The 71,590-nt window shown below is 47.8% G+C and overlaps 1 protein-coding gene across 1 annotated transcript; it reads left to right on the top strand.

Annotated features, from left to right (window-relative positions):
* The first annotated feature begins 290 nt into the window (after positions 1-290).
* LGI2 (leucine rich repeat LGI family member 2) lies at positions 291-31,504 on the top strand. The gene is made up of 8 exons (XM_040625360.1): positions 291-487; positions 2,377-2,448; positions 4,226-4,297; positions 6,307-6,378; positions 11,734-11,805; positions 12,530-12,699; positions 18,844-19,008; positions 26,099-31,504. Exons 1-8 carry the CDS (start codon positions 291-293, stop codon positions 26,914-26,916), a joined length of 1,638 nt encoding a protein of 545 aa, XP_040481294.1. The 3' UTR covers positions 26,917-31,504.
* Positions 31,505-71,590: the final 40,086 nt, after the last annotated feature.

Here is a 71,590-nt window from a genome sequence, read left to right on the forward strand (position 1 = left end):
GTGCTGATGTCAGGCGGGCGCGAGTGCGGCGGGCGCAGCGGCGGCGGCCGCCCAGCAGCCCCGGGCTCGGGTGGGGGGGCGCGAGTGGGGGTGGCGGCCAGCATGCTACTCGGCTGCGGCTCGGCCTCCCACACCCGCGGCGCCCTCGTCCTCGCCAGCAGCGGCGGCGGCGGCGGAGCAGCGAGCGGCGCTCGGGTCTGCAGCGGCGCCGGGTCCGAGCGCGCGGCGCGGCGGCGGCGACGGCGGCGGCGGTGGGCGCCCGGGCGGGGAGAGGGCGGCGGGGACCCGGCATGGCGCTGCGGCGGGGCGGCGGCGGGGCGCTGGGGCGGCTGCTGCTGCTGCTCGGCGCCGCGTGCCTGATCCCGCCGGGCGCGCAGGTGAGGCGGCATGCGCGCTGCCCCGCCACTTGCAGCTGCACCAAGGAGTCCATCATCTGCGTGGGCTCCTCCTGGGTGCCCAGGATCGTGCCGGGCGACATCAGCTCCCTGTGAGTGAGTGGGACCCCTCCAGTCCCCGCCCCACCCTGCGCCCGCCGCTGCCGGGGAGTTGCCTCTGGCGCTGGGACCGCGCGACCCTGACCCCACTTCCCAGCCTCTTTTTGGCGTTTGGGTGGGGGCGCGCTAGGGGACGTAGGTGGAGTCTCGGGCCCTGGGGAGGGTGGAGGGAACCCGAGCCCCAGAGCCTGGGAAGCCAGACAAATCCCCGTGGCAGTGTTTCTTAAAGTGTGGCCCGCGGGCCACCTGCACCAGACTCACCTGGAGGAGCTTGTGCCAATGCAGATTCCCGGGCCCGCGCTGAATGAAGCGGGGTCTCAGGAGTGGAGCCTTGAAGTCTGCATTTGGCGTCCCAGGTGATTCTGGGGGCGCATTAAAGTTTGAGAGGGGTGTGTGGGGAGGGGTGGTTGGGTAGGGGCATGAATGTGCAGCCCAGCGTGACTGGAGTGAGAGTAAACAGGGGAGGGATGAGGCCTCACCGTCCCATCTCCTGTCTGGGGCGGTGGTTTACACCGTGGCCTTCTCCCGACCCGTCCACACTGCAGGTTGGGAAGAACCCGAGCGAAGGCATGCAGCCTCTGGAAGTGGGGGGCCAGCTCCTGAGGCCTGGAAGAGGGGAGCACAGGGCTTGGCAGAGCTTTGGGACATGTGGGGCACCCAGGCCAGTGGCCAAGAGCTGGAAGGCCGCCTGCCTTCTCGCCCGGAGCTCACAAGCTTCTTGCCCCTCTCCCCAGCACACGTTATGCTAGCTGCTTTTTCAGCGCTGGAGGAATTGACAGGAAGGGTTCCCCCTTATTTCTTCACCTGCTAAGAGATGCTTTCAACCTGGCCTCACACAGCCACTCTCCCCCACAACCGTGTCTCCTAATGGCGGTGGAAGGGGCTACAGGGCCGTATCTTTGCTGGGCAATGTTTCCCACTGAAAAAACTTCCTCCTTCCAGGCCAGGGTGCTGGGGTGATGCCCACTCAGTCACAGAGGCAGGGAATCCCAGGGGCGGAAGTTGCTCAGGTCCCTGGTACTACACTCCCCTGCTTCCCACCCGAGGCAAGGTCCAGGGCTGAAGGGGTTCCCATTTGCATTATAGAAACTCAGGATGACCTGGCTGGCAGCAACAGAGGGACTTTTTGATTCCTAATGTTGCTAAGTCGTGTGACATGGAGGATTCCAGAAATTGGAATTCCCCTTGTTAAATCCTTTAGAACAGCAGCTGCTTAATTGATCTGCATGTTAACTGAAATAATTTTGAACTAAAGTGTGGAGGTCCTGCTGTGGCCAGAAAGGATAGGGGACCTGGTCGCAGAAATAGACAAGCTGCTTGCCCCGGCATTGACCATTATATCTGGCAGATGGCATTGCCTCCCACCGCACATTCAAGTTCAGGTGTCTCTTGAGTTTTTCCCCAAGGCTTTCACAGTGCATTTAATCAGAAACGCTCCGAGTGTCTTTCAGAGATGCGCTCCCAAGGGGAATGCTTAATCCTACCCCAGAGTTTCCCCTGCCGACATTAATGCTGTGTCTACACAAACAGAACCATGGGCAAAGGTGAAGCAATTATCCATTTTCAGCCAGGGCCTCCTGTAGTTAAGAAAAGGAAGTGAGGAGATTGATTTAAACTTGCTGAGATAATGTCTGTGGAAGGAGCTAGACTGATGGTAAAGGTTTCTATTATTCAGACTAGTTTTCATATTGATCCAGTTCATTGGCAAATGGCTTAACTCCTCTTGTTTCTACCCCCGAGAAGCCTCTGGTTGACGATTTTAAGCCTCACTCCTGAGTGGAGGAGTTTGAAATACAGATGGAAGATAAGACTGGTTGCCCAGCCTGCAATCACTTCTAAAAAAAAAACCCTGGGCCTTGTTTTGCTTCCCTTTTGCCTATAGGAGCCTGGTAAATGGAACGTTTTCGGAAATCAAGGACCGAATGTTTTCCCATCTGCCTTCCCTGCAGCTGCTGTGAGTATGGGAAGTTCTCTCTGAAAATGGGGGTCCCAAAGGTGCAGTCCTAGGAGGGGCCGTCTCTACCTTTTAGGAGCCAGTCCTTCCTTAAATACCCCAATAAACTCTTGGTGTTAACTTGCCCTGTGGTGTCCCCACCCAGCTGAGTCTCAGGCTCTTTGCTCAGTGTCGCCTCCTTCTTCTGACACATGTTTTCTTCAAGGACTTTATCATAGATCCCAACACCTGTATTTGGCAACTGGGGGGCATGATTATACTGAATCATGACCTGAATTTCACCTAAATGAAGTGTTTCCCAGACGCCTCACTTTGAAAGAAAACCTACATTTTAAACTTTTTATGTGTCTCTGGAAATAGAAGCATTTTTTAGCTGACCGAGTATGTAAACGATTGGGCAGCATACTGTATGTTTATATGGAAAATTTTATTTAATCATCCCTACAAGGAGAGTTTATTTCCCCCTTTGACAGATAAGAAAATTAAGGCTCAGAGGAGTTAAGGAACTTGTCCAAACTCCCAGGCAGGATTCTTTCTTTCTTTATTTTTTTTAAGATGTATTTATCTTTTTGAGAGAGAGAGAGTGCCCACACATGAGTTGGGGGAGGGGTAGAGGGAGAGGGAAAGAGAATCTCAAGAAGACTCCCCACTTGGCGCGGAGCCCCTCCCAGGGCTCCATGTCAGGACCCTGAGATCATGACCTGAGCCAAACATCAAGGAAATCAAGAGTCAGACGCTCAACCGCTCAACCAGCTGAGCCACCCAGCACCCCTCCCCCCCAGCCAGAATTCTAACCCACACTCATAACTGCTCTGCGTGCAGCCACTCTTGGCGAGTACTCCTGTCATGCCCCGTATCCCAGTTCAGTTATTGTTTGCTGATGAAAAGAAATGTCCAAAAAGCAGTTTTCAAAAGCAAGTCAGTGAGAGGCAAAGTCATGAGTACATAAGTCATTCTGTTTGTTCTGTTTCTTAAATCTGAGATGACATTGAAAATAAGCGTGTAGTACGGAAAACTAGGAGGAAATAGCCTTTAGGAGGTCACGTCTCATCCTAAATCAACTTAATGTTGGTATTTTTTGTTCTTGAAATGTTACGGACCTACTTACGACATTGTACTTGACGTTTTAAAATCTGTGATTTCTTGGAAATTGTAGTTCTATTAAAATATGCTTTCCATAGGCTAGAAATACAATTTTAGGTATTTCACCAAATAGACTGAAGTGGTGACTAACAGAAACCTATGTGCTGATAAAGTGGCTTCTGAAGATTTCTAGAACTCTTTTATTATTTCTCATGGGAATGTATAATATGGAAGAAAGGATTTTTTTATTTTTATTTTTTTCGGTCACTGCTGTGTGACTTTGGTCAAGTCACTTAACTTCTCTGGACACAAATTTCCCCCCAAATAGACTCAGATTAGGTCCTTTTAGATTTCTGATTCCATGACTGCTTGTGCATGAGAAAGCATTCACTGGCTGTTTAGTTGTGCTGAGTGGTAGAATGTTTTGAGATAACAGCTATCAGGTCTTATTTCCAGAGACCCACAGGGGAGAAAGGGTGGAGCCGTGAGGATGACCAGTAAATCCAGCCAAAAGGAATCCACTTGCCACTGTCCATCAGCATCGTGAGTCAGGTTGTGCACCTAACGTGCCAGTCTTAGGCTGAGAAGAGCCCATGTTTGCCATGGATCAGAACTTAGCGAAAGAAACAAAGAGGGTTTTGCTGTGTTACTGAAGGTGCCCACCTCTGCCCTGAAATCTGTCCTCTACTTTCAGATTGCTGAATTCTAACTCATTTACCGTCATCCGGGATGATGCTTTTGCTGGACTTTTCCATCTTGAATACCTGTAAGTTCTGAGCTTGGTCTCTGCTGAGCATTTGGTATGTCTGTAGAATCGCTGTATTGCTTTCCAAGCAGAACAGCATCTCTCCGAGAGCTTAGGGGTGGAGAAAATGGAGAAAACCCCATTCTCTTTTCAGCGCTGACCTTTTATAGTGTACTTGTGTATAAACATGCTGGGACAGGAGGAGGTTGGAGACAAAGCGGGTGAAAGCAAACAAAGAAGGAAAGATACTCATTCATTCTCTGCTGACATTTAATTTGGCATGTAGTAAGCACAATTGGAAATTGCACTGGATATTTTTACCTCTCATAGCTAGGCATGGATTTGCTGATCAGCCAGAAATAAAGCTGAAGGGTTCTGAGAATTCCTTATTTTGACGTAAAGTCTCCCCGTATGGGGTTACACTTTCATGTTTTTAATTTGGCCCTCCTATATCCTGTTTGCAGTATCTCCTGTGAGCTGCTTCTGAGAGTCTAATTTGATTTTTTCTTTTTTAAAACAAGAGGGTTTTTTTTTTTTTTCCTTTTCAGGTGTGCAGTTTTCTTCCCCTAAATGAGCTCTGCCCGTGTTCTGATTTCATTTCCTGATTTCTTTTCTGATTTGCTCCTCCCCACCCCCTTCATGTCCGTTTCCCCCTTAAATGCTTTCATCCTTGTCTTTTGTAACTTTGTAATAATATTAATCTCGCTATCAGATGGGATTTCCTTACTTAGCATTCAGAGGGATTTTTAAAGCCTCATCTCTGCTTTCTTATCTGAGGTTAACAGGTAGATATTTGAATTCTAAACACATCCTGGGTCTGAGAAAGCTCTGCTGATTTTATGTCCTTAGGAAAGAGGTCTCTGAAGGAATTCTTCCCCCAGAGTACGCATAATATGTGTATTTTCATAACAGCCCGATAGTATATGTAATATGGAAAGCGGGGTATGACCGAAGTTCTAAGCCTCACCAGGTTCTCCCAAAGCACACAAACAGCTCATGGCCGTAGCAAATGTAAAGCTATCCGTTTCCTTCCGTGAGCAGTTCATCTTACTGCCAAGGTTATTGAGGGGAAGTTCACTTATCATTCTCTACTGAATTCTATTACCGAATAGACCCCTGATTAAAAAAAGAAACCCACGGACACCAAAAAGATGTCAGTACAAGAATCAAGAACTATTTCACTAACAAAAGGCGTTGTGTTGCAAAGCCTCTCCCTTGGACTATCTCATCAAAGACCCTCTTACATTGGATGTCATGGGATGCCGTAAACGAAAATTTACTTCCCTGCAGTCCTGGGGAGTAGTTGGCGTGCATTCTCTTTGTGTCTTTCCCATAAAGACTTTAAAGCATGGTCCGAGTTATTACTGCAAGGTCCTGTGTGCAAGCCCTAAGCCATTTTAGCACAGAGCGAGAAGTTTGGCCCATGCTCAACTTCATTATATTTCCTATTTTCTAGTGGCTTAGAGATCTTGAGAGAATCCCTGCCTTTTTACCCATTTGTTCAGAGATTAGACTGCGTAGGACACGCTGAAGTCAAGTTTGCCAGAAGCTGAGCTTAATGGAATTCTCCCTCTGCAAAAACTTGAAGACAGAGATGTAAAACAATGGGCTCCCCTCAAGAGACAATGATATTAATGAAAGTATTAATAGCCAGGCACCGTGAAATGTAAGAAGGTTGGAGTGGGGAAGATGTCTGGAAGCATTCCAGTCTTGCAGGGATTTAAGAATTTCTTACCTTTGTATAGGGCTTTCTTTTTTTTCCCTTTTCCCCCAAGATGTTTTTACCCATGTTGCCAGGTCTGAATGTGAAGCCTTCCGTGCTGCTTCTGAAAGGAGCGCAGAACGTACGCTTGCGTGCACGCGTGCTTGCACACTAACCCACCTCTCACTTGGCAGCCGGGGCAGCTGACCTAACCCTCAGAGACGAATGTTTTAAATTCATGCATGCTTTTCGATTTTGTTTTGAATATCATTTTTTAGAGATACTAAGTCGAGAAACTTCAGTTGAACGCTACTGCTCTTCTCTTTAGGTTCATTGAAGGGAACAAAATAGACACCATTTCAAGAAATGCCTTTCGTGGCCTCCGTGACCTGACTCACCTGTAAGTCCTGTGAAAACTGTTGTGGGGGCTTTAATGGGTGGAATAAGATCCACTTTCTGGTGCCTTGTGCTCTCTTGACTCCACCGTCCATAGTGTTGACATGCTGTCAAGGAAACGAATTTCCTGGTTGTCCCAAAGTTTTCTGTGCTGTTGATCGGACAGCAGCCCAGTGTCTTTACTCATGCACTTGGCTTTATGATCTTTTCCATCATCCTGATTGGCTATTGTGGACCATGTGACTTCATGTGACCTACAGAGCCCTCTGAACCGTGAGGGGCCTGCGGCCAGTTATGGAGGAGGGGGGGAGGAAACCGCACACTTAGACCTGCTGTGTGCGGGGCACATGCTTGCATGCTTCGGGAGACTTCTTTTCTTTATCTTTCATGATACTCAGTGACTCTCCATTTTACAGATTTGGGAACTGAGGCTTCCATGACTCATTGAAGAATGTTGAATGTGGGATCAAAATTAGGATGAAGTAGAATAGAGACGTTTTTGTGGTTGCTGTAATTTGAATGCAAATAGCTTTTTCTTTTATGTTGGATTAATCCGCAGCTTAAGCTAAGCTCTCTGGCTTCTTTAATAGCTTTCTGGAGGAAAAAAAAATTAAACAAATTGATTTGAATTGGCATATCGGAATGAAGCAAGTACACACACTTGGCAAACTTAGGAAACCAGAAAAAATTGTGGTTGTGTTTATGAAAATGTAAAAATAGTCATTGGCTTGGTAGGAGCAATTTATTACTGGGAGCCAGGGCCCATGTGCATGATAGATATTTTGTGATCGAGTAAGGTATCATGTCTCATCTTGGTGATAAAAAGAAAATTGGGAGAATAGGGGGTTGCTGAGTGGGGGGTTTGGGCAGGGGTGGACCTTCAGCGGGTGCAGCCTTGACTGATACACATCTAAAGAGATAATCGTTCACATCAAGTCCCGATACAGGCAAAGGTGTCTGTCAACAGGCTCAGGGAGCACTTGACTCTGGAATCCTACCAAGCAGAAGCCCTGTCTGAGTTAAATAAAGCTCATAGAGTAAGGAGATGAGGGAGGAGCGTGGGAGGTCCAACCATTGATGCCGGAGAGTGTCGGCCTCTTATCGTCATTATTGCTCCAGGTTTTCTTTCTTCTGTAGAAAAGTCTTGTTTTGTTGTTGTTGCTTTGTTTTGTTTTGTTTCAGACTGAACCCAGATACCAAATCCCCATATTCCTGTAAAGGTTAAGATAATGGATTTGGAGTCATGTAGACTGAGGTTCAAATCTCAAGGCTGTCATTTATTAACATTGCTTAGCTTTTCTGAGCCCGTTTCCTTATCCTGAAGATGGGGGTGAATATAGCGACCCCACAGGATTGTTGCACGGGGTGGGTTAATGCTTGCTTGCAAAGCATCCAGCCCATTACCCTTGGTAAACGCTCAAGGGCTCCAGGTATGGTTGGCGTTGTTACCACCATCATCAACAGAACATCGTGGCCTCCCCCACTTGTTGAGAAGTCTCCGTTTTCTCCAAGGACTGCTGAGGACCCCTGGCAGTGTGAGCGGCCAGACAGGGTCTGCTAAGAAGACAGCTGTGGGTGTCTGGAGAGGAACAGCTGTGGCCAGAGAGATCTGGTTCCCAGAAGTCAGGAATGAGGGGCTTTGTTTTTGAGCAAAAGCTCTGGCAGATCATGAACCCCAGCAAAGCCCACGTGACTGGCTGAGTTAGCCCAGATATCAGTTTTCATTTAACCAATTGGCTGTGGGTCCTTGGTCTAAACACAGGTGTGACCACGCAGGTGTTGTGCATGCACAGCTGCAGATCCTCGCACGTGTTTGCTCAGGGATGCATGGGCTGGTATACATGGGTAGATACGTGTATATACTGGGTGTGCGCACAACTGCGCGCATGTGTGTTATTTGTGCACACAACCATGTGTGTATATAATGCGTGCATATGTGTTAAGAGGCACCTCCTATTCTGAGTGACATGTAGAAAGCAAGAGTCCTTTGGGTACTTTTTTTTTTTTTTTTTAGTAAGAGAGAGCAATAGAGAACGTGTGGTGGGGGGAGGGGTGGAATGGGGGAGAGGTAGAGAGGAGTCAAGCAGGCTCCATGCCCAGCGCAGAGCTCGACACTGGGCTCGATCTCACGACCCTGAGATCATGACCTGAGCTGAAATCAAGAGTCAGAGGCTTAACCGACTGAGCCACCCAGGCGCCCCAGGTCCAGAGTACTCCCAATGCAATGCTACACCCGTCCCAGTGTGCATTGCCATCCTACAGTCAAGCCTACGGAACCCGCCTCTCCCCACCTCTCCAGCCGCATTTCCTGAGATGTCTGCAGAACACTGATCTCTCAGTGGACCCCTGTGCACACCCAAATCATCCTGTTACTGGGCTTTTCCTCACATCCTTCCTTTGCCCTGGATGTTGTTTCTTCTACCTTCCATCTACTGTAACCTGCTTTTCCTTTGAAATCCAGATTAAGGGGCGCCTGGGTGGCTCAGTCGTTAAGGGTCTGCCTTCGGCTCAGGGCATGATCCTGGCGTTCTGGGATTGAGCCCCGCATCAGGCTCCTCCTCTGGGAGGCTGCTTCTTCCTCTCCCACTCCCCCTGCCTGTGTTCCTCTCTCACTGGCTGTCTCTCTCTCTGTCAAATAAATAAATAAAATCTTAAAAAAAAAAAAAAAAAAGAAATCCAGATTAAGTTCTGTCTCCCTCCTGGAGCCATTCTTGATCTCCTCTCTGCCCTTCCCATAGTCCTTGCTCTGACTCAGCACCCGCAACACTTGACCGTGGCATACTGGATGGTACTGTTTCATGATGTCAGTTTTATCTCCCCTCCCCCACCCTGCATTGAAGGCTCCCTGAGGGCAGGACCCAGGCGGATGGTTCATTAGCTCTGCCCCCCCACCTCCCACCCCAGCGTCTAGCTCAGGGCTGAAAGCCAGCGCTGCACTCTACTTCTAGGCAAGTCAAGTGACTTTTAAAATTGACTCCTTAGGTTGGAGATGCAGGTGGTAATGAAAGCTTTTAATACATTGTTTAAAGAAAGAACCAGTCTTCCCCACTTCGTCCCAGTTTTTGTAAACTCCTAAGCAAAGAGAGCAAGGATTTGCTTGTTTAAGTCTCTGGTTTTTATCTTTTATGACTTTTTCCAACACCTACAGGCTCACATTCTTGTTCTCAAGAAATATAGATCAGGTTTCAAAGCATTGAAGAAGCAGTCCCGATCGGTAACTAAAATCTAGGACATTTGTTTTCCAGCAGGTCCTATAAAGCCCAAGGGACAGGTTGCCGTTAGGTAGTTTTAGAAATAAGTAAGTGCCATAAATGTGTAGACAAAATGAAGTGGAAAGTGCAATGTTATGCACTTAGCGTGAGTGGGTGGAAGTCCATTGAAACAATTTGGCTTTCTGAAATCTAAATTGAACACTTGGAAAGGTTGCTAAACATACTGCTTCTTTTGGCTTTGACCATTCCATCTCTTCTTGTCACTTCAGTACAGTACGTTTCAATTAACTAAAAATGTTTAGCTAAATAATTAACCTTTAATTAGCTACAAAAAAGTTGTTTGGACTTTCCAGAAACGGTGACCACCAACCACTAAAAAAGTAAAACAAACATTTTTTTTTTTTAAGTTCAGAAAGCTTCCTCTAAGGCATGTTCAGTCTGATTCCATATTCAGCCTATTTTCCAACATCTTTAAAAACAAGTAATAAATCATTTAGGAAAAAAAGGTGAAATAATAGATGAAATTGCATTTTAAGCCATTTGTGGTTACCTAGGCAGGAAGGCACATAATTCTGGAATGATTAGGTCTCCGCATAGTCTCTTGGTATCTTGCAGAAGCATGTTTGGGTTAAAATGGGCTCAAAGCTTTCTCTGCGAGCTGATGCTAAGGAGGGAGGAATGCCCATTTCTTTAATTCCTTTCTGCAGTGGATCCCAATGAGGCTAAGAAAGGCTAATTTCATACATATATTTTAAAGAGGTTGGTGCTGACTTGCCTGCGTGTTTATGATTTATGTGTCTTGCTGTTTGTACTCACCCGTATAAAAGAAAACAAGAGTAGGCATCAGTTTCCTGGCTGACTCCCGTTAGAGCATGAGGCCCAGGGGGGAAGCACAGACCTGATGGGCCTCTTTCAACACCCAGCATCTTTCTACGTCAAGAGCCCAGCACCGCGGACATTCATCTTCGGCAGGATGATGACAGGGCACTGCGTGATCCTGAATCATCAGAAAAAGGGTTGAGGATATTCGTTCTTCCTGGAGAGGGAGAGCAGACTAGGACGTGTTGGAAAGCTCTGCAACACTAAGAGCAAAAAAGGCAAAATGGTTTCTGGTCAACCTTCGTTCGTGAGAAGATGAAATGGATCATAATCCGTTGTTCTCTAAACATAGTCGTTCATTGCGATTTTATATTATCGTGGGGTCAGAGCTGAGCATCTTAATGTGAAAGAGTATTTACTGAATCCTTTCTTTGAGTCCCAAGTCAGAGACCTCACTTAGATGGACCGCTGAGGGAACTTCTTGGACAAGACTGTACACCTTCTCTCTTATCTTCCTCACTTAAGTGCTTCCTTCATTCACTCAGCAAAGACCTAATGAGCTCCTGCCGTGTGCCAGGCACTGTGCGGATGCTGGGGATACAGATGCGGACAAACCCCCAAATCTCTGTCCCCGTGTTGCTTATGTATAGGGAGAGTACCCAGCCAATAAACGAATAGGTAATTAAAATGGGTAGTATGCCAAGGGACAGTCGTGCAGTGAAGATCAACAGAACAGGGAAGGGAGACGGTAGAGGTCAGGGAAGAGGTGATCGTTGAAGAGAGACCTAAAGGAGAGTGAGCTGTGTGTTGGAGTGAGCTGTGTGGGTAGCTGGAGGAAGAACATTCAGGCAGATGAATCAGAAGTTCGGGGGCCTTGGGGTGGGAGCGTGCCTTGCCCGTTTGAGCAGTAGCAAGGGGGCCAGTGTGGGCGTTCTGAGTAGACAGAGATCCAGTCCATCGGTAAGTGGGGATGGGGGTAACTTGACAACAGAGATTTTGTACGCCATCAAAGGGATTTGACTTTTATTCTGAGAGACGTAAGACGCCATCCAAAGTTTAAGAAATGTGTATAAATAAAGAGCTTAATAAATGCTTCTTTAAAACACAAAGCAAAAAACTTACATTGTCCTCCCACATCTATAACGCTGTCTTTGTACAACAAAACTCATTTCTTTATCTCAGTATCGATGCGCAAAGCCAGAAATTGAACCACGTTGTACTGAAGAGGGTTAGAACTCTGTTTTAAATCATTAGCTTTGTTTCAGGGACTTTGGAGTGACAGGGCCTGAGGATAAAAACCACATTAAAATATGACTTTCTTGTTCTAGTTCTTTGGCCAATAACCACATAAAAGCCCTCCCAAGGGACGTCTTCAGTGATTTAGACTCTCTGATTGAACTGTAAGTAAGGAAAATTAAGTTTATGTGTGCTTGTCATTGTGCCCCAGTTAATCATGTCTTTAAGCCCCCCTCTCCCCATTACTGCATTTCTTTTATGCTGTAGTTAGAAATCGGTGGCAAAGAGTGCATGGTGGGAAAGAGCATACAGTTTATATAGTGTTAGTTAGGTCTTGCCATGTTGGAATACACTTAGTAGCGTTAGGCCAATGGTAAGGTAGGCTTGCTGGTGTGAGGGTTCCTTTCTCAAGATAGTGGGTTCCTCTGATTTATCTTCTAGCATTTGTCGCTTCTCACTGGACAGTGTGTAATAAGATCTTAAAGTTTCGGTCGTGTCCGTGAAGGCTATATCCCCAGAATGTCCTGATTTTGTTTGTGAGGACCTGCATCTTGAGGGGTGGTGTTCTTCTGTCAACCCTGTCCCCCTCCACCATCTCCAGTATGGCGTGGTGACAGTTTCAGGACAGTTTGGAGACATGGTGGTAGGTTAGCTCTAAGAGCTCTCTGCAGGCTCTGGTTAAAATCATGAGCACCAAAGACCATTAAATCAAGTCAGATAAGTACAAGAAATAGGATGCATTAAATACACATTTTTTTAAGTTTCATTTTTGGGGGGTATTCAGTATATGAGGATGTTAAATCATGCCGGAGTTTCATACGACTGCTGAAACATTTCAGGCCCATCCGTTTCTCCGTCTATGTGTTTGTGTTTCGTTTTGTTTTTTAGCGATTTAAGGGGCAATAAATTTGAATGTGACTGCAAAGCCAAGTGGTTGTATCTGTGGTTGAAGATGACCAATTCCACGGTCTCCGACGTCCTCTGCATCGGTCCACCGGAGTATCAGGAGAAGAAGCTAAATGACGTGCCCAGCTTTGACTACGAATGTACCACTACAGGTATTCGGAACCACTAGCACTGAAGGCTGTTACGGAGGATAACCCCTTTGTTCTTCTTGTAGGTCATCCACAGGGAATGGAGAAAAGTGGGTGTAAAGGTGTTCTGTCCAAATTATTTTCGGTGACGTTTAAGCATTCTAAAAGAAATGAATTGATCGGTCAGAAAAATATCTCAGCAGTTTGGAAGGATTTCTGTTAACTGCCCTTTGCCTTAATTTTGATACTTTACAAAATTCTAATTTCTCTGAAGGGTTTTTTTGTGTTTTTTTTTAAGGGCCAAAGTATAAGCTGGGGAGTTGGGTATTTACAAGTCAGCTTTCGTGGAAAGTCAGTGCAGAGAGGCCCGCCTTCCGGCCCTCTGGATCCACTGTGCTCACTCCTCTCCTGATTGAATAATATGAAGTTTACTGAACATTCAGCTAATAAATAGCAGCCTTTAACATCCATAAATTGCTTTTGTAGTTCTGCGTACAAAGAGGTAACTTGACGAATTATAACCAATGGCAAAATAGAAATATGAGGAAACAACTAGCTCTCTAAGGAGAGAAAACTCCCATTGAGGAAAAATGTAAAGACACTTTGATTTTGCCTTTTTCCACGGCCTGCCTCAAGGTTTCCATTTATACATTTTACAGGTTATAAGACAACATTAAAATACTAACTGCCTCCCCTCTCGCCTCTCATGGAGAGCAGGGGAGTGTCTCCGTCTGAAAGGCCTAGGCGAAGTTTCTCCAGCTTCGAAAGCCAGCTTTTAAAGGAAAGCAGATCAATCCCCAGTATGAAACCTGCTTACCAAACTTATAAAAATAAACATTTCAGTTGAGAGCTGATACCTACAAAGCCTCAAGGCATGTCAGTGGGAACAGCAGGCATGAGAACTCAGAAACAGTGACAGAAACTCAAAAGAAAAAAAAAAAAACCCTCCAAGAACAAACTGTGACATTTAGGCCAGTCCTACTGCCACCCTCCAAACAAATAAATAAGCAAGAACTCACAAAGTAAAAACTGTTTCTAGGTATCTTCGTAAATAAGGGAGTTGATGAGTTCTCTCTTTGCTGGGAGAAAGCCTGCAGACTCGTGGGCTGCCCTTGTCTTCTAGCATCGAAAAGGGCCTTATTCACCTGTGTAATTGGCAGGTACCCTTTGGCCAGTGGAGGCCACAGGCAGGTTATTTATTGTATTGCAGAGCAGTGCAATAAATCGGAGGTCGTAGTCAATGACATTTGCACCAAAAGGTGGCATTCAAGGCCGTTTGGTGTGAAATGCCAAACCACAGCTCACTGGGGCTCCTTTCTGTCTCTGCTCTGGTTTTTCTGGAGAAGTTCTCTAAATATCCAGGTGAAGTGAGCTGCTTTTTCATTGTTCTCTTCACGCCTGGCCAGAGTGGCTGAAAACTTTGCCAGTCTCTGGGAGACATGACATGGGCTATCCAGGGCCTGGGAACAGGGAATAATTTATACGAGAAAACATGATTTCTGACCTCTGCACTCTGGGGACGGTTATGAAAATGATCTGGACTGTCAGAATTGTCCCAGGAGTCAAAGGGGGCTTGGAACCAAGGTAGCCAGCTCTGGAAACCTGTCCTAAGCCCAGAACCCATGGGGCAGCATGAGTCCCCTAACATTTTTAGGTCATCTTCCCTCTGTTATATATATTTGTCCTTGCTAGAAACATTCCTACTAAAATTTAGACAGTCAGCACTACTCCCTGGTAACAGGCAGGTGATGATTTTATCTTTGCTACTGCTTTCTCCCTTTAAGACTCATGGTTACCTCCATCAGGAATAAATAGTGTGCCCAAACCGTGCCCACCCCTAGACATAGTCCCTGCCTTGTAAGAACGAAGTCAATAAATTCTGAGGGTTTTTTTTTTTTGGTTCCTGTCTTCTGCTCATATCAAGCCTCATTCTTTGGTGCTTTATTAAAGGCTAGGAGGGAAACGCATCGGGATGGATGGCAGATAGAGAGCCCGATCTAAGAGCCTGGGGACTACTGAGGATGGCATCCTCGCTACATTTTTGGGAAGAAGTACATTCTCCGAGGGCATCCTTGTTCTCTTAGCTCAGATTTTCAGGAAAGGCGTAAATTCCTCAGGTAGAGGAAGGAGAAGGAAGATCCTGTTCTTCCCAGAGAGAGGAGGATTCTCTTGCCGTTGTGTTCTGGCGCCCGGGTGTAATTAACACGGCAGAACCGCCACCGGACTGTTTCAGCTTCTAGATTAATCACAGTCCTTCCATAACCCTCCGCTTTCACGTCTATTTTTAACCACCACCGAAATCCCTGTTACCTACTCACGATTCCCCGTGTTAGGTGGATAATTCGCTAAATTCCTTAGAGGGAGTGAATTTTGCATCCTAATTGTCCTGTTAGCTTCCCTATTGCTGGGCTGATGAAATGCAAAGAGAAATAATGCATTAACGTGCAGTTTCTCTCCCAATAGGATCGGCGTCATGTATAATTTATTTTCTGCAAGGGCTATAAATAGCTGTGGAAAAATCTGTTGATTCCAGTGCGAGCAAGGCCTAAATTGTAAGCGTCCCACTGACATCATGAACTTAATCCAACGTGAATGGAAGCAGCAGCACTTTGCGCAGAGAAAGCCATTAATACTTTAGCACTGGTAAATTGATGTCATGTCAATATGTGTATTGTTGGAGATCTCTGCTCGATGAACGTGCTTTTGCCAGTCTGAAAAATGAACTAAAATGGGGATGGGAGAGGATCTTTAAATTCCTCCAGCCCCTCCAGCCCCCACCCAATACATAGCAATCAGTCATTTTCTTTTAGATATTTCTTCCTTTTTCTCCCTCCTCCTCCTCCTCCTCCTCCTCCTTTTTGGGGGTGGGGGTGGGGGCCGGGGAAAAGGACTCTCCTATTAAGAATTAGATGTATAATTCAAATGATTTAACAGTCTGTGTTGTGCCAGGTAGTCGGCATATAGAAAATATTATGAAACCGATGTTTTGGGAAAACAAATGAAAATAGAACCATTAAAAGCTAGATTTGTAAAATGCTCTCTAATTTTGGCAGCTCTCTCTCTTTCTGGGAATTTTTTGTAATAAAAACTGAAACTTTTTGGTCTGCCCTTTAAACAGCCTGCAGTTTTCAGCGAATGCTCATGTCTCTGAGACGTCGGCGTGCAGGCGGGAGATGCGGGTTAGAGACAAGGCCGGAGTGTTCGGAACCTGCGGTGCTTGCATTAGCAGAAGGTAGAGGGGCCTGTGGCTGTCTCAGAATTAAAAGAATGCAGCCTTTTCTGTCTCCAGAAAAGGAAGCAGACCATGATGGCTACCATTTCCGTTTTTCCGTGTATCTCCAGGTTGAGTTTTGTCCGTGTTTGCTCCTTGATGGAGTAGCAGCTGGTATTTGTGGGGTTTGGCAAAAGGGCAGGGCTGGGAGCCATTGTGATGCTTCCTAAGTGTTCACGCAGCAGCTGCACACAGTCACTGTTCTAGAGCATACGAAGCTGGTACGTAAAGCTATGGTATCCAGCTGCCCCTACACAAGGCTCCGATGCTAACACTTACACTCTCTTACTTAGTCTCTACAGCAACCTCACGAAAGAGGTGTCACCCTGATTTTACTGATGTGGACCCTGAGGCTCTAGTTTCTTGCTCAAGGTCACAGAGCTGCCAATACAAGCGGGAACCGAAAGCCCAGCCTGTCTTTCCTAAAGCCTCAGCTCTTGTGGATGCTCTGCTCCCAGCTCTGGGGGTGAGGAGAGCACTTGTCCCCACTCTCCCTCGGCTGCTTCTTGCTTCTTTGCTTCTCCCTCTTCTCCCTGCCCCTGCGTGCATGCATCATTCATTCATCCCCAACCTCCTCCCCACGCAGTCTTCAGAGTGGACCGCGGGGTGGGCAAGGCCAGCCCTCCCACACTCCTCTGCCAGCAAGCATTTATTAAGCACCTACTGTATACTCAGAATAGGGATAGGGACACCTCCAAAAGTGAACATGTTTTGAGCCCTCACTGTGTGCTATGCACAACTCGAAGTGAGTAAGAACTAAAATATCCAGTGAGGACACTGAGCCAGACAGAGGTAAAATAACTTCCCCAAGGTCACTCAGCAAGACATTGGAGTCACAGCTCTGCCGTGTTATCTTAGATGCCGTTCGAATGGATAGTTCAAGAGACAGCCCAGGGATGGCTGGGACAGAGGAGGCACACTGTCCTTTCTCAGACCTCAACTCCATATTTCTGAAGCACCTACTACGTGCCACGCCCTGAGATGGGCATTTCCACCACCATTACCAGTGCGTCCCTGCCATCAAGCTTGGCAGGTAAGAATCCTCCCCCCATATGGCACGGAAGTAAACTGAGGCCATGTCAGGGAGTCAAGCACCGGGAGCAGTTTCAAGGGGTCTGAATCCAGGCACAGAGCTCTTTCCTGGGCCTCATGCTGCCCTCTCTCCCTCGGCCCTGCTTCCTTCTCCCGCCCCCGACCATACCTGGTCTTCTCATCCGCTCTCTACTCTTCCCACCACAGCATGACCTCAGCGGCTCTCAGTCTCCCCCGTCCGTTCCTGCGTCTGCCCCATCTGCATTACCCGGCCTTTGCTCCCCACCGAGTGGCCCACCCCTTTACTGTCTCTCTCATTTCACCGCATTTATGAGGCTTCGGATCTAAGTTATTTCTTGAGTGCTCACCATGGGCTTATGCCCTGGGAGGCTCTCAGGAGAGTGGGATCCAGCCCTGGCCTCAGGCAGCCCTTGGTTCAGGAGCACAAGACGATGGCTGTGCGGCCATGGCCGGGCGCACGCCCTCTCTGAGCGGCAGCCTCTGGCTGCGAAACGGCTCAAGGCTCTAAGATCTTTCCCATTTCTCCAAGCCGACTCTGAAGTCTCTCTGCTGGAGATTCGTGAAGAGTAAGATTTGAACAGCCGTGCCTAGTTATGAATTCAGTGAGTGAGGACAGAGTCCTGTGCTTGGATCTGGGGCGGCTTTGCAGGAGACATGTGGCCTGAGCAGGCAGGGCTAGGGATGGGAGGGCAGGGGAGGGGCAGAGCCAGGGTTTTCTCAGAGCACCGACTTCCCTCAGCCAGACGTCCACCATCATTTGACCCTGGGTGCGGTTAGCCTGCCGAGAAGCGGGGTGCACATTGAAGGAGCTCTAGCCGGAGAAACAACTTACCTTGCACTTCCTCAGTGGTTTGTGTGTTTGTCTTAATTCTTTCTTCACTGGTTCTCTAGCTCCCACACACACCGACTCCCCTCGCCTCCGTCCCGGGGCACGCGCACCCGGTTCCTTGGGGAAATCGTACCTCCTTACCAAGGTCATAGCACAGTGAGTCCGTGGTCGCTAGGGGCCTTCGGGTGAGGAGTGTTGACTTCACGTTAAGGGTAGGAGTAGAGCATGTGCTCAGAGAGGACGGTTCCACGTGGCTTGCAAATCCAGCAGAGCCGGAACTGTTCGTGGCACCGCGGGACACTGTGCAGATCGCGGGCAGAGCCGTGGCTTACCCCTGAGCGCACCAACCAATAAACGTACTTCGGTTACCTTCCCTGCTCCGCGGGCTTCATAAATCTCTGAGTCTGTGTCAGACGGCGTGGTTCGGTTCCCCAAAGGGCAGCGTGCCCTTGGGGAGTTTACATTTTTGGTTTAGAACCTGGAGTGGGGGCGTGTGGGAGTCTCACAGCCGCTGAAGCAATCGCCTTGGCAGGTGAGCGTGAGAAGTGCCCCAGCAAACAAATGAGACAGGTGTTTAGCTTCCGGGGCCATCCTGAGACGGCTAGAAACACAGCATTTCCCAAACCCCTGTGACCACCGCAGCCGTCTTCCCAGAGTGATTTTCATGATCGTTTCTGGAATGGTGTTCCGTGGCGTCGTTTCACTGGTGTTTTTGAAAGCCAGGTCTCACCAAATTTGTTTAAAACTTTGCGATCCGGTAGCCAAGCTGTGAGCTGTTTGTCTCAAAGAAGCTGATTACAAACTGTGCATTCATCATCCTCTCCAAGGCAGAACCCTTCTAGAATCTTCCAGAGTAAAACTCGCTGTGACATGTGTGTTGCTTCTCTCTGGTCCCCCCTCCCTCCTTCCCGGTCCCTCCTCAGAACCGGTGCTACGAAGGGTAGAAGGGTAATGGCGGTTGATAATTCCCACCAGGGATCTCACGGAGACTCTTTTTTTAAATACCCGTTCCCAGATTTTGTTGTTCATCAGACTTTGCCCTACCAGTCGGTTTCGGTGGATACGTTCAACTCCAAGAATGACGTGTACGTGGCCATCGCTCAGCCCAGCATGGAAAACTGCATGGTGCTGGAGTGGGACCACATCGAAATGAATTTCCGGAGCTATGACAACATTACAGGTGTGTTGTGACTTCGATCAGATGTATTGACCTCATCTCATTGTGGCCTCAAGCAGGTGAGAGAAGAAGCATTCTGGCATCCCAAGGAGGGAAGGCCTGGCTCTCTGACTTGGCTAGAGTCGGAGAACACGTGCCAGCCCACCCTCTTCTCTCTGATTCTTTCTCAACGTGGTCAGTTGTTGGCGAGAACAGAAACTGGGGATGGTGATCTTATTTATCATTTGTAATCCTTTGAAAAGGGAGAGAGGATGGGTTGCATGTGGTGGGAGGCAGTTTCCAGTCGTGGTGAGAAGTCACCTGAGAATCCCTTAATCCGGAGCTCTTCGGGCAGCCTAAGACTGCAACAGCTTTTTAGTAGATAAATGATAGACTTTACACTTTTGCTATGCTGATTGTTAACTAATATGTTGATACACACATGCACACGTGCACACACAGGTACACATCCACGCACACTCAGACACACTCTATGACTTATTCCTGCTGCCATCTTGCCAGGTCCTGGTGATCACTGCTGCCTTTAAATAAATACAAACAAAATAAGAATAAATGGCTCTCTAAATTCATGCCTTTGGGCTGAGAACTAGTTAATGCTTCTTTCAACACTGTCAGGAGCCCAGTGTCTCAGCGCTACTAAAAATGGGCCATCTACTTGCTTTTTAGCTTTAATTTATTTTTTTACTTGCTTTTTAAATAAGTAGGTAAAGCCAATAATCTTTTGAAGACTTCTCATTTATCAAGTGCAATCTGATAATCATATTGACGTCATAGTGCCGCGGTAACCCAGTTGTGACCCCGTGGGAGGATTTCCTTCAGTGGTTCCCCATCTGGAGTTAGAGCAGCACCGTGCTTTGCAGCCCGGCAGGTAGACGGTCTAGATCAGAAGGCTCCTAGGAAGCTCTCAGGCGCAAAGTGGTTTTGCAGCAGTTGCAGGGGTGGAGGGAGGCAGGGAGTGGTTTCACCCCTCCCAGAGCAGAGATGCTAACGAGCCTCATCCCAGCAGCCCTGAGAGGTCTGTGAGGCACACAGGCGCTCCCGAAGCCCCAAAGATGCCACGTCAGACGCGCCTCTGCTGTGTGGACACCTGGCCTCCCAGTGCTGAGCTCCCGCTCCTGAGAGTGGCCGTGCTCCCACCAGGTGCATGGTCAGCACAGAGCACCGCAGGTGAACCTGTCGAGGAAGCCCAGGCCCTGGGACCCTAAACCCGGTCCATGTTAAAGGAAAAAAGGAAGGGGAGGCCCGCTATCCACTTGCTCTTTGCTTGCCTCTTTGTCCAGACTTGGGAGACGGGTGAGGGATGCAGGGGCTGGTCCCTTGGCCTCCCCTCCTCCCACCCCACGCTAGGAGGTGGGAGCGAAGTGAGGCTTTGCTTTGGCCTGGGGGTTTTCACAGTAGTGCCGCTTGCCAACCCTGCTTGCAGGCCCATAAGGTGCCGGGCGCCGGTTTGTCTCCTTGGAAACTTACAACGGCCCCTTGCGGTCTTGGCATGGGGTGCCAGCCCACAGGTGGGGGACAGAAGCTCGGCTCAGGAGAAAGGGGGCATAGAGATGATAAAGAGCTCGGGTTTTAAAAACTGATGAACGTGGATTGGACTCCGGACTCTGCCAGGCACTGAGATGTAATATGGGCTGTGGCCTTTGGGGCTCGGTTTCCTCATCTGTAGAAGGCGCAGCACATGTACTTTACGTGGCTGTTGTGAGGAGTCAGTGCGTGCCGGGCACCCAGCGAGCTGTTCTTAATGAATGTCGGCTTCCTTCTCACACCTTTACGGAGGGAGAGACCAAGGCTCAGGCATGCTGAACCACTCTGGGGGCAGAGCCCAAGGCCTGTCCCTGCTGCATCTCACCCCTTCCTCTCTCAGGTTGACCTTGGTAGGAAGGGACAGCTTTCCCTCTACTTGCCCTTCCGGCAGTCTGCAGCTGGTCGCATCCCTACGTTCATCAAGTCATTCATTCATTCATTCATTCACAAGGATTTCTTGAGCCCTTACTCAGAGCTAGACAGAGTCTAGGTGCTGGGGCCACAGCTGTGCCCAGGCCAGATGAAAACCTCCACTGTCCACGGGTTTGCATTATAATAGGAGCAAGAGACAATAAAAAAGACAATTATACATCAGATAGCAACGCACTAAGGAGGGAAAGGAAGGCGGGGATGGGAGTTTTGAAGAGCCGGCCGTGGGAGTGTTGACATTTTAGATTGTGCCTGCTGAAGCGCTTGTGAGGAAGGCTGTTTGGAGAAGAAGAATGGGACATGTGGCGTTGATCCATGGGGACAGTGTGGGGAGGAAGCATTCCAGACAGAAGCGACAGCAAGTGCAAAGGTCCAGCGGCGGGAGGCTTTCCTGTTTGGGTCCTCCAGGGGGCCATTTGAGCTTGAACAAAATGCTCCAGAGGGAAAGCTGCAGGAGACAAAGTCAGCAAGGTAAGGAGGGCCGATCTCGGGGGCCTTGCAGGTCCTGGGAAGGAAGTGGGTTTTTAATCTGCGTGCTGTGCAGAACCCCAGTGGGCTTTGCGCCGAGGTCCGCAGGGCTGCCCAGGACGAGGCAGGGGCCTGGCGTAGGGTGCTGGGCTGTGAGTAGCCTGTGTTGGGGACAGGGGACAAAGGCGGAAACAGAGCGATTAGCCAAGAAGCTGATGAGGAATGCGAGCATGTGCTGATGGCCAGGGCCCTGAGTAGGCCGCAGCCTTGGTGTGTAGGAAGCTGGCGGGAGCGCGCACCGAGTGTGGCCAGGGCCCGAGCCACGGCTGCGCCTTGCTAGTTTCTGGGGGCTCCTCGGCCCCTCATTCTCAATCTTCTGAGTGGTGGGCAGCCCCCCATGACGCCCACCTAGGTCCTCTTCACGGCCAAGCCTGAGAAACAAGTTACAACAGCAGGCTAATTCAGCCCGTGAGCTCCAGCAACATCAGGCTCATTTTTGATAAAACTGGCTCCAGATCTTTCTAGCTGGTGACCTCGGCCAAGTTAGTTACTTTCCACGAGCCCCTTTCATCTGTAAAATGGTAGTACTATGAATTCTCATTTCATCTGTAAAATGGGATCATCACCATATTGGACCCATGAGAATTTAATGGGGATCATGTGTGTAACACTTGGCGCAAAGCCGCCCGGCTTTGTATAGTAAATCCTCAGCAAATGTCAGTTTTATCCCCTGGGGATAAAAAAAGGAGCAGTCCTCCTTCTCCCCCCGTCCCAGACCCTAAATCTTTCACTTCAGGTAAACTTCTCCCTAACTCTCATCAACGTAGGAAAGGAGGGGCGAGCATGGAACGCCCCAAGGGAGCAGGGGAAGCGGGTGGTTACAGCAGCCCCATGGATCCGTCAGCGCAGGAGGGAGTGTGGCGAGCTGGGATTGAGCCTGGTGTGAAGGAGAGCCCGAGGCACACATGTGCCAGGCAGATGACAAATGGACAAGCAAGGGCACAGCCCTGAAACCACTTGCCTTGAACAAGATCAAGGTAAACACGGACCCAGTCTCCGCTCACGGGCCATGAATGTCTCATTTGTCATCTTGCTTGATCACAGAGTGATCCTAGAGTCTGCAAGGGCTGGCAGGGTTTTCTCAATCCATGCCCGGCAAGACTGGGGCTCTGAGCAATGGGAGGGGCACATGCGTGCGTCTTCCTTTGCCATCCTGGCGGGCATGGTGTCAAAGGGTCAGTTCCAGCCCTGCATCCACTTTTGGGAAGAGAGAGAAAGCCACGATCAGGGTCACCCCAAGGGTTTACACTTCATATTTTCTCCTTTTTTCCTTCTACATCTCTTCTCAGCTTTCCTGTTTTTGGTTTATTTTGTTTGCCTTTGATTTCTCCATGCCAGGTATGTTCCAGCCTACATTAAAACACACACACACACGATGATCTCTGCTGCTATTGACGGTTCTATAGACTAAAAGTGTTTAGCTGGACAGAGGTGTTCTGGAACATCTCCAAGGAAGGAATTCTTTCAGCTGAGACAGGCAGGCCTGCAGGACACTCCTGGGTGGCAGGGACCTCCCTAGCTAGGGAGGGGGTCCCCCCACTCAGAAGGGGGACAAGGAATATGCGCTCGCAGTTAGTGTTACGGCGGGGGGGGGGGGGGGGGGGTCAATGCAGCTTCCAGAGAACAGTTTGGTAGTTTAAATCCAGAAGCCTTCAAAGCGTGCACAACGTTTACCCCGGCAATGCCTACATTTAAGAACACTGCCAGATGGTTTTCAAAAAGGATTTCTCTACACGGAAACATGTTACTCAAAATAATGAAAAGCTAGAAATAACTGCAGTGTCCAACAATAGGGGATTTGTTAAAAATAGGATACACCCATACAATGGAATATCTTACAGTATTTAAAACTCAAGTCGTAGAAGGTGCAGTAACGGGAAATGTTTCCAATATAGTGGTCAAATGAAAAAAGAGTAGGTTGTAAAAAGCTCATGTATCCTATAAACCCAAATTTATTAATTTATTTATTTTTAAAGATTTTATTTCTTTTTTTGAGAGAGCACATCAGCAGGGGAGGGGGAGCGGTGGTCATAGGGAAAGGGACAAGCACAGCAGGGAGCCCCCCCCTGCCGCGGGGCTCGATCCCAAGACCCCGGGACCATGACCTGAGCCAAAGACAGATGCTTAACCGACTGAGCCACCCAGGTGCCCCCCAAATTAATTTTTATAAAGCACATTCGAGTATGTAACGATTAAGGAAATATATCAAGATGTCAAATGTTATTTCAGCTTTGCAGTACAAGTAATTTTGATTTTCCTCTTGGTGCTTTTTGGCACGTTGGCAGTTGAGTGTAGACTGAAGCCGGACTACCCAGATTTAGATCCCAGGCTCCCACACATACTAGCTGTGTGGCCTTGTATAAGTTACTTTACTTCTCTGTGCCTCAGTTTTACCCTTTATGAAATGAGGATGATTATAATGCTGATGACGATGATAGTACTGGTCTCATCAATCCTTGTAAGGATTAAATGAGTGAATACACGTAAAGTGCTTATTATAGTGCCCGGTCATAGTTCACACTATAAATGCTGCCTATTACTTTCAAAATTTGCTTTGGGGGGGGCGCCTGGGTGGCACAGCGGTTAAGCGTCTGCCTTCGGCTCAGAGCGTGATCCCGGCGTTACGGGATCGAGCCCCACATCAGGCTCTTCTGCTACGAGCCTGCTTCTTCTTCTCCCACTCCCCCTGCTTGTGTTCCCTCTCTCGCTGGCTGTCTCTCTCTCTGTCGAATAAATAAATAAAATATTTTAAAAAAATTTACTTTGGGGAACATTGAAAACTTTTATACTCAGGGGAAAAAAAGGAATAATTGGTTTTAAGCAAAAGAAAGGAACCAGGTTCTTGCAAGAAGGCCAAAACAGTGAAAGAGAAAAGTAAGTATCACTCTAAAAACTCGCCACTAGCTGCCCCCAAAGTAATACTGGAGACAGGAATTCGATAATTATCCTTGTAATTTACAGACCAAATTCACATTGCTCCAAATTGCCTAGAAATTCAGGGGAAAGAAATAACTTTCAATCCAGTGATCTAGATGTGGGGTCAGTCCTCTTTTGATATAGGTGGTCCTATTGCTTGCTGGTTGGAAGAGGAGGTTGGGGAAGGCCTGGGGGTCCCGGTGCAGCATGGGAGAAGATGGCAGGAAGTGGTGCGGACAGGAGAGTTCCCCTTTTCCAGCAGAGTCCCGGTTCTGGCCTCCTGAGCCAGATCATTCAGGTCACTGACCATTCTACAGGTGTTTACGCAGTGCCGGCTATGGGAGATTTTAAAGGGCCGAGGTCTTTTCATTATCAAGACAGTTCTTTTAATTATCCAGTAATGAGAGCTACTAATTGTTGACCACTTCCTGTTTGTGGGTGCTCTGTTCTAAAAACAGCGTGAATTTTCTCACTTAGTCTTCACTAACCCTGGAAGGTCAATGCGAATAGCACCCTCGTTCTACAGACAGGGAGCCTGAGACAGAGTTAACCGGCACTGGGTCAGAAAGCTTGTGAGCTACGAGCTGCCTTTCAACCCCTGGGCGACCTGGTCTAGAGTCACAAGGCTTAACACTCCCCTGTTCCGCCTCCATTCCTTCCTTTGGCTCCAGAAATCAGAAGGGACCAAATGTCTTCACAAGCCCCTCATTACATTCTTTTCCTTCTGTCTCTGAGACCTGACTCCTACCTTTTTACCCTCCCTTACCCCCACGCCCCGAACAGAAGAGCATTTGTTTCCTTCCACTGTCTGGAGTTGGAAAGTTCTGTTTGACTAGCATGAAGACAGCTCCTTGGGTGTTGGTGCATTTCCTGAATTGTACTCCTGCTTCTAAAGACACCAGAGGCCAGGAGGCCAGCACTTAATGGAGGCACATTTTTTCAAGGTTTTTAAAAATGTTTTAATTGTGGGAAAATATACAGAACATAAAACTTACCGTCTTAACCATCTCTAAGTGTACCGTTCAGTAGTGTGAAGTGCCTTCACGGTGTCATGCAAACCATCTCTGGAACTCTTTTCATCTTGAAAAACTCAAACTCTGTATCCATTAAACGCTAACTCCCCATTCTCCCCTCTTCCCCAGCCCCCGGTCCCCATCATTCTGTTTTCTGTCTCTAGGGATCTGACTACTTTAGGGACCTCATATAAGTGGAATCATATATTATTATCTTTTTGTGACTGTCTTTATTTCACTTAGGATAATGCCCTCACCGTTTGTCTGTATTGTCATGTGTCCCATGTCAGGGTTTCCTTCCTTTTGAAGGCCGAGCAACGTTCCACTGTGTGTATACACCATGTTTTGTTTATCCATTCATCCATCGGTGGACCCTGGGGTTGCTTCCACTTTTTGGCTGTTGTGAATAATGCTGCTATAAACATGGGTGTGCAAATCTCTTAGAGACCCTGCGTTCAGTACTTTTGGGTATGGACCCAGTCGTGCAATTGCCGGGTCATATGGTATTTCTATGTTCAATTCGTCGAGAAGCTGCCATGCTGTTTTCCGCATCAGCTGCCCCATTTCTCATATTTCTTTACATCTGTCCCCATTTTCCGGTTCACAAGGGTTCCAGTTTCACTACGGAGGAGCATTTCTCCCTGCAATGCCCTAATCCCCTCTTGTTTCTCTTGGGGCCACAGGTCAGTCCATCGTGGGCTGTAAGGCCATCCTCATCGACGACCAGGTTTTCGTGGTGGTGGCCCAGCTCTTTGGCGGCTCTCACATCTACAGATACGATGAGAGCTGGACCAAGTTTGTCAAATTCCAAGACATCGAAGTCTCTCGCATTTCCAAGCCCAACGACATCGAGCTGTTTCAGATCGAGGACGAGACCTTCTTCATCATCGCGGACAGCTCCAAAGCCGGTCTGTCCACGGTGTATAAATGGAACAGCAAAGGGTTCTACTCCTACCAGTCTCTGCACGAGTGGTTCAGGGACACGGATGCGGAGTTCGTCGATATAGACGGGAAGTCGCATCTGATTCTGTCCAGCCGCTCCCAGGTCCCCATCATCCTCCAGTGGAATAAAAGCTCTAAGAAGTTTGTCCCCCACAGTGACATCCCCAACATGGAGGACGTGCTGGCCGTGAAGAGTTTTAGGATGCAGAATGCCCTCTACCTTTCCCTCACCCGCTTCATCGGGGACTCCAGGGTCATGAGGTGGAATAGTAAGCAGTTTGTGGAGATCCAGGCTCTCCCATCCCGGGGGGCCATGACCCTGCAGCCCTTTTCCTTTAAAGATAATCACTACCTGGCCCTGGGGAGTGACTATACGTTCTCCCAGATCTACCAGTGGGATAAAGAAAAGCAGCTATTCAAAAAGTTCAAGGAGATCTATGTGCAGGCACCTCGTTCCTTCACAGCTGTCTCCACTGACAGGAGAGATTTCTTTTTTGCATCCAGTTTCAAAGGGAAAACAAAGATTTTTGAACATATAGTCGTTGACTTAAGTTTGTGAAGGTGTGATTGGTGCGTTTAAAAACACGTAGCCCTAGCTTTCACGAGAGAGGACCGAGAAGCAAATACAAAGCCAAGTTCAGAGCTCCGCAATTAAAAACGCCCTGGGGAACTAGTTAGAAGTTTTCAACATTTTAGAACTCACATTTCAATCAGGGATTGCATTTATTGGCTAACTGCATGACATGTCCATTCTCCCATTTAAAAAGACATCGTAGAGCCTGTTATCTCTGAGCAAAGAGTACAGCATTAACTCTCACCACCTAGGAAAGTAATGTGCTTTTTGCTTTTTCTTCTTCTTCTTCTTTTTTTTATAAAGAAGGAAGAAATCGGATAAGATGGGACAGCTCTTACAATGAAAAAAAAAAAAAAAACCAACAGAAAAAGACCAAACAAACTATGGGCCCTTCTCGTTTCATTTTAGCAATCTTTTCTGGTAAGAACTCTTCAAGCCAAAGTCAGCTGAAAAGATATGCTGATGATTCGTTTAAAAATCTGATAACACTCAGCAATGCTATTTTGAGTCATTTCAGTTTCCTGAAGCCCCCTTCATAGCAGAACGTTGGCTAGTTCATTGGCTCGTGTGGATGCTTGTCATGAGGACGTTAACAAAACAATGTTGGCCATCGCTTCCTTTGCCAGAGAGAATACTCTGCAGACACGCATCCAGGCCCTGCACGGCCGTTGGCCCGTGAGTGAGACAAAGGCTTCCTCCCCTCTTCCTTGTGGTTCAGAGCCGACCCCGTGGCAGTCAGAGCAACATTGCTTGTGAGACGCCCTCCATGACTCGGCTGCTCCCCTGAACCCGTTCTTTGAGTGTGTGGGTAACCAGCAGACAGGCCAAAGACTGAACGGTGCTTTTCATCCCGTCCTTTAAAGCAATAGAGCAGGTCTTTCCATCTGATGAGCATTTGGTAGAATTTTTGAAGCAGGATTTTGTGGGATCAAAGGGGACTTGACACAAGCCCCACTGTACTTTGAAACCTAGAGGTGGCCCTTTGATTTGTGCATGTCTGTGCCCTCTGGGCAGCTTCCTATTTCAAGTCATTGAATACCAACCTACCTTCCTGCCCACCCGCCTTCCTCCCTACTCCTGCGTCGGTCCTGCTTGGTCGGGGTGCTCTTGCTGCTGCCGCCAGGGCAGCCCTTCTGGAGGGGCTGAAGCATCAGATGGCAGAAGCCGGGGTGCTCCTGACACCAGTGCGCCCTTTCTTTCCCAGTAGTTTAGCAAAGGAAAGTCCCCTGGGGCTCACGGCCTGACGCGGGACCACGTACGGGCAGGGGGCTCATCCTGAATAGGCTGGGGGGCTCAGCCGATCATCGGGGACCAGCTTTAGCGTTAGACCCGCTGCATCCCACAGACCAGGTCTGTGCTCAGAGGGCCGGAGGGTCTGTTTCAGACTGGGCTTGTCTGGTGTGGGTTATGGGGACGCCCACGGGGTCTGATTTTGCGGAAACGTCCCAGGGGATGTTCTCTGCCTGATTGGCTGGTTCTCTCCCGAGGCTATGAAGTAGATTTTAGGAGCAGCTCGGAAAGAGCCGCCCACCAGCGTCTCTTGTAGCCCCCAAACCAACACAGTCATGTTCTACTGGAGTGTTATTTTTTCATGATCGTTTGCCAAGCCGTGAGGAGGTACAAATTTAGTGCGGTGTCGTTTCTGGTTTAAGCAAAGCAGATCAAGGCAATAAATAGCATCGATGTTGCAACGGCGCTCCTGCGTACGTCCTGGGACTGCAGGCAGAGGGCTTCCAGCCTAGGACACTGGGGATTTTAATGAGCTCGGTCCCCACACAGAATAGCGTCGCTGCTTGAAACTTTCCTACTAGGCACCAACCAAACAGGAGGAAAGTGGTTTGTTTTCACTTCTGAAGCACAAAATCACCCTTCCACGTTCCTTTGCCTTCCCGGTTGATTTGAATTGACTGCAAATGCCCAGATCCGCACATCAGCAGCGGAAAGTGGGGCAGAGCTGCTATTCCGCTGGCTGTTAAGATGGGCAAGCAGTTCTCTCTGGCACATGGAATCCCTCAGAGAAGCCTGGGCTGAAAAACAGGCCCTTGGCAAACAAGGTAGGGGACGTTTCGACAGTCCTAGTGCTTGTGCCAGCTCGAAATGATGTTCCCGCACCCAGCTGCTTGTCGAGAAGGCAACTGGGGCATCTTTTCATGGGGCTGCCTCTAGGGAACCAGACACCAGCCCCCCAGCTTCCCCTCTGAGGGGGCAGTGGCTGGAGAAATGGTCTGTACCCACCGTGCTGGTGGGCATCGCCTAGAATCCAGAAATCCAGAAAGCCGGGGGTGCGGTGCTGGGGACAGGGGTGCTTGCCGAGTCCAGGGGAGACATTGGCTGCTGGAAGAAAGATCTAAGGAATTAGGGGCGAGGCACGGGCAAGAGGGCAAGTAGTCCACGTGGCTGCAGTCAGGTTCTCTTTTTCTTCTTAAGAAACTAGACAGGATCAGAGTCTGCAGCCTACAAGAGTCTCCATTCTCAGGGAGGGAATATTTGTTCTGGCTGACTTGCTCAAGGAGCCTAGATGTTCTTGGCACGAGGTGGTGGAAGCTTTGCTTCATTAATCTCACTGCTCCATCTCAAGAATCCCTCCAGGTTTAAACAATTTCTGCAAGAAGATTTTCCCAGTAATAATGTAAGACAAAAAAAGAACCCAAAAAACCCCGACAACAGCAACAGAAACCCAAAGCCGAGAGACTCGCGGGACCATCCCCTGTGGAGAGAGTTCTGGGAAGGGCTGATCTTGTCCATTCCTTCCTATCACCCATCGGTTGCCTTCTCGTCAGCTTGTTTCTTCTTTACAATCTCTGTGGCTAGGCTGAGCCCCTCCACGTAGCCAAGTGGCCACGCCACACAGCCTTAAAGCGTGGGATCAGGAACAGATCTCTCACGAAGACTGAAAACAATCCTTAGGTGGGAAAAGCACGGTGTCCTCGGGCAGTGGGTACTAAGACCCCCAGCATTGCAGTAATGCTTTAGGTTTTTTCAGTGTCCATTCTGTCCATCGCCTTTGTTCATAGTTCTTCAGTTTATTGGCGGGTGGGTATTCTAATTTCAGAGAGAAGGAAATCGGGGTGAAAATCAAAGTCAATTGCCTGCTCCAGATTATCCTGTAGTGAGTGGCAAAGGCAGAGCCTTCCCCCTGCACAGTGGGCTTTGCATTTGCTTTGTGACACCCTGACATGACTTCCGAATAAAGACTTCATCATCATGATTCAGAACATAGCAACACCTTGAGATAAAATAAAAAATGCAACAAAATATGCATCGCCGGAGGGAAAATCGTGCTGAACAGACACCATCTCATCCACTGGTCCCTTTAACAATTAAACACTGCGGGACTGCTATTACACACAAGGCCCCACTCTTGAAAGTCTTCCAGAAGTTTCAGATAATTTTCTGTTCTAAAGAGGATTTCTATCTGGCGTGGTTGCTTCTCCACACACTCCCTGCAATAGCAATGGGGCGATGGTGAGGTCGACACACATCTGGTTCTTGTCACAACGTCCACAAGATAAACAAGAAGAGTTCTATGAGGGAACAACCAAAAACTCGAATGCACGAGTGATGATGAATTGCTCCAGGTCATAATCAGCCCTTGGGGAGCACGCTGGAAATGCCGGTGTTGCATTTTTCCTCCCCATGGAATGAGAGGCTGTGTATTTTTAGGGAAAAAAAAAAATCAGCGTGGGATGCTAGAGGTTTGGCTGCCAGAAATACCCGGGATGGAAATTTCTCTGACCGGGGGTATAATGAAAGAGAGATGAAGGTCTGCAGGAGGGGGCTCTATTTGCATGCCCCCTAAAGAAAATCTCTTCAGCCAGCTTCCTGATTCTTCTGCAGAAGTATCAGCCCCTCCATTCGCAGATTTGGAAGAGGGTTCCTTAATTAGGCAGTGGCCAAAGATTCTGTGGAGCGGGGACTCTGGAGTGGAATGCGGTAATCTAGTCGTTGACACAGTGAGTAAGGTGGTCCAGACTTAAGACGGTCTAACGGGAATGGGCAGAAAAGCAGGGCAGATGGATGGGGAGGAACATCTTTGGGGAAAGTAGAAATAAACTGGAAAAAAAAAAGGTCATCATGATTTCCTTTGCCTCAGCCAGGCAAGTAGAGGGTGGAACAACTAGGCAAATTAACAGCCAATTATTAACGAAGAGAGCCCATTGTAATGCTAATAAGAATTGTGTGGTAAAGCTGCTGAGATCTAAACCAAGGGAGGCACTCTTATCCTTACCATCATTCCATTACTTGTATCAGAATCTACCTTTCTCCTAGTAGGAAACTATGCATTCCCTACCAATCCCTTTGACTATCAGGAATGTATAAGAACTGTGATAAAATAAGCCAATATGCCATTTGGTACCATTTTTATGTATCTTAGATGCATAACTTAGGTAAAATAAGAATAGTTTATATGTATATGAAAGCAAATTTTGCAGTATGCAAGCTACAATGGATCCATTTTAAGGCTGAATATATATTTAGCTCTTTTTTGGTAAATACGGTTAACAAACAACATGCCTCTTAATTCGATATATTCTGCAAGTCTATGAATAAAAAGTAGCTCATGCCTAATGTGGCTTTGATCTCTGGTCTGCTTGAATATGGATATGCCCACTCCGGTCACAGAGTTGAGGGCCTGATGGGCTATTGTGGAAGGGCGGAGTATGCCCATTTATCTTCGTGGCTTAGTCCCTGTTTAAATGGAAAATGGGCACCACGGGGGACTTCTGCTTCTACTTGCAAACTAAAAAGTCACTAAAAAGTCACAGAGGGACTTTGCAGTTACACCCTCTACGTGAGCTGCAGAATCATAATCTTGACAGATTGGCGAAGAACTCTAGGGATCTTTGGGCATCCTCTGACTCTGCGTGGTGAGAAGATGAGGTTACGAGATCCCACTGATTGGGTTGAACCATGAACAAATTGAGGGCAAGACTTTTGTCTTGTTCTCTGCATGTGGGGGCTCTAACCTGGTACATAGCAGGTGTGCAGTGAAAGTTTGCCTCGTGTCTCTATGTCTTTAGACCCATTTGGTTTCGTTGGACAAATGAAGGGTCAAAAATTCAAATCACATATGACTGTGTACCGATGTCAGTTACTTTGATATGCTGTGGAGCTTTTTAAGAAGTATGAGAGCAGAGGGGCACCTGGGTGGCTCCGTCGGTGAAGCATCTGTCTTCAGCTCATGTCATGATCCCAGGGGAGCCTGCTTCTCCCGCTCCCTCTGCCCCTCCCCCTGCTCATGAGCTTGCACGCTCTCTCTCTCAAATAAATAAATAAAATCTTTTAAAAAGTACAAAAGCAGAGTTCTTGCCCTCAGGAGACTTAAAGCTAGTTAAGAGGAAAAGTCATACTTGCAGGAAGCTGTAGTTACAACCCTAGGTGTAGTGTTTCTGCATCACAAAGCGGCCTGTGGCTAATTGTGCAATGAAACAGCTCGTGGTGATAACTAGTTATGTAACCACTGGTTTGCCATATGTGTTGAATTAGTTTTCTACTGCTGTGTAACAAATGACCATGAATGTAGTGGCTTAAAACAAAACATGGTCATTAGCTCGCATGCCCCCGTGGGTCAGGAGTCCTGGCACAGCTGGGCTGGGTCCTCTGCTCAGGGTCTCATGGGGCTGCAGTCAAGGCATCAGCCAGGCCGTGTTCTCATTTGGTGGCTCAACTAGGGAAAGATCTTCTTTCAGGGTCATTCAGGTTGTTGGCAGAATTCATTTCCTTGTGATGATGGGACTCCGGGCCCTGTATTTTTTCCACCTCTTGACTGGGGGGCCCCTTTCAGCACCGGGGGGGTGGGGGCACACAGCTCCACACCAGTGGCCTTCCCCATAGATCCTCTCATGACATAACTGTTAGCTTCTGCAAGGTCATCAGGAGTCATAGATGTGAGATCCCATCACCTTTGCCCCACCTTTGTTAGTTTGTTAGTTTGAAGCAGGTCCTAGGTCCTGCAGTCACTCAAAGGGAGGGGATTGTGCAGGACTCATGGGGTCAGGGGTCATCTTAGGGTGTGTCCATCATGGGCACCAACCAAAGAGAACGGATGCCCAGCTGATCAGGTTAATACTAACCATAAACAACCATTGACCTCGGCCCAGTGCAGTCCAGTGAAACATGGACTGTGAATACAGAAAATAAATTCATAGGAGGAAGGGTCATTTCAGGCCAGAACACGTTCTTTTGACCAGGATAGAGGGGAGAATGGCCTGGTTCCTTTTCATGATCATTCTACCACTAAATCATTGTTTTGTATTGGTGAAAATGTACAGAAAAGAACCGAATTTTTCCAGACCCGCAAGTCAGAAACTCATTAATCCCAATATTTCAGCACATTTCATCTTGGAGCGAAAATGCTGTGTAAACTGCTCAGTCCTGACCATGTGGTCATTAGCAAGGCAAGTACACTTATTTTCTCTATTTCTCAGAGAGCTAATTGAGGACTAACTGTCTAAGAAGAATTGGAGGCATGAGTAATGTGTCACTTTCATTGATCACCTGTTCTTACATTTGGCTCCTCTACCCGCCTCCCAGACTGGACAACTCTTTACTAACCAGAGCCTAACTGGCACGAATGACTTTTCCCAGTAAATTGGTAACAGAGCTGAGACGGCAGGCCTTGGGTGAACCCCACCTCTTGGCCTCTGCTCCAGGAGGCCTCTTGTTAAGCCTCAACTTCTGCCTTCAGCCAGGCAGCCAACCAAGGCAACACAGGAAGAGGCCTACAGGATTTTAAGTGCTACCCCGAAATTCCCAGTGCTTTCTGAAATCTGTATGTGAGCCCTGAAGAACATTCTCCTCCATATGTCTCCAGGTGTCTACTCTGGGAAGTCTGCTAGAAACCAAGAAAAAAAAAAAATACAGCTAAGTTCTTTCATCTTGCAAGAAACAACTGTTAGGGCAGAGGGAAACCTGTCCAGCTCCCCATGCCCCACCGCAGCCCGTGCATCAGCCCCAGACCTGACCCCGAGCCCTGATTGGCCTCTCCAAAAGTAGGGCTGAGAGATCTCCGCTTGTGTCACCACACCCACTTAGTTTCGTCATCCCCCTGTTTGCTTTCAAGGGTTGTGCGGGCTGAAGAACATGTGAAAATAAGGTTGGGGCCACAGAGAAAATAGTAGTTTTGACACTTGTCCTGGCCCCCAGGCTCCACTCTATTGATTCCCCGTGTGATTGACCCTGAATCTCCTGCACTTGTTTCTTCCAACCCATCTAGGCATTCTGAACACATGGCAACCCCAAAATATTTTTATTTTAAGTTTACATAGTTCCTCTGTCCCTTTGGATCATAACATCTTCTTGGCTCATAAATCATGTGAAAATCCAAATTAACTTTTTCGCTTGATTCTTTCCAGTACCCCCTGTGTGAACGGTGCTGTGCTAGGTCCTGAGAATACAAATGTCTTAAAGAAGATACAAAAGCATTTGAGAAGCTTTAAAAACAGAGCTTCCTCGCTCTTTTACATTTGTGGTGGACATTCTCAGGGAATGTGAATGTAGCCTGAGTAAAGAATAAGACCCAGGCGATCCAGTCTCACCACAGTGTAGATGTAATGAAACAACCCCCAAACTGGGGACTAATTACAAGTAGTTCTGGTCTCTCCTTGTGTCTCTGAAAGAAGAGGAAAGCTTGGTCATAACCCCACACATGCTGCTGCTGCTGCTTTTTTTTTTTTTTTTAAGATTTTATTTATTTTGAGAGAAAGAGAGCACAAGTGGGGTTGGGGGGCAGAGGGAGAGGGAGAAGCATGCCAGGTTTGATCCCAGGACCCTGAGATATGGCTTGAGCCAAAGGCAGATGCTTCACTGACTAAGCCACTCAGGCGCCTCCTGACACGCTGCTTCTTAAAGCCAGTCCCTCCCAAGCTTCCTGCCCTCTAACATCTCACAGTCTGCGGCAGCCCCTCTTGATCCTCCAGTATTCAAAAACCCCTCCCATCTGCCCCCACTCCATCCACGGCCTGGCCTCTGTCCCATCTCTCCACATCAGTTTTCCTGGGAAGATAGTGGAGGGGAAAAGGCCTGAATCCTCAAATGTCACTCTATTTTATTCTTGCCATAGTACGGTCAGTACATTTTAAGATTCTTCTGCCTTTGTTTCTCTTTTTCTGCACCGTGTTACTCATGGTGGTTTTAAAATATGTTCACAAATTCTTTGGTCCCCCACCTTCGGGAGATGGGGGCTGATTTCCCTCCCATGAATGCAGGCTGTACTCACTGACTTGGTTCCAAGGAATAGAATGTGGCAGAAGCCTCGGTGGTAACTTCTGAGACTAGGTCTTCAAAGGCAGAGTGCTTCCCCCTGGCTCTCTCTTAGATAGCTCACTGGGGGAGGGCAGCATCATGCTGTGAGGCTGTTCAAGCAGCCTGTGGAGAGGCCCACGCGGAAGGATCTGAGGCCTCTGGCCAACAACCAGCACCACCGTGTGAGTGAACCACCTGGAGGTGGGCCTGTCAGCCCCAGTCGGGCCTTCGGATGACTGCAGCTCCAGCTGGCATCTTGACTACAGACTCATGAGAAACTGGTGCCACTAAGCCACTCATGGGTTCCTGGCCATAGAGGCTGAGATAATAAATGTTTACTGTTGTAAGCTGCTTAGTTTTGGACTAATTTGTTATGCAGTGATGAATGACCCGTACACCATCTTTAATGGCTTGTGGGAATGAGATTGCTGCCAAATGAACCTTTAATTGGAGAAAGTTTAGGAACCAACATATACCACCCCCCACCCTCCACACAAGCCACATCACACACACACACACACGCACACACACACTACACATACATGTGCACACACGCACACACACACACTACACCCCACCCCACACACATCCACTGCAACCCCCACCACACAAACACACACACACAGCACACTATAATACATACCACACTGCACACCCCCTTCATTCCCCACCACACACAAACCCCACACTATACCACACCCCCACCACACCCCCACTATACACACATTATATCATACACTGCACACCCCTTTCACTCCCCACCACACATACACACCCCACACTACACCACACACCACATACACCCCTACCACACCCCCACTACACACACACACACACACACACACTACACTATACCACACACCACACATACATCCCCTTCACTCCCTACTACACACACACACCACACTACACACACCCCTTACCACACACAGACACACACTCTATACCACACACCACACATACCGCCACGGCCCCCCTCACCACTCACACACATACACATCACAAGCATACATACACACACACCCCACCTTTCTTCCCCCTCCATACGCATTGTTTGAGGTACAGGCACCATTTCCACAGGACTCAGGGGAAGCTGACGGCATTTAAGCTGAGTCTTGACTGGGAATTGAACACGGAAGAGGAACGAAATTGCCTCAGCTTCCTTAACCATTCCCAAGAAGGTTTCTTAATGACAGTGAGGCTTTTGGCCTGTGTTTCGTGGGTCATGGCTGACGTAGAGAAAGATAGTGACGCTCTGAAGGCCATCCACGGCACCTCAGAGACGGCTTTGTCGACTCCTGGGCCTGGAGGTAACTCTGTCACTAGCTGCTATGGACTGAACGTTTCTCTCTCCTAAAATGCGTATGTTGACGCTGAACGCCCAATGTGAGGGGATTTGGAGGTGGAGCCTTTGGGAGGTGATGAGATTATGAGGATGAAGCCCTCATGAACGGGATTAGGCGCCCCTATGGAAAGAGGAGGAGACATAGGATCTCTTTCTCTCTCCGTTCTCTGCCATGGGAGGATATAGGAGAAGGTGGCCAACTGCGAGGTAGGAAGAGTTTCCTCACCAGACACCAAACCTGCCAGCGCCTTGATCTTAGACGACCAGCCTCCAGAACGGCGAGAAATCAACGTTCCAAGCCACCCGGGCTATGGTGTTCTGTGCTATCAGCTCAGTTAGACTAAGACACAAGCTCCTGCTCTCTGTCTGGAGACTGTCCCCACTGAGGAACAGAAGGCGGCCAGAATAGCGCCTTTATTCCTGATGGGGTTTACATCGGAGACTGGGACCCCTTACCTGCAGGCAGGTGGGTTTCCTAACTGAACCCTGAAGCAGACGGCCGTCCTTGGTCACAGACGTACAGCATGGAGGAGCAGGGGACAGCCCTCTTCACAGGCTGAGCAGGAGGAGGGGGAGGGGAGGTTGGCTTCGGCGTGCCCCTTTCTCCGTGCTAACTCGCCAGTCACGTCAGGACGTCCCACCTCGGCTCGGCAGAGACGGAGGCGTGCAGGTGGGCGTGGGAACTATGATGCTTCTGGGGCTCCCTCCGCGTGGAAGGAAGCATCAGGAGTAGGAAAGAAGTCTTTCCCCGCTCGCATCAACAACTCAGGACACGGCAGTGATTCTGTATCCACGAGCGGATCTGGGGAACAAGGGCTCCCTATTTCCTATCTCTGTGTGTAAATTATCCACAGAGACCTGGGGAATATATTTTGTTCCCTCTTCGGAAAGATCTTTCTGGAATGAAATAGACCAGTAGAGAAGGGAAATTGGCCAGGCCTGAGAGAAGATCTTTCCTGCAGGTGATGGAAGTTGGTGGAGTTGAGCAGATCTCTCTTCTCCCCCACAACCCCCTTCTGGGGTGTTATTCGCTACCTCATCAGCCTTTTCGCCCTGAATAGCACCAAATACAGTGAAATGTAATGTCATTCCGGGGTCCTGAAAGAAGCAGGTCAACTTCAAGTGTCTTTCAGTAACATAGGAAGTCAGGAGAATTTTCTGGCATTTCATATTTTCAGCAAAGTGGCATATCTGCTCTACTTACTAAAAATGACACTCTCTCCCCACCGATTCCCTCTGCATTTACGTTCCGTGCGGACTGCTGAGGTCGCTTTTTCCCCTTATGTTTACTGCCAACCCATTTGCATTTTCTGCCACAAGAAATAACCCCGTAAAATCCTCCAATGAGTAGGTTCTAGCCCTGGCTCTCTCTAAGCATGGAATCACAAGACAATGATTTATAGCCGTGATGGCCCAGGGGAACGGAAGAGTGGACATTTGCAAAGGAATAATAAGTGAATTCAAACAAACACTCAGTGGCTGTTAGGAAATTAAAGCCATGCCATTTCGATACCCATTAAAGTCATGGGTGGTTAAAGGAGGCCGTGGAAGGAGGGCTCTACTTGGAGGGCTGGGTCTGCGTCGGTTACCGTTGTTTCCCCAGCACCCAGGGTGTCGCCTACCCAAAAAAGTTTCTCAATTCATATTCACCGAAAGAATGCTGTTTGAATGCTCGTTGGCATCTGTTGAGTGCTGGACAGAGTGTTACACACATTAACTCATTTATTCTCGTGACTGCTTTGTGAGGCAGGAACCCTCATCTCCCCATTTTGCAGATGAGAAAATGAAGGTATAAAGAGGCTGAGGGCTTCCCTGGCTGCACAGCTAAAGGCTGGCAGAGCCAGGAAACCATGCATGGCCCAGAATGATAGGGTAATTTGCTCACGTTTGTACAATGAATAAGACCTGGGATATGAACACAATCAGTTCGCCTCCAGAATCGGGTTTAAAATGCAGGAGGCCCAGTTAAATTTGAATTTCAGATAAACAACAAGTATTTTTTTTTAGTCTACAAATGTCCCAAATATTGCATGGGACATATGCTAAAAAATGTATTCTTTGTTTTTCTAAAATTCAAATTTAACAGAGCATCCCGTGTTTTTATTTGCTAAATCTGGCCACCCTACTCCAGAACCCACTCTTTTAACCGCTGCACCGTCTTCAAGACGCTCAAAGTGCAGTCGGGGAGAATGAGCCCCATTCTCATTTTAGTTTGTAGGTCGGTACCATTTACATCACATATAACGTTTTGGCATCTGATCCTCATAACTGAGGGGCAGGGCCAATATTATTATTTTCTTTTACTGATGAAGAAGCTGAGACTCAGCTCGCATCACTTGCCCAAGGTCACGCTGAAAATCCTAAGCCTATTTCACCCTTCCGTGCATGGTACTTGCCCGGTGCCAGGCGCTTTCTAAGAGCTTTCTACCTGTTTTATTCATTTCATCCTCACCAATTCTGCAAGGTAGGTCCAATCATTCTCCTCCTTTCACAGATGAAGCAACAGAGGCACAGAGAGGTTAAGGAGCTTGCTTGGGTCCAGAGACCTGGTTCGTGTAAGCCTGAAATCCTTCGGAAGCCTCTTGCTCCAACATCTTTGTGTTTTAGGTGGGAAGCTGAGGCCCAGAAATGGCTTATGTATTAGCCATGGTTCTCCAGAGAAGCTGAACCAATTGGAGAGAGAAAGTGAGAGATGATAGATTTATTATAAGAAGTTGGTTCACACCATAAGGAAGCCTGAGAAGTCCCCAGATCTGTCGTCCGAACACCCGAGAACTGCAAGAGCCAGTGGCAGAAGCTTTAGTCTGGGTCTGAAGGCTGAAGAAGACCAGTGTCCCAGCTCCAGGACCGTCAGGCAGAGAACGTGAGTTCTCCCTCGCTCAGTCTTTTGTTCTATTTAGGCTCTCAATGAATGGGATCCCCTCCACATTGTGGAGGGCAGGTGCTTTGCTCAGTCTACTGATTCAAATGCAAATCTTATTCGGAAGCACCCTCACAGACTCAACCAGAGATAACGTCTAACCAAATATCTGGGTACCCTGGGACACATAAAATTAACCAGCACAGCGTGTGTTGCCCCAGGGTCATAGACCCGGCAATTTCCTGCTTCCGCTTTGTCTTTGAAGTAGAAGATTTTGAACATGGCGGCCCCCTGGAATTTGCAGCTTTAACCATCTCGGTTCCAAGTAATTAAGACTGTAAAAGCCTCTGGCTTTGCGATGGACTGAAGCCCAACCAGGAGGCCGGCGACGCTGTGGCCCCTTGAACGAGGGCTGAGCCGGCTGCGCCCATCCTTTTGGCTTCTTTTGGCTCTGTCGCTCTCTCGGTCTCGCGTGGTGGCAGCTCTGAAGTGGAAAGCTGTGTGTCTGCATGGAAGGCCACACAAACACTTGGTTTGTTGGCAGACTCTGTGTTCACTGCTACGCAATGCACTGCCTCGCATGTTTGCATTTTGTTGGGGAAATTGATTCATTTGTTCATTCATTCGTTCCTTCATTCAAAATATTTGTTTAAGAGCCTGCTGTGTGTCCGGCCTTGTGCTAAGCACTGGGGATTCAGAGTCTAACAAAACAGATCTGGCACCTGCTCGCTCGTGTGGACCCATTTGCTATTAGGATGCCCGGAAATTGAGTGGTTCGCTGAGGCCTGTGGTCACATCCCGAATGCGTCAGGCCTACACAGTGATTTGTAATTATGTTCAGGATCACCTTTGGATAAGCTGGATGGAGTCAGGGATCTTCCCAGGGGGAGAAAAAGCACATTTCCATTTAAAAATATGTCCAGAATCTAGCCATCTAACCATTCCTTGTCACCATTGTCTCCTGCCTCAATGACTGGTCCCCTCCTGCCTCGTGACTACCCCCAGTCTGGCTCCCCACATAGTGGCTGAAGGGATCCTGTTCAAATGTAGTTCGAATCAGGTGACTCCAAGAAAAGTTAGGGATGTTATTATTCTCAGAGCAGAAGCCATGTCCCAAGAGCAGCCTATGAAACCCTAAACTACTCTCTCTGTCCCTGTCTGTCTGTCTGTCTCTCTCTCACACACACAACCTCTCTGACTTCCTCTCCTCCCCAATCCGGCTTGCTTGCTCAGCTTCAGCCCCTTCAGCCTAGTCCTTGCTACTCCTGAAATATTCCTTAGGCATGAGGGACAAAGGATGGAAAGAACCTGGATCCCAAAGGGGGCTCATCTCCAGACTGTTAGCAGAGGAGAGACCTAAGCTTTTGTCTTGATAAGACACTGTATTTGGGGGTCTCTTTGTTGTTGTGTAGTCCTACACTCTAACCCAGGCACCAGCGAACTGAGACTCTTGGATCAAATCTGGCTCCAGTTTTTTGTAAATAAAGTTTTATTAGAACACAGCCATTCTCATCCACTTACGGATTGTCTGTGGCCGCTTTTGTGTGTCAGGAGCAGAGTGGAATAGTGGCAAAAGAGATTCTATGACCTGCAAAGTCTACATTATTTATTCTCTGGTCTCTTTTGGAAAATGTTGACTGGTCTCTGGCTCAAACAATATTTACTTGTGATCGTCATTTAACATGTGAAGAAGATGAAGCCCTAGAGGGTTCAGTTGTTCAAAGTCCAATAGCAAATGAATAGCTCAGCTGGAGTTCAGGCCCAGAACTTTCTGACACTCAAGTTCAGACCAAATTGCTCCTTAGATATAAGCCAGGCTAAGAAACAAAGTCAAGTCATGGATTGACTTGCATTCCACTCAAACATGTAAAAAATTAATCTTCTGTAGTTTTCCTCTAATAGACCTACTATTTTTTATGGACCCTCCCCACTGGGTGGGCAATGAGTCAATGGACGCCAATTCGGTAAACTCAGTTTAATTCAACTATTTAAATAGTCTAGTGAGATCATTCAGGCTGTGGCAAGTAAAATGTACAGTGTCTCAGATTTCCCATCTCTTGGCTTCTCCTTCAGGAGAACTTTCAGGGTCCTTGTGGCAGTGGGAGTGAGGTAGAAAGGGTCTGCATACAGAATTTTCTGGATACTCCCTGGCTGGTCTTTGCCTTGCCCTGGTTTGCTCCCTGGCCTTGGGACTACTGAGCTCTGGCTGAGTTTATCTAATTTTGCTGAGGGGCTTCAGACAGGTTTCAGACTTACTGTCCCTCACCCTGTGCCATGTTGGAAGAGGCCACTTGGTAGGCCGCTCCTAGATCCTGACAGTCTCTGCCTGGATGAATGGGGAAGTGTATCATAGCTCTGCAGAGTTCTTGGTCCTCCCCTTGACCTTTGCAGCACACGCCCGCATCCGGGGCCTTGGCCAGTCTCTCTGCTTCCCCCGCCTCTCTTTCCTCTTCCTCCCATCATCTCCCAAAGTAGAAGGAATGGTCTTCTCATTGTTCCTGCCTCAGACCATGGCTTCTGCCTCTTCTGTCTCCAGGTAAAACTCTAGGATCTAGTCAGCCAAACTCTAATATCATAATGGCACTGGAGGAATTTAGAAAATCCTTCTCTTCCGACAGTACCTGGCTGTCAAGGCTATTCTCTTGCTAAAGAGGTCAAGGAAAGCAGCTTAGAGACTTAAGCAGATGAATGGCCTCTTTCTTCTGGATAGAACCTGCCCTTTCCTTCCCTGGGGCAACTGAAAGTTATGATCATCCCCACTGGAGAAGCACTCTGGCAGGCCCACTAGGTGGGGATGTTGTAGAAGGGAACTGAGCCCCAGACGTCTGCTTGGCCTGAATGTCCTCCCAGGCCCTACCTAACTGGAGGCAGAGACAGAAGCCTAGCTAACGGGCAGCCGATTTCCCAGGCCATTTCTCATGGTGCCAAGGCACACACTGCCAGTCGTCTCACTACAATCATGCTTTCCCAGCCTCAACCAATGGATCCAGCCACTAGGAGCAGCAAAGGTGGGATGAAGGATAATCTATAAAAATTAAAAAAATGTTTCTATCATCTGTCAAGGCATCATGAGGAAATGTCCAACTGAAGAGTCATCAGATGTGGGTAGCATGTTTGGAAAAGTCTGTTTTATAATATATGCAGGGATTGTGACCCCCAGCTGGTGCTGTGTCTTCTTGAAGGAACAGACAGGCATCCTCCAGGGGGGGCTTGAATGGACCTCAGTAGAAGCCCACGTGAGGACCACCTGGAGAAACGCGCAGTGTCAACGAAGATGATGTGGATGCAGAAATCAAGCTACAGTTTCAAACATGAGCCATGAATTAAAATTCAATGACGTAGGTGCCACAGGCTGTATTTTCCAAATTTGGCCACGGCAGTACCTTTGGTCCCAATATTTGAATCTGGGTGGGCTTATGGTTCACTTGCACCCAAATAAACACAACAGAGGTTGTGCTATGACTCTCAAGACTGGATCATTAAAGGTGGGTGTGGTTTCCATGCTGCAGAACAGACGACCACACGCTTAGTGGCTTCCCACAACATGTGTTATCATCTCACACTTTTTGTGGGTCAGAAGTCCAGGCAGGGCTTGGAGGAATTCTCTGCTCGGGGTCTCTCAAAGATGAAATCAAGGCGATGGTTGGGTGGTGGTCTTATCCGGAGGCTCAACCAGGGAAGGATCCACTTCCAAGCGTCCTCTGGTTTTTGACAGAATTCATTTCTTGTGACTGCAGCATTTATGACAGATGACTTCTTCTAAGACAAGCGTATTCATTTGTTAAGGCCGCCATAACAAAATACTACAGATCAGGCAGCTTATACCACAGAAATTTATTTTCTCACGGTTTTGGAAGCTGGGAACCTAGATCAAGGCATCGACAGGTTTGGTTTCTTCTGAGGTTTGGCCCCTCTCTTTGGCTTGTAGACAGCTGCCTTGTTGCCATGTCCCCACATGGTCCTTTCTCTCTGCACATGCCTCCTGCGTGTCTCTTTCGGGGTCCTAATTTCCTCTTCTTATAAATCTTATAAAAGTTGGATTGATTTACGGACCACTCTAATGGTTTCATTTTTATAAGACCAGTGTCTTTTTGTTTTTAAAGATTTTAGTTATTTATTTGAGAGAGAGAGAGAGAGCACAAGCCAGGTGAGGGGCAGAGGGAGAGGCAGACTCCCCTCTGAACAGGGATCCTGATATGGGACTTGATCCTTGGACTCTAAGACCATGACCTGAGCGGAACACAGATGCTTAACTGACTGAGCCACCCAGGCGCACTCTAATGGTCTCATTTTTATCATAATCACCTCTTTGAAGGCCCTGTCTCCAAATAGTCACATTCTGAGGTCCTAGGGGCTAACCACATATGACTTTGTATGTGTGAGGGACACAGGCCAGCCCATAACAGCAAGCAATGGACCAAGAGTCTCTGCCTCTTAGGGTCCCTCACTTCCGGGAAAGTCTAGGTCTCCTCTTAGATGACTCACACGATTTGGTGGGCCCATTCAGGATCACCTCCCCTTTGATGAACTCAAAGTCATTGGCTCAAGGACTTTCACTGCATCTGAAAAAAAATCCTTACACTTTGGTATCCAGTGTAACATCATCATGGGAAGGACAGCCCATTGCCTTGCCATATTCCATTGGTTGGAATCTGGTCACAGCTCTTGCCAGCCTCAAGTTGGGGGGACTCCACAGGGTGTAAACATTAGGAGACAGGAATCGTGAGGCCTCCCTAAGGCATGTGCAGCTCAAAGGCGTCACAGCTTCTGTCTGGTTTGCTGCGACTCTCACCTGGCGCTCTGTGCCATTGTGTTAGTGGTCTGACTGCCCTGAGGCCTCCACGCCGTGAGGAAGAGCAGACCCTCCCACACACAGAAAGTCCCTGGAGAAACCTGGAGCCTACATCAGAGAGAGATGCTTGGCAGCCCCCCACTGCTCCAGGCTCCAGCTCTTGCAGCTCTAGACCCCGTCTGACTACACTGCTGGCGAGACTCCAAGCCAAAACTACCTGGCCGAGCACTTCCTTGAATTCCTGGCCAACAGAAACACTGCAGGACGATACCAGAATTCTTGTGCTCAGCCACTCTCTGTGAGGGCCATTCTTTACGCAGCAGGAACTGAAACAGCAGGCCTTCCAGATGGGAGCCCGTTCAGAGAGCGCTGCCCCGTATTGATAACGCTATTGGACACAGATCAGAAGGACTTTATTCCCTTAGAAACCCTCCCCTGCTCCCTATCCCCCATGTTTCTTAAGCCCTTACCTATTTTACATGTCTCCATTGCTCTCGCCATCTGGCACACCCTGTGTTTAGTAGTTTGCCTGTTGTCTGTTCCCCAGCCCACCCCTCCTCCCCAGGCACGAGCTCCATAATGACAAGCCCTTGTCCCTTCTGCCAGTGCCTGGTGGGAGTGGTTGTTCAGTGCGGACTTTACCAGTTCAACGGTGGATGGCTGATCTAACAGCTGCAGGGAGGCCAAAACGAGAAAACAAGTGTCCAGAAAAGGTCAGGAGGCCAGAAAACCGTACAGAAATAGAGCAGGACTGGTCCTTAGTGAGCGTACAGTTCAATGACACATTTTATCCTTGAGAGAACAGCTGCCCGGAGAGAAGGACCTGAGTGGACCTACCAGGAGGTTAATGGCAGGGCTGACTCCAAGCACCAAGGCCCCTGACCCTGCTTCTACGGTTCTTAGTGCTAGGTCACATTCACAGTGAATCTACACAAAGCCGCCATGTCTTCACACTGCCCCTTAGTCTTCTGGTAAAATTTGCCTGAACCTATACCAGTTGAAAGGTACTTAATTTTTTTTATCGATCACTTCCTTTTATTTCACCATTAAAATACAGTTAGAGCATTATATTGATTTTTTAAAATACTACGTGTAGAGGTAGGTTATTATGAATGAATGAATGAATGAATTTCAGGAGAGTCCAGGGGGGTTGGCTGAGCCTGAGTTCCACTGGCTCCCCAGGGCCTGAGACAAAGCCTTCCTTGCAAGGGGCTCCCATCGGGGAGCATGACCCATGGGAGCGGAATGAGGAACGGGGGGAGGAATCGAGTTCACTGACGTGCTGGGGGCTGCTACCCGGTCCCACTAGGTCCTTCCAAGTGGCCGCGTGAACTGTGCTTCAGAGCTGCCTGCCGACTTATGCTTCATCTCTCATCCCCTAGTAGCCAAGAGGTGACCTTGCCAGCATCCACCGCTGCCCACTTCTGGGGGGCACCCAGCATCTGGGGGTGCCCTGGACGATGGCATCAGGAGGCACGTCCTCCCAAGCCGGGAGGACAGAGATGCAGGGCGGATCCCACCCAGCGTGCCCACGTGTAAGGCTGTTCAGGGGCTGCCGGCGAGCAGCTGGGTCAGAAGTGAGGCCCTGGGGCTGGTAAGGGGCGCTCGAGAGAGCTCGGTCTGATCTCCAAAGCTCAGTTCTTTGCAGTGCAGACAGGTGTCGGTAATTCATGAGGGGAAGGCAGCTCGGCGCTTCTGCTGTGAGCCCGTGGTATTTCCGGCCGATCACGTGGCCCGGATTCGTCACCATCAAGTCCTCTAGGAAATTCCATCCACAGCGTCAAAGTCATAGAGAAGTTCAATGTGCCTTTATATTTGGAAAGAACTGAAACAAAATCCCACTTCTGGGAATTCTTGGTTGCCTAAGGTTTCCAACTACCTTGTTGCTGCAGTGGGTGTCACATTCGTCCCCACCCGGGCTCCGAATAAGCGGAAGTTAGTGAGGCAGAGCTAGGATCCCGCTTGCCGGCCAGGGAGGAGGCTGCGAGAAAATTCCCCGGTGCCGACAGGTAACAGACATCGGTTGCTGAGAGCATACCCTTTCCAGGCCCTACGCTAGGCTCTTAAGAGCCGTTTTCCCAGTTCATTCTCACCGCAAACCTCTGAGGAAGTATTATTCCCATTTTATAGAGGAGCGGCATTGGCTGCGTAATTTGCAAGGCCCTGTGCAAAGTGAAAATGCAGGGCCCCTTGTCCAAAAATTGAGAATTTCAGGGTGCCTGGGTGGCTCAGATTGTGATCTTGGGGTCATGAGATCGAGCCCCGAGCTGGGCTCCATGCTCAGCTGGGAGTCAGCTTGGGATTCTGTCTTCCTCTCCTTCTGCCCCTCCCCACCCCTGCTCTCTCTCTATAAAATAAATAAATAAATCTTTATAAAAAATTGAGAATTTCAAGATGGCAACAGCAAAGCATGGAAGTAAGTCCCGGGACCCTCTAAGTCAGCGGGGTCCTATGTGACCGCACTGGTCACACGAGCACGAGCCACCCTGCAGAGGAAGAAACCAAAGCTCGCAGAGGTTAAGTGAGCTGCCCAAGGTCATAGAGCGAGGAAGTGTGGGTACAGTGATTGGAATCCGGGTTGTCCAACTCTGCCTACACTTTCTCAGGCAGAGGCAGAGACCAAGCCGGAAAGTACGCTTCCTCTTGAGTTAGGAGACTGAAGGGTGAACAACTCTTCACTCCTCACAGAGATCTGGTCTTTGCCGACTTTCCTCCTCAATACTTTCAACCCCAGAAGCCCAGCACTGGAGAAGCCTCCGGAAATGAGATGGCTGGAGGTACCAGGAGCCACAGAGGCTTAAGGTAAGATGGGCCTGATCTCAGACGGGCTGCTCCTGCTGAGGGGCTAAGGGCTCAGGGGCATTCCTTGGGGACTGGAATTTAACAGGAGACTGGGGAAGAGCAGGACAGTCGCCAAGTCACAGCCACGCGCGTCAGGCTTCTGGGTGACTGGCGACAGCCGCCGCCGACATGGGCTGGCCGAGAAGAAGGCTGCTGGGCACACCACCTTCATTGTCCTCTCGGGTTTCTCCAAAGTGAAGTCTCCCTTCCAACGGTCTGATCGGCAGAGCCTTGTGCTGGGAGGGGCCTGGCATTTGTGTTCTGAGTTCTGCTACGGACAGGCCCAACTCTTACTGTTGGACTTTCCCCCAAACGTAGCAAGGATGCGCCAGTGCTCGGGACAGGCTGAAAACACACAAAATATCCACGACATTGACTCCAAAATGTAATGCTGATGACCAGTTAAGTTCATGCTCAACTCATGCAACAGAAGCCCAACCTCAGGGGCCTAACCCAGAGCTCTTCATTCTGCTCCCACCATGAAGAGTCTGGGGGTGGGAAGGGCAGGCTGGTGATGCTGCTCAAGCAACCAGTCTCCTTCCTCCCCCACCATTCGTAGAGTGTGCCTGTCAACCCTTATGGTTCCAAAAAGGCTGCTCTACCTCCAGACATTGTGTCTGCATTCCAGGTAGGAAAAGGGGGGAAAAGCCACAAGCAAAAGGCACATGCCAGCCAAGTCCCCTTTTTCTCACCTTAACGATGGCTTTCCTAGAGGCCCCATCCAGTAGGTTTCCATTTGTACCCTTTGGGCAAGAACTGGTTTACATGGGAAGCCAAGGAAAGGAGCATTCCGACACAAGACCATCCGAAACACAATCAGGACTTTGTCAGTACAGAAGAAACGGAACCCAGATATCTGCTGGGCTGGTCTAGCAGCGTTTGCTACAGCAGCTCTGATACCAGTAGGGCTTAGAAACCCTCCACCATGTCCCGCCATCCAGACAGGAATATAACACAAACTGCAAATGCAAGCTTCAGGTGGACTTAGACATTTTCTTGTTACCAAGTCAAAAAAAAAAAAAGTAAAAAGATTAACACAACACATCCGAGGCGTCACGATTTCATGGTGTGATCGATATTTTAAAATATTGCTGAGATACCTCAGGGTTCTCTTTTCATGCCAAGTCTTCAAAATCCAGTGTGTATTACTGTTACTACAGCACCTCTCCGTTTGGACGAGCCTCATTTCAAGCACCCCCCAGCCGCCGTGCGGCCCGCTTCCGTCCCGCACAGCACCCACCTGGGCATTCAGAAACTGGTTCTCAGCTGGGCATTTCTAAAAGGGCGGGGGAGTCAGCAGTCGTAAGTGAGGGTGCACTCGCTGTGCTCCGTGAATAGAGATGCTGAGGGCCGGGCCAGCCCCTTGCCGATCATACAATGCCAGGATGGTCCCAAAGAGGATGAAGAGATGCCCTGCCCAACACCGACAGCGCGGCTAGTGGGTCTCACGGCTTTAATCCATGCCGAGTGCTCAGAACAGTACTTGGCTTATCGCGAACGCTCAGGGCAAGTTTACTGTTATTATTATCATTCGCCAGTCAAGGCCAGATGTCATCTCTTGGCATGTAAGAAACACACACATACATATACACATACACAATACCCACAATAATATAGAAGAGTAGTGGGTCTAGCTACTGTACGTATTACAGGTGTGTACGTGTATAGATATGTATGTGTGTGTATGTGTATATCTACCTCCAGGCTCTTCATATTTCATTGCATTGGTCCTCCAATGTGCCTTGGGGATAGGTAAGCATTATTAGTCCCATTGTACAGATGAGAAAACGAAGGCCAGAGAAGTTAAGCTGATCGCTTAAGTTCGCACAGCCAGCGAGTATGGCTTCACCCCTCCTCGTTAGAGGTTATCTGTAAGTCTGGGAGTCATCCTGATGCCGAGGCTGCGGGCATCGTGGCCGGGCCAGGGTATTTTCCATTTCCAAAGATCTGCCGAGCCCTACCTGGGGCGACACACCGGAAGAACGATTCTCCCCACCTTGGGCCTCAGACTCGCCGCGGTTTCACTCCTGTCCTAGAAATGAGCGTGGAGCCGGCGACAAAGAGAAACATCCCAGCGCAATTGCAGCCTCGACAATGACACTGATGAGGCACAATAGCAGGGTCTGGCCTGTAATCAGGCTCAAGCTAGACTCAGCTACTTAGACGTCCATTCTGCTCGCTCCAGAGAGAGTGCGGGGAGAGACACACAGCCCTCAAGTTGGATTCCTTGCTCATCATCACAGCGCACCATGCGGAAAAGGACCCCTTTGTGACAGCCCCGCAAATTACAGCCCAGGCAATCTGGAGTCTCAGCGAGAGCAGACTCTTCTCTCTCTCTCCTAAAAGAAAAATCTGTTTTAAGCTTAATTATAGTCTGTCATTACCCGCAATCTTGTAATGATCCAAAGTCCCTGGCAAAATGATAATAATAAAAAAGAGAGAGAGAAGGAGAGAAAGAGAGAGAATCAATTCACATAGGAGTTGAAAAGACACAGACAAGTGTGGGGAAGGGAGGTGATGGTGTCATTCTTCAGAAACAATTGTGAGCTGAGGACCAGAGCTTTGGCATGGTAAATAGTTATTCGGGCTCGATTGTCAATTTACCGGGCCCAAGGGCTCGGTGTTCACCTTACCCACTTTCTGAATCTTTAATATTGTTGCTCCAAAATTCACCTTGTCAACGTAGGAGCAGCTCCCAAGATAAACTGATGCCCAAAATCAAATGACCTAGATTTAATAGGACAATGCTTCTCAGATCCCAGGAGGATGCATTGAACAGACTGAAAGTGTTCAGGGATTGTTCTTGGCATGTTAGCAAGACGATGCTGAGGTGTTTCAGCAGACAGCTTTTAAATCAAGTTTTCTTTGTCAGTTTCCATGGCCTGGACTAGAATTCCTTTTCAGGTACAGCCAACCATTGGGAGCGCCCTCTTGTGGCCAAGTCGGGTATGGAAACGTAGGTATCTCTTCCCACCTTCCGACTCACCCCCAAAAGCAGAACAGAGAAGACCAATTGACCCAAGCTGGTCCATCTAGGTTTGGATACTAGAGAGGCAGGCTTTCTGGAAGTGTCAGATGTTACGCTGAATCTCCCTGGAGGCTGGATATCCTCTTGAATCCATGAAGTTTTGTGAAACGGTGTGAATGTCCAGAGAAATTTCTTCCTTTCTTTTCCCGTTTACCTTCCTCCTTGGTTGTTTTTCATAAATATTTTGTGGAAATAATTATTTTATATTGTATATAAAAGAACACCTTCATTATTTTTTATTGATTGCTCTGTGAGAATTTGTGGAGCATCAAAAAAAAAAAAATGTCAACCTCGTGCTCCCACAGGAAGATTCTTGGTGTGAATTTAGTTTTCTGGAATAAACATCAGGGCATTAGATACAGAATTTGGTTTGAAACATGGAGCTGACTGTGTTTAGGGAGAGTTGAATGAGTTCCCTAGTAAGATCCCCTTCACTGGAATGGCCACTGGGTCACAAAAAGAACTTGGCCACGAGCTCATGTGTCTCCTCTTTCTCTTGCCATTGTGTTCCGGTTTCAGGAAGGCAGAGACAGCATGATTTACCCATCAGCCCCGTTTCCTGGTTTTGAAGCCACAGGGAGTCTTCTCAGTTATGGGAACAAAGCTAGGAAAGAAATGAGTTAGGAATAATTGTTATACGTAACAGAAAACTCAGCTCAAACTGGATTAAAAAATATATGAAATTTATAGGTGCAGGTAGATAAGAAGTCTAGAGATAGGCTTCAGGTAAGGCTTGATCCAACAGACCAGAACTATCTTGCTTAACTATCTTAAGATCTTGCTTCTTTCCACCTCTCCTCTGTCTTCTATGTAGCACCCACCTTCTCTGTGCTCTGCCCATTTCCCTCATTTCAATCTTTTGTAAAGGTCACTTGCAGACATTTCTTGTATGCTCTAAAGTGTTCTTGTATCTTCCTACCTGAGGGCATTCTCCATCTTCAGTAGTATATTCAACAAGCTGGAAATACCAGAGAGTTAGTATCTCAAGACTGACCCTCAACACCAAGGAAGAAAAGTTAATGAATAAATATTCCAGCTTACTCACCCCCAGTGGGACCATTGGGATGTGCTCCACACCCTTTCTCAAAATGTCCCCCAAGGAACTGAGCCCCCATTACCTACAGTGATCTTATCAATCTACCCTCTAGGGGCATCCATCCTTTCCTTGTCTCACCCTTACTCCCACGCAGGGCTTTTTGGAATCCCTTTCCCCGCAGATCACTTGCACCCAAATCCTTGTTTCAGGATCTCTTTTTGGGGGGTAACCTAGGCTAAGAACAAAGCTCACTGCTTTCATAGAGGGGGTATGGGTGGTAGCCAGCGGACCACAAGTCTCGCCCTATCGAGAAATCTTGAAGACACACCCGAGTCAGAGAAGCCAGTGGACCTCCCTTTTGGATGTGGGGCATTTGAGGGAAGGAGGCCAGTGAGAAGAGGTGGAGGAGACCCTGCGACAAGATGGCCAGTATTCCCATGGGAATAGCACATAGGACACTGAACCTACTCCATTCTGTGGAAAGCAGTGGGTTAGAAATGGGGGGAGGCATGATGGGAAACGGGAAGACAGGCCATTTTATTCACAGGGCAAATTAGAGACAACAACCCAAAAGGACTATTTCTAAATGGCATCCCACCCCCAACCCATCCCCTCATCTGAGGTTTGTCTCACTTTCCAACAGCTCTAGACCTCGCCGACCTCCCACACCAACAATTAGGCTCATGGTGTCCACTGGGAATATAAGATGAGCCTAAATTCAAGTCATATATGCGGTTTAAATTTTTCTAGTATCCACGTCAAATGAGGGAAAAGAAATAGGCAAAAGCAATTTTAATAATAAATTGTATTTAACTAATATATCACAAATATCCTTTCCACAGGTGATCATTATAAAAATTGCTAATGTGATAGTTACATTATTTTTAAAGATACTTAGTGCTTGAAAGCTGGTGTGCACTTTACACGTATAATACATATCCGTGTAGACTAGCCCTATTTTAAGTGCTTAGTAGCCGCCTGTGGCCACTGTGTAGGACAACACGGGTTTAGAACATAATTTGTTGCTCTGTTTGCCATGGGCTTTATAATTGCACAATGCTTTCATATGCATGTTATCATGTGGTCAATATTCCTAACAGGGAGACCCCTGGGGTATCATCATCCCCATATCGAGAATACCTTCAGGAGAGGTCTTATCAGGAGTGGTTAAGCTAGTTTCTGCCCCTCGGGGACAGTGGGACTGGCACTGGAGCCAGACTCCAGGGCTGTGTGCCTTCTTCACACACAGGCAGTTCATCTGGGTTCATGTCGCCTTTTAATCCTCTTCAGTATCGAGTAGTTGCTAGAGATGTTTTTTGATTACCAGATGATCTCATTCAGGATTTATTTGGACACGAATGACAGCAACTCAATTCAAAATGGCTTCAATTGAGAGAGAGAGAAAGAGGGAGAGAGACAGTATTGGTTTAACAATGAATGCATGTGGTTTCAGGAGTGGTTGGATCAAGGGGTAAAAACTGATGCTCTCTGACTCATCACTCTGCTTTTGTCTATGCTTAGTATCATTCTCAGGCGGGATCTCCCCCACAAGACGGCAAAGAAGGTCACCATCCTGCCAGCTTGACATTCTCAGTGGAAAAAGGATACGTCTTTTCTAATAGTTATAGCCAAAGCCTTGCGGAGGGGTCTCCTTAGTCTGGTGCAGGCTCGGGCTCAAGGGTCAAGGAAGACACGGTAACCATATACCAGTACTGCCGTGTGTCCACGCCTGGGGTTACAGAGCAAGACAGGAGCACGGGAGCTCCCCCGAGAAAAAGAGACTAATGAGTGCTGGGCAGGCAGAAACCACAGATGTCTCCAGTGGCTCTCACAAGCCTGTCTTAGGATTTGCGTAATTAAGAATGAGTTTCTTCTGGTCAGGGCCTCAGTGAATGCAAGCCTCGAGGGGAGTACCTGGAAGTGCCTGGGCCCCACTCTGGGGTGATCCAGGGATATTCCTTCGGCAGCCGGATGTCCCCACATCTGGCCTCACTTCCAAATGCCCCGACGGCTCAGAGCCCATGTGAATCACACGCACAGTTGCAATACTCCTGGTGACATCTGTTGGGCAGGACACAGTACCAGCATAGGACCCGTGACAGCACAGTTTGGGTAACCCTGTCCTGGCGATCCTCCCATCCCCCCACCATTTCCACCCTCCCCCGCCCTGCCTTAGAGTCACGCTTCTACCCTCCAGTCTCTCCACACAGACCCAGTTCCAGGGCCAAACTGCACCCAAGCAGGAAGGATAACTGCTGACTGCCTCCGTGATGGACTGCACTGCTCTCCATGTGACTTTGCTTGCGAAGTGGGCCCTGGGATGACTCTGAGGGGCCCGGATGTGTTAGTCAGGTCATCTTATAAAACATTAAACTGACTTTAGGGAAAAGGTAATGTATTGCCCTGCATAAATGAGAAAACCAACGTAAGCACAGGCTGAAGAGAAAAGGCTCAAGAGCTTGTCACGAGATCTCTTCCCTCCCCTCCTAAAATGGACAAGCATTTGAGTTTGGGAAAGAGGGGAAGACAAGAAGTGCACAAGAGGGACAAGATCATTTCAGAGGGTGGCATGTTTAGTGAGATCAGAGATGGAGGGAGGGTCCCCCTTGGGCGTGAGGGACCTGGGAGGCCTCTCTGCGGAGGCAGCAGCCGAGCTGAGCCCTGAGTGAGAGAAGGAGCCAGCTTCCCACAGAGCCAGGAGCGGAACATTCTAGAGTGATGAAACAGCAGGAGAGAGAATAATGTCTGAGAAGCATTGAGGCAGGCAGTGCTGAAGGCGACGCTGTTTGCAAGATGAGTCCAGGTCACTAGGGCTCTGAAGATCACGGTGAGGAGTCTGGATTTTCTTCTAAATGCCAGGGAAAGCTACCAGAAGTTTCCGACCAGGGGAGTGGTGGGATCAGGGTCATACCTACCTCCTGAGGTCCTTGATGTCTCTGTTTTGAGACATCAGCCCTGACCCTAAGTAGGCCTCAGTGGAACAAAGACAGATGGAGATCCCCACAGACCCTGAGAAGCTTCACAGCAGCTTTGAGTGGGCCAGTGGACATAGACAGCCTCAGAGTCAGGGAGACCCCGAGCCCCACCATTGGAGACCATGCAGCCCAATATGCAAAATGTGATTCAGCCATACACTCCTTGGACAGACATTTATTGAGCACTTACTGTGTGCTGGCATTGGTGTGGCGGTGTAGAGATGACCTGCACTTGCTCCCCTCCCCCTCACACACACACACACACACACACACACACACACACTCTTCTTCCCCTCCCCTCCCCCCCCTCCCCCGCCACACACACACTTGAACAGCTCAGAATCTAAGAGAGGAGAAAAAGGAAAGTCACATTGCTAGAGCACTTCTAAGTCCCCGGGGAATTATCTCATTAAATCCTTAGGCTGAGTCAGCCAGGAAGAGGCAGAAATTCCAGTTCTCTCTGGGTGTGACAGAGGAGCTGGGGGGGCTTATCAGCTCTGCCTGGCTTCAGAGGGGTCACTCTGCCCTTTGGCCCCACACGTTGGCCACTTGAAAAGACTACACCTCCCAGAATTGCTGACCGAGCAAAGCAGTGCGGGTACCCTTGGTGGAATTCGAGGGGTTTTCATCTCACTGGGTTCTGGGTTGGGGTGGGGGCACCCCTCCTCCCCCATGGACGTGGGGGGCCTGCAGCCAATGGCATCCCAGGCCTGAGTCTCAAACCACAGATGGCTGATTGGTGGGGAAAGGAGCGGCACCTGCGGGTCACCTTCGGGGACAAACTGTCAGAAGGAGCTGCGCCTGAGGCTGACCTAGTTTGACAGTGGGCTGCACACAGGCACTCTCCTTTTCAGGATTTGTTCCAGCCGTTTGTTTATTTGCAAACCACTCTATTTGTCACTAAAAATACTCCTCCAGAGCAGAGGCGCAACTGACCGTGACTCTCCGTGAAACAGCCCAGCGCCCGGGCACTGAAGCCTCTCCCCCAGGCCTCGGGGCTCAGGGACCACAGGAGAACAGAGGAAGGCCTTCCAGCCTTAAGACTGGCAGCACTGGTCACGCCCCACGCCCCTGAATGAATCCCTCCCTAAGATAGGTGCCGATTAGCAAGGGCCTCTCTAGCTGGCTGTGGGTCGTATTATGTCAAACTCTTCCGTTGCAACAGAGTCAGATAAGCTCAGACTGAGATCATCACACACACACACACACACACACACACACACACACACACACACACACAGATGTATTGTCTCAATGAGTAAAAATTCCAGGGCTAGTTTCAGGTGCAGCTGGATCCAGGGGCTCAATGGATCACCAGAATCTGATCTTTTTCTGGCCTTCTTACAGTTCTATTTTCTTCTGGGTTGTCTTCACTCTCAAGCAAGTTTTCTCCACAATGTCAAGCTGGCTGCCCGTAGCCTCTGGCTTATATATTCACAGGCCAAGTTCAACTGAAAGAGGGCTTTTATCCCCCCCCCCACAAATTATTTAAACGGTTTTATTGAATATAGCAGACGTACAGGAAACTGCACATATTTAAAGTGTGTGATTTGATAAATTTTCACATATATACACACCCATGAAACTAATCACCACAATCAAGGTAGCAAGTATATCCGTGCCCCCCAAAAGTTTCCTTGTGCCCCTTTGTATTCTCCCCTTAGTCTTCTTTTTCTCGCATCCCCAACAAACTACTGATCTGCTTTTTGTCACTTTAGATTAGTTCGCATATTCTAGAGTTTTCTATAAATGAAATCATACAATATGTACCCCTTGGGGAAAGGGGGAGTCCTGGATTACTCTGAGTTTAATCTCAGTAGAAGCTGAGATCATTGATATGGGACCTGTCTTCTGTCTGACGTATGTGTTTAGTGCTATAAATCTCTCCCCCGAGAGCTGCATTAGTAACAGGTCACAAACTCTCTGTTGTCTTTTCAGTTCCATTCCCTTCAAAATATTCCTAACTTAATCGTTAATTTCTTCCCTGACCAAGCAATTTAGAAGTGTGTAATTTAGGCTTTTTTTTTAAAAAAGATTTTATTTGTTAATTTGACAGAGAGAGAGACAGCGGGAGAGGGAACACAAGCAGGGGCAGAGGGAGAGGAAGAAGCAGGCTCCCAGCAGGGAGCCTGATGTGGGGCTCGATCCCAGGCCCCTGGGATCATGACCTGAGCCGAAGGCAGACGCTTAACGACTGAGCCACCCAGGCACCCCTGTAATTTAGTTTTAAACATTTGGGAATTTTCCAGAGATATTTCTGTTATTGATTTCGAATCGTTTCCACTGTGGTCAGAGAACATACTTGACATGACTTGAATCTTTTTATAGCTTTCTTTAGGGGTTGCTGTAGGTATCACAATATCCCTAGAAGCCTGACCAAGGAGAGACTTTTGCAGTCTGATGACTGAGTCATTGGTTCACGGGGCTTTCGTGTCTCTACCACAGTGGGTACTGCAGTTCGGGGAAGTTAAGGAACTGTTCAAAGATATGACACATTATGTCTGCTCTCAGGGCTCCATACACGTGCCTCTTCCCCAGACCCTCCTGTTCCATTTTCCAGTCCTGCCCCTTCCAGTCCTCTTCTCAACTGTCTGAGTCAGGAGTCAGCCAACCTTTCCTGTAAAGGGCCAAAGAGTGCATATGGTAGACTTTGCAGGCTATACACACAGTCTCTGTCGCAAGCACTCAGCTCTACACTGTAGTACAGATGCTCCAACACAGTGTGAAAGTGAATGATGTGGCTGGGTTCCAATAAAAGTTTATTATACAACAGGCATGGGGCTGGGTTTGGCCCCCGGGCCAGAGTCGGCCAGCCATGATCTAAGTCAATCCCCGTTGCCCGAGAACATGCGTTCCCTTGACACCATCTCTCATTGCTTTGTGCAGAATGGATGACCAGCTGCATTGCCCAAGGGAAGATTTTCTCTCGCCACTTTCAGGACCACTGCCCAGGGGGCTGTCTTATGGTGGTGGTCCATTCCAGGCCAACGTGTACATATCAAGTCTGTGACTCAGTGGCCTGGGCTTGGGCCAGTTCCTCCTCTTCCAAAGCGTTGTAGGGAACCCTACACGAGGTTGGAGGTGGGTCCTGCAGGAGAATTGGGGAAACGCTGGTGGGTGACATGAGATCTGGGCCACTTGTTTGTGATGCTTCTTGTGCCCTCTGAGCCCGCTTGTGTCTGACCCCGGAGGTCCATGTCTGTCTTACAAAGGACTGTCATTTGGTCTGTCTGTGCTATTGCTTGGTTGGTTTGACAGTCCCAGCTTATGACAGGCAACTCTGGCCATGTAGTCATTTGATGTCCCATGGTCAACAACTCAGTTTCCACCAGAGCCCAGTTACATGGGAGGAGCTGTGTTTCGAACGGCATACAGTTCTCTGCTGTAGACTTCACGGCCTATTCCAGAACTCTAGGGGTCTGTGTTGTGTCCCTACTATCAGGACCAGAGATTCCACAAAGCTCTTTCTCTTGCACGAATACCTCTAATGACATGGGACTTCTTGGTTACGTAGCAGGAACAACAGGGATGCTCATACTTCAGTGCAGTCCTTCTTCAGAACCTTCCATGCTCAGGGCTCCACTGAAAGCTAGAAGCTTTCCAGCTCACTTGACAAATTGGATTGTATCAGTTTTCGCAACTGTGAAATATGCTGCCTCCAGAAACCAAAGAGGCCTAACAAGTGTGTGTTTCCTTCTTAGTGATAAGAGGTCCCATCCTGCTTCAGACCACTGAACATCTATAAAGTTCACCAATGTGGCAGACCCCTGATTCTTTGTGGGTTTTGTCTCCCACCTCCTGGAGTGTCCCACTGCGGCATTCTACTTCTCGTGCATTGGGCCCAAGTCACATGATATCACTGGTACAATAGACCAATGCATTGTTCTTAAGGTCATCCACATAGCCCAGGTCCCTTCAGACTATATGAGGACAGAAAGTGAAATAATCTGGGGCAAACCGTGAGTATAACTCCAGAGCAAGATTGTGACTATATTATTGTCCGTCTCATGCTTCTGACCCTCCTTCTTGACAGGTGTGTAAAAAACCACATTCACCATAATGACAGCCACATACCATATTCCCAAGGTCATGTCAGTTTGCTCTAGTAAATATCCCATACAGCACATTAGCCGAAATTGGGGTTATTACTTTGTCAAGGTGGTGATGATCCCTGTTCATCTACCACGATCCATCTGATTTTTGCAGGGGCCAGACTGGGGAAGTGAACTGAGACATGATGGGGACCATCACCCATGCATCCTTTAGGCCTTTGAAGATGGCACTCACCTTAGCTGTTCCCCTCGCACAGGATTAGATAGATAGATAGGCAAATAGAGTCCTATTTACAGTTATAAAATTCAATATAAAATATGTATATATTCTTTACTATCATGTCTTGGCAGGGGTGAGGAGATGCTGAAATTTCAGGAGCTTCCTTTTGGTGTTTACAGATCAAGAAGCCAATGTGAGGGCTTTGCCAATTGCTAAGTATGTCCATTCACATTATACATTTGACCAGAGATATTGCCCAGTGGACCCACTGTGAAACAGACCCGCCCTGGGATTCCATTTATTACCCACTCCATATGTCTTCTCTAATGGTGTTGATTTATGACGCTGGGTATCAGTGTCAATTTCAACCTTGTGTCCAAAAACTCTTGCAATCTCTGGGTACTCCCTTTCCCGGTTACCTAAATTAATGGACATAGATCCTTTGAGGAAGGACTGACACCTACTCTGTGGTTGTAAGATCCATCCTGATGAAGGCTTGGCTGTTTCTTCAGTCAGTGGGTTCTGGGTCTGAGGTGTGGCTCTGGTCTGGAAACTGGGCAAAGATCATGACTTTCTACCGAGGTGGTTAATCTTGGTCTTCTCTTCATCCATCCTTGAGCTCTCTCTCTTGTTGTTGTTTTTCTAAGGTTTATTTATTTTAGAGCGAGAGAATGAGAGAGAGGGAGAGAGAGCGAGAGCATGAGAGCATGGAGGTTAGGGGTTGGGGCAGAGAGAGAGGGAGAGGAGAGAAAGGATCTTAAACAGACTCCGCATTGAGCACAGAGCCTGAAGCGGGGCTCGATCCCACGACCCTGAGATCATGACCTGAGCCGAAATCAAGAATCAGACCCTTAACTGACTGAGCCACCCAGGCGCCCCCATCCTTGATCTCTGAGCACTCTTGTTGGCCGCCCCTGCATCTCGCCCCTGGCAACCCCATGCTCTCTGGGCCAAACAGCGGTGGTGGAGGCATGGCGTAGCTGGGGGTAAGGTGTGAGTGCGGGGTGTGTGCTGGGTGTAACGGAGGTAATGGTCATGAAAACAATTTACATCAATAGCCTGAAATTGCCTAGATCTGACTCAGTCCTCACAGGCTGGCCGTGTGGTAAATTCTCAAGTTCAGGGTGGAGAATGGAGTCCAAGGCTGTCAGCAGCCTTCGAACCAGACAGGACAGCTTTAGAAGTCCCTTTGAACGTCTTTACATATGTTAATAGAGGGTCACCACGAGGGTGAGTTGGCACCGGCAGGCCTGGGGCGAGTTCAGAGAAATCCTTGTTACGGGGTCAAGTTGGGTTAACTAGGTTTTCTGTCATCTCACCAGAACTACTCTGGCTTCTACCTCAGCAAAGAAGAGATGACTCAGCATACAGCCAATTAATTTGCTACAAGATACATGAAAACCCTGAGGTTGATATTTTTGCCTCTTAATAGTCTGACAATTGTGCCAAAATTCTTTCAGAACCACCTCTGGAGTCTCTATTATGCGAGGCTTCCTGCCACCTTCTTGGGTGAAGATTAAAGCAAAGATTGTTTTCCTCTCTTTGGGGGGAGGCAGGGGGAGCGCGGAGTGTTTAACAGAAGTTCCCAGAAGAATTTTATCTTTGTTTCTTCTAATGAAACCTAGGCATGCCCCTCCTTTTCTTTCCACCAGAAAAAGTTGGTCTCACTGACTCTCATGCCTGGAGGGAGTTATCGTGGCCGCTGGGAGCTCTGGCACCTTCCAGGGCTGATGAGAACCTGGGACAGCGCCTTCAGAAATCCTGGCAGTGGGAGAGGAGGTTGGAGCGAGCTGTGCCCCACAGCATCGGCTCTGCTGGAGACCCCCACCCGAAACTTCGCTCGGTGGACCAAGTGCTCTTCGTCCCTTCCCCAGCTGTCACCCACTGGCCAGTCCCTCTAGACCAATAGATGGTGGACGATGACAATGGGAAGGGGCCTGACTTCTGTCACTGGGGGAATGAGCCTTTTCCCAGAGGGGCAGGTGGATGTCTCAGAGCAGCTCAGAAGGGGCATTTCTATCCCCAGTCACGTCGTACCATCGCCTGGCAGAAATGCTCGAATCCAGCCTTCTGATCAAAAGGCATTTCCAAAAAGACAAATACTCCACGATTCCACTTACAGGAGGCATCCAAAAAAGTCAGAGTCATAGAAAGAAAATAGAATGTGGGTTGCTGGGGTTGGCGGGAAGGGGAAGTGGGGCAGTTATTGTTTAATGGATCTAGAGTTTCAGTTTTAAAAGATGAAAACGTGCTGGGGAGGTGGGCTGGGGGGGCACAAAGAGGGTCCAGGGCAGTGAGACTATTCTGTATAAAACCATATTAATTGGTGCATGTCATTATCCATCTGTCCAGACCCACAGAATGTCCACCGCCAAGAGTGAACGTGATGCAGACTGTGCCCTTTGGGTGATGATGACGCGTCACTGTAGGTTCATCTGTGGTAACGAAGGTCCCGCTCCGCTGGGGGATGTGGATAATGGGGGAGGCTGCGCAAGGGTAGGGGTGGGGGGACATGGAAACTTCGATATCATCCCCTGAGTTTGACCGTGAACCTAAAATGACTCTGAAAAAATAAAGTCTTCGTTTTTAACAAATTTCCCCCCAAAGAGCTCCGGAGATCTGTTTCACAACAGTGTGTAAATACGCTTAAGGCTACTATACACTTAAAAATGGTGAAGGGGGTAAATTTTAAGTTACGTGTTTTTACCACAATAAAAGACATCTTCAGAAGTCATTGAAACCTCACTACTTCAAACCCAGGGGGCTCCAAATGGCTAATAACAGGAGATGCAGGCGGATACAGAAAGCTGGATGCTCGCACACCCTACAGGTGAAGCTGTCCAGCCCCCGGAACACTTGCAGGAGAGGGGAGTCATGAGGGTCCTAAAGCCAGGTGGAGAAAAACCATTTGGGACGCTGGGAACCCGTGCTCCTGTGTCCAAGGGACAAGAAGGAGGAGGCCCCGAGAGACTGGGCCAGGTGAGCTCTAGGGGAGCTGGGGCGACTGGCACCGAGGGGAATGGGAACCCCCCAGAAGGGGATTGCAAAGGAAGAGAGGAGAGGCCTTGCCCTTCCTGGAAACTTCTCGTCCTCGAGGACCAGGGGAGCCACATTTATATACAGCGCTGACCCTCTGCAGAGTTTTGGAGGATACATCGGCAGTGTGGGCTTTCGTGAAGATTTGGGTTATTAAGATGTAAATTAGTAATCATAATTCCTGGCCCTTGAACGGCACCTCTTCCTGAAAGGCCTCAAAGAGCTTTACTATTTACTGTTCCACACAAAATGCTGCTTTCTCCAATAACACCGTGAGGTATAAATGGCCACAAAACCGATATAAAAAGAAAACATTTTAAATACAGTCACTATCGCAGGTGCATTTTGGATAGGAAATGTACTTGGTCGGATAAATTGTTATCAGCTAGGCTTTCCCTACTTTTCTCCCTTTTTAAGCCACCATAAAAACCCAGAGTAAGTTACCATGAAAAGCTATAATAATGCTAATTTTGTTCCCATTTCCTGGCTTTTTCCACTAGACTTGAGGCTCTTTAATATGACTTTAAAATTTTTTTCCATTAATAATACCCTTTCTTTTGGGCTCTGCTCTTTTGAAGTTGTATTATTATTTCCCTCTATGACTGACTGTGGCATATTTGCTGTTTAAAATCAACTCCTAATGCATGAAAGCACATTCCCAAGGGCCACGCTGTCTACCCTGAAGTTTAAAAGCTTCCAAAAATGAGTGGGGATGCATCACTCTGAATGGAAACATTCGGGGCAGCTTGCCCTGAAACCTCCTTGGGAACAGGCAGATCTGGAGCGGGGAGGGGGGGGGGGCGCATCTCAATGAGGAGGCGTGCGTCTGATCTGTCCCTCGCTGCCTGCAGTCCTGGTCACAGCCTGGGCACATGTGACAGCCACATGTGTGGTAGCGCCCACCGAGGGCAGCGGTGTCCCGCACACTCCCACCCATGGCCCCCTTCCCTCCTCCCCGGCATGGGAACGGCTGCTTTTTCTCCAGAAGGGGTCCCCAAGGGCGCACAGAGGCTGAGCTAGGGTATTAGAGAATGGGAAGGCTGAATTTAAGACATTCCTGGGGCAGCATCCAACTTAGACGTGAGAATGATGTCAACTCACCTTTGGCTGGGGTCTGCTCATCAGCGGCCCCAAAGGACCAGTACATGTGCCGTAGACCCTCCCCGAGCTGGGAAACAAGTTTGTGACCTTAACACGCTCAGCGTGCTTGGTGGGAAAACATCTGTTTATTGAAGAAATGAATGAACGCTGTATACGAAAAGTAGAGAAGTGGTTGGCATTAAGCCCCAGCACAACCCTACGAGGTAGACACTATCATCATCCCCATTTTATAGATGAGACACCGAAGATCGAGAGGGTAAGCTCTTGCCAAGATGTTAGGAGGGTAAACCCTTCCGATGAGCCGGCTCATGGCAGAGCTAAGATTCTAATCTCTGTCTTACTCCAAAGCCTAAAATTCTTCTCCTCTTCCAACCTTGTGCTCATGCCCATTGGCAAAATTCCCACCTCCACTTGATTTGGGAACCATCTTGAAGGTTTTTTACAACTTGGCCGCCAGTGTATGAAAATCGTAAAGTGACGTGGAGTATCGTAACCAAGACTTACATACCACTTACTCTGCACCAGGCACTGTTCTGAGTACTTTCGTATATTAATTCAATGTTCACAACCCTCCCAGGAGGTAAGGTTAGAACCCGCCTTTACACGGGAGGAGAATGAAGACAGGTGCATTGCGTGTCAGCAAGTGGCAAAAACTGGATTCCAAGCCGGACAGTTTGGTTCCTGAGTTCACGCTCACCAGTTTGGCGTTGCCGACTGTGATAGAGGCCCCTGTTCTGGTGCATTCCCTCTGCAACTCGTGGGGCTGAGGAAGGAGTGTCAGGGTCACGCCGGCATCAGTGCCCACAGGAGAGAGATGTCACGTTCCCATGGGCAATTGAGGAGACTTTAAGGAAGAGATGATTGACAAAGGTGTGGGTGGGGGTTAAAGGAAGCCCAGAATGGATGATGAAGTTCTAGAGACGGCAGTTGCTACCCACATCTGAAGGGGTGAGGTCGGGGCATGGTTCTGGAAGACAGTGGGAGAGAAAGAGAGGTGTGGTTGAAGGAGAGGGACACCAGGCAGGAACACAGCCACTGCCAACCAGCAGCCCAGCAGGGAGGGACCTGGGGAAATAAATATCTTGATTTCTGCCCCCGACCCCGACCCCAGGGGCTCCTCCTCCCGGCTGAAGCCAAGTGGAAGCAAGGGGTTCTCCTCAGCATCCCAGAGCTCGGGGCAGGGTGAAGAAGGCTGGTGTCATAATCCGTACAGGCCGCTAAACGAAAGCATCCGTGCACAGGTGGCTTAAACAGCAAACATCTATTTTTTCCAGTTCTGGGGGCTGGTGAGTCCAAGATGAAGGGGCTGGCGGTTTCAGTGTCTGGGGAAAGCCTGATAAGATACATTCAGTAAGATAAATCCAGTGACTAAAAAAAAAAGCTTTCTGTGATTGAAAAGACAAAAGAAAACAAGACTTTGGAAACCATGATGCTGGTCCAACCCCCTTCTTTCACAAGTGAGGAAATGGAGGTAGAAAATAAGGTCTTGAACAGATCAGAACTGCAGCCTAGAATCCTAGTCACCTGACGGCAAATCCCTAATCTGTCCTCAAGAATATCCTTCTAACTTTTTCTTGCAGACATACTTCAGAGTCACATGTTCCTCCGAGCACTGGTGTTCGCGACCACTTGCTGATTTTTCGTGATAGGTCCCTTAAATCACCCGCTGTAGCCCACTGCCTGGCCACTCCGAGGCCTCTGAATTTACAGTTCCAGTTAAAGTCACGTCCGTGAAGGGGGAGGGAACGAACAGCTCTCCCACCCCTTCGAGCCCCAAATTGATTTGGCACTCGGAGTCACTGTTATATTTTATACTGAGTCTTCTGAATCAGTTCATTGAATTTTAGCTGTAGCTATTATAAAATCCTCTCCAGTGAAATTATTTGGCCATATTGCGGATGGTTCTGGCATGATCTATCAATGCCACTAACTATCAGCAATAAAAAAAAAAATCCTTCTTCTCTTTTCATTATAATGAATTTTCTAAACTTGGATTGAACCTTGCAAGGTGCTTTACTGGATTTTTAATTTTTAAAAGGTAGCATTTTGTATTTGTATAGAAAACACACAAGATGGGTGATGGCAAATTTTGAATATTTTTTATGCTGCAGGAAGGTTGCTGGAAGATTCGGGAAAGTTGGCTTGGATTTCTTGGGAGGAAAGGATGGGTTTGGGGGAGTCCAGTTGGACTTGGACACCTGGGAGGGGTCCGGTCAGGGGAATGGAGTTTAGGCAAAGGGCAGCTGTGAAAATCTGGCTGGGATCATTTCAGTGCACTAGTGTGTCGATAAAGAGGCATGATGCATCCAGTGGTTGCAAAAATATACATCATTGTCCTGCACAAGAACCCGATTTCCAGGTCAGAGCTCTGCAAGCCCACATTAGGGAAGCATTACAAAATGGTGTAGGTGGAGGAAGCAGATGGCATCACAAAGAGGCAACAATTCACAGTTCGGGGAGGAAAAGCCATGAGCACAGATGAATACTTAGACACCACGAATAATTCTATATTAAAAACCTAAGTCTTATACCCAAAAAAGTGCATCTGGAGTTAACATAAATGAGATTTTTAAGCAAATCTTTAGGTAATGATGAAGCTGGAGTTAATATTAACTTGCTCAAAAAAAATGTCAGACAGGAGACACCCCCCTCCACCTCTTGCGAGGGTAAAGTGGCCACATATTTACCAGTGCTTTGGTCTTTTTAGACAGACATTTAATATATATGTTCCCTCCTCAGGGGAAAGCCCTTTAGTTAGTCAATATTATGTCCTCTATCTGTTCAATGGCATCTATACAATGACAGTTTAACCAATGGAAAGCAACACAGAAGGATTGAAAAAAAAACACCAACTTCAGAAAGCACTCTTTGTTGCAATATTTGCATTACTTTTGTAATTGTTGGGGGGGACCCAAGGTGTTTAGATAGAAAAAATGTTATGTTTGAATGATAGAAAATTTAAAGTAAAAAAATTAAGTAATTCCACTCCACTTTCAGAGAAGAGTAGACACTTCAAGGACCAAATGAAGACAACAGATACTCGATTAGTTTGGCTTCTTTGGTTGCACGCGATGGCCGCCGATTTGATTCATTTAACAAAAAGGACTTACTGGAAAAACACGGGGGCCTCCCAGAATCTCCAGGAGGCTGGAGAGCTGGTTTGTAAAGTGCAGGGCCTGGCAACCAAACCCTAACACCCATCTTGTGGTGGTGCTTGGTCACAATGCCAGGAAGAGTCAATGCTGTATGTGTGTGTCTGCATTTCTTGCTTACAATCCGAAGTCCAAGAAGAGAGGGTGATTGGCCAAGCAGGGGCTCATGCCCACTCTGCCTATATTAGGTCAGAAACAAATAGGGCCCAGCTTCAGAGTAAAGTCTCCTGAAATGACCATTTCAGTGACAATGCCCCAAAAGCAATATGAAGTGCTTTGGTATGACCCCAAAATAGCACATGTCTGCTACAGAACCCAAAAGAAACAAACAAACAAACATGGCAGAACTTCCCTTTTCTCAAAAATATGTTATCACCCAAAATCTATACTTTCTGGTAGAAAGGTCCTTGACACTTTTTCCCTTTTTTCTAGAAGAGGAATTCTCAGCAACCACTGGTGCATTAGTTTTCTAGAGCTGCCATGATGAATTTGCATCAACTGAGGTGGCTTAAGAAACAGAAATTTATTCTCTCACAGTTCTGGAGGTCTGAAATGGAGGTTTTGGCAGGACCATGCCCCCCTCTGAGGGCTCTAGGGAAAACTCCTTCCTCGTCTCTTCCTAGTTTCTGGTGGTTGCTGGCAATCCTAGGTGTCCCATGGCGTGTTGATGTATTCCTACAATTTCTGCCTCCATCCTCACATGGCTTCTCCCTGGCTCTCTTTGTCTCTTCTCTTCTTACAAGGACACCAATCATTGAATTGAGGCCCACCCTAATCTAGTAGGACCTCATCTTAACTCATCACATTTGCAAAGACTCTAATGCCCAAAAAAAGGCCATTTTCTGAGGTTCTGGTTGGACATGAGTATCAGGGTGGGGGACACTATACATCTCAGTGCACCCAGGAAAATGCAAATCCTCAGAAATGCACATTCTTAGGACCCCACCCTAGACCTATTGAGTCATAAATTTTGGGAGTAGAGCCCAGTAATCCATGTTTAAACAATATGTCCAGGGGATTTGAAGCCCTCAAAAGTGTAAGGACCAATGTCCCAGAAGGAGCCACACATGCCTCTCCCAATTCAGTGCTTGGTCCTTCCAGAAAACATGGAAGGTTATCATTTTAAGGAGAAACAAGGGTCTGATGAGAGAGGGAATGTGGTAGTAGGGTAGCAGAGTAGGAGGAATATGGATATGTACTTTGAAGGAAGAGTGGACTTGCACTTGAACTCTGATAACTTTGCCAATGGTTGGAAGCTACTGTGTACCTACACTTACCAAAAATAACCATCGTCATATTCCTTATTGTCATCATCCCTTCAAATCACATATGGCAGAAAACAAAAGTCATCACATAGAAGATCTCAAAATTGTTTATTAGAGTCAAATGATGGTCCTTCTACCTTAGCAATAGATTTAATTTCTTTAAACTATGTTTTAGTCCTTACTGTTGTTTCTTCCTTCCAGAGAAATTAAGAATTTTCTTAATAGACAAAGGAAAAATAAATAAAATTCTCTTAAGATTTCTGCACTCTTAAGAATCCTCCTGGTTAGGGCTCTCTGTCATTTCTCTTCAATGTTAGTCATTGATGTATGGTATAGACTCATTCTCGGGGGTTGGCTGAATTGAATTTACACCATTTGAGGATCTTGGTTCAGATGAACTATAGCTATTTCACCGTGATTAAACTTTATGCTTCATATCAATCAATCCATCAGTCAAGGAGAAATTTCAAGCATATTCTCTGTGCTCCAACACTATGTAAAGAATTTTTAGAAAGGAATAAAAAGTACATACAGAAATATTAAATACCCCCTACATGCCCCTCCCCTCCTACACATATAATCCTTAAGAAGACGGTGTAGTATTTAGGTAAGAGTATGAATTTGGTGTCTGAAGACCTTGGATGTTAGTGCTAACCTCCCTCTTTCTGCTCTAAAACAGCCTGTGACAGAGACATTTACTGCTCACTGAATGCCATGTGCTACCCCATAAGTCCCCGCCTCCTTACAGTTAAGCAGTCATGTGACTGATTCTGACCAATAGGTGTTAGCAGAAGTGATATATGTCCCTTCCAGGCCAGGGCATTTGAAAGCCACTGTGCAACCCTCCCACTTTTCTCTTCCTCTCCTTCAGAAAGCTCTGAAGCGATATATTGAGGCAGACCTACCAATAGAACCTCCCTCAGCCCGAATCTCTAAGTGACCAAGTGAACAGAGACTCCTACTTACTTACAAGAACTGAGCAAGAAATAAGTCATCATTGGTTAAGCCATTGAGATGTGTGTGTATTTTTTTAAAGATTTCATTTATTTATTTGAGAGAGAGAGAAAGAGAGAGAGAGAGAGCGCAAGCAGAGGGAGGGACAGAGGGAGAAGCAGACTCCCCGCTGAGCAGGGATCCCAATGTGGGGCTCGATCCCAGGACCCTGGGATCATGATCTGAACCAAAGGCAGACGCTTAACCGACTGAGCCACCCAGGTGCCCCGAGATATGGGTTTTTAATGTTACTGCAGCACAGCCTAGGCTATACCGACTAATAGAGCCACTGGTCTACATTCAACCAGTAGTTACCCTCCCAGGACTTTGAGTCTTGAGTGAACACCTCTATACATGAATAAATGCTTGGAGAACATTCGTCATACTCATGGTTAGTTCATTAGACTGTTCCTGCTATGAAACAATACCACAGTGCCCCCTGCCCAGCCACCCAGATTCTACTTGTTCCTGTCCCTTTCCTAGCCAGGTTGTCCAGATTTTTGTCAATTCTGTGGGTCTCTTCATATCCCTTTAATAAGTTCACCTTTGTTTAATTTAGTTAAGGTGTGGTGTTTTTTTTTGTTTTTGTTTTTGTTTTTTTTTTTTGGCCTTGGTAAGAACTCCTCTCCTTGGCCTTGGCACCAGACAATGGGACTTTTAAGTGACCCACCTGTGCCCCTGATGAGACACTGCTCTTGCTATGGGCACTGCCCACTGCATGCCAAAGATTATCTCAGAGACCAGGCCTAAGAAGGGGTTTATAATTAGAACTGGTTATTTTCTTCCCCTGGGAGACCATCAGAACCAATCTCATTACCTCAGACACCCCCAAAAAGCACCAGCCTCCCAGGCCATTCCTGACTCATCTCATTCCCACACAGCTCTGGGTATTTCCTAATGTGACTCAGGCTGCCAACACCCCCCAGATTGTTCCAGCATACCTCTGAAACTCATGTTTGATCAGCAGCAAAATCCCACTATCCCTAGACTCTTCTCTTATTAAAGCCCGCCTTTCCCTGTGAATGTGTTTTCCCTAAAGTCCTCTCTAATCATCACTGGCTTTCTCCTAGAGGCACAGGGCATTCTCCTCAATTCTCCTTCTAGATCACTGCTTTCCAACCTACCCCAGCCTCCCCATCCTGCACACCCTTCAGCTCTTTGGAAGCACATAGACCCACTCCTTTCCTATTGCATTTACCTACCAGCCTCCCAGACATGTCTCCTTATTCAGGGAAGAGTTGGACCAGCTTGGTCCATTGTGTTTTCTCTCCAACATCCTTGGAGGCTTCAGTACCTATGGAGATGGCTCATCCAACACTCCGGCCTCTCGTTTCTATCCCCTACTTGTCTTTTTTTCCATGCCATCTCAGCAACCCGTTCCCAGAATCATATTCTAGACTTTGACATGATCAATAACTCTACCCTCTCCAGAATCTCTATTTCAAAAAGCACCCCACTCTCTAATTACATCTTCCCATCTCTCCAGCTCGTTCCTTCTATTATCCTGAGTCCAGCCAAACCTACAAACGATTTGCTGTCCATCACTTGCTTTGTGTCTCTACTTCCCTCCTTACCCATCCCTACAGCCCCTGTCCTGTACACATTCTCTGGAGAAGCATTGCAGGGCTTAGCAGCACAGGCTCAGAGCCAGACTGCCAAGGTCAAATCCTGGCTCTGTCACTTATATGCTATGTGTCCTTGGACAAGTTAATCTTCTGTGCCTCAGTGTATCATCACTATAAGGGGGGGGATAATGGTATCTATCTTTCTCAAAGGGCTGTTACAAAGATCAAATGGGTTAATATTTAATATTAATATTTAATACAAAGTACTTACATGTGTCTGGTAAATAGGAGCCACTATATAAGTGCATGAGAAATAAATTTTTTATACTGCTCAACCATTTCTGAAAAAAAATGCATCCCATTCCCTCCCTTTTTCACACTTGGCAAAAACCAAACTCTTGGATAAACTCTCTTCTCCATTTACTCCATATATGTACCTTAGCAGGTACAAATGGCTAGAGAAAAACACAAAACTGTATTTTACTCTAAATTTATGAATATATAACCACATACCTCAAGTGGGCCAGAATTCTGCCTCATTCCCTAATGAATAGGTTCTTCTACTCTATTTTTAAAGGATTCTCCTCTCACTGTAAATCTTTAATATCTCTACCAACCTTTAGCTGATGACCTTCTTTCTCCTTTCATTAAGAAACCAAAACAGTTAAAGAATGTTCTCATATTTCAACCACCATATCAAGTAAGCCATTTACATCTGTATCTACCTAATCTTCTGTTTCAAGCCAAGCCTTCCTCTTGGGCACTGGATCCCACTCCCTCTTATCTACTCGAAAACTTGGTTTATGAAACTATTTTCTTTCTCCCCTGAAACAAAAGTTTCTCCCCATCAATAATATACATTCCCTTCCATGTAAAAACATGCTCTACTATTGCTCATCTTTAAAAAAACTTAAAATCACCCTTACCTGCAGCTTTTACTGACCCATTTCTCTCCTACTCTTTCAAGCAAAAGTCTCCGCAAGATTTGTCTATGTCAGCTGCCTCTACTTTCTCATCAGTTCTCCTCTCCCCTTTACTCATTGAACTTGCTCTTGTCAAGATTGTCCAAAATTTCTGCACTGGCCAAAACCAGTATGTCCTCGTCCTATTTGACCAACATGAGCAAATTGGTGATGACTGCCTTATTCTTGAAACATCTTTCCCTGGCCTCTGGGACATCACTACCTTTCTTGTTTGTTCTCCTCACACTGGTAAACTTTTTTTCTGTCTCTTCTTGGCCTCTCCTCTTCCTTACCTCTGGAAGCTGAGAGTCCCAGGTCCCATTCAGTGTCATGGTTCTGAATACCAGCTATACTTTGATGACTCTTAAACTTATACCTTCAGTTTCCTGTCTCCCCTGAAATCTAGACTCATGTATCTGACTGCTTAACTAAAATCTATATTTTGATTCTGAAGAGTCACCCTGAACTTAAAATATCTAAAACATAACTCCTTATTTTTACCACCCCACCCCAAACCTGCTCCTCTTGGGTCTTTTCCATTCCAGCAAATAGTAGCACGATTGATGCATTGGCCAGACCAAAAATCTTGAACTCGGCCTTAATTCTGTCTTTTCTCTCACTTCTATATCCAATCTATCAGCAAATGTTGCTGGGACTAACTTCAAAATATATCCAGAATCTAATATATTCTTGTGTGCCCATTGCTACTATTCCACTCTAAGCCACCATCATCTCTAACTTGGTTGACTGAAGGGGTCTCCCAGCTGGTCTCTCTCCTTCCGCCTATACTCCTTCTTTCCTCTCATTCATTTTTCACACAGCAGCTAGTGTGATCCTTCTGACACATGAGCCATTTCATATTACTTTTCTATGAGAGCTTTTTGTCACATTTGGAGTAAAATATAAAGACCTAACCATGACCTTCAAGGCCACTGATAATCTGACTGTATTTCTGTCTCCATCAGCTGCCTATCTACTCTATTGCTCATTCTTCTTTAGACACAACCCCAGGATCTCTGACCACTTTGTTAATCTTCAGACACGTTATGTGCATCCCATCCCAAGACCTTTGAACCTCCTCATGGTTCTCTCTGTCTAGAGCACACCCCGCCCCCAACACACACCCATCTTTGTCATGGCTCAACCTCTCTCCTCATTCCAGTCTTTGTTCAAATGTCATGTCCTAAGACTA

The sequence above is a fragment of the Ursus maritimus genome, unplaced genomic scaffold, assembly GCF_017311325.1.
Source record: "Ursus maritimus isolate PB19 unplaced genomic scaffold, ASM1731132v1 scaffold_8, whole genome shotgun sequence".
In the NCBI taxonomy this organism is placed as follows: Eukaryota; Metazoa; Chordata; class Mammalia; order Carnivora; family Ursidae; genus Ursus; species Ursus maritimus.

Coding starts and splice junctions, on each gene's coding strand:
- LGI2 (XM_040625360.1), top strand. CDS start 291: ATGGCGCTGCGGCGGGGCGGCGGCGGGGCGCTGGGGCGGCTGCTGCTG. Junction 6,379..11,733: donor CTCCGTGACCTGACTCACCT/GTAAGTCCTGTG, acceptor TTCTTGTTCTAG/TTCTTTGGCCAATAACCACA. Junction 12,700..18,843: donor CTACGAATGTACCACTACAG/GTATTCGGAACC, acceptor ACCCGTTCCCAG/ATTTTGTTGTTCATCAGACT.